This window comes from Tachysurus vachellii, chromosome 14 (genome assembly GCF_030014155.1).
Source record: "Tachysurus vachellii isolate PV-2020 chromosome 14, HZAU_Pvac_v1, whole genome shotgun sequence".
NCBI lineage: Eukaryota > Metazoa > Chordata > Actinopteri > Siluriformes > Bagridae > Tachysurus > Tachysurus vachellii.
In genome coordinates this window covers 10,395,019-10,467,107 of record NC_083473.1, presented here as the reverse complement: position 1 = coordinate 10,467,107, position 72,089 = coordinate 10,395,019, and the positions used below count along the sequence as shown (strand labels likewise).

The 72,089-nt window shown below is 37.0% G+C and overlaps 1 protein-coding gene across 1 annotated transcript; it reads left to right on the top strand.

The window, feature by feature from the left end:
* The first annotated feature begins 22,284 nt into the window (after positions 1-22,284).
* LOC132856940 (complexin-1-like) lies at positions 22,285-58,311 on the top strand. Its single transcript, XM_060886838.1, has 4 exons — positions 22,285-22,689; positions 23,719-23,833; positions 53,903-54,078; positions 57,433-58,311. The coding sequence occupies exons 2-4, from the start codon at positions 23,803-23,805 to the stop codon at positions 57,628-57,630; spliced, it is 405 nt and encodes a 134-aa protein (XP_060742821.1). The 5' UTR covers positions 22,285-22,689; positions 23,719-23,802; the 3' UTR covers positions 57,631-58,311.
* The last annotated feature ends 13,778 nt before the right edge of the window (positions 58,312-72,089 follow it).

The window sequence follows — 72,089 nt, the reverse complement described above, 5'->3', positions numbered from 1 at the left end:
AATTTACAATACATTTACAACTTGAAAACAAGCAATGAAAAAAAGCAATGTCTGAAATACTTAGTAGGTTTCGGGAATGTTTACTATAATCATTCAAATGAAATTTGTATCCTTTATAATCAAGCTGACAGTTTGTCCATAAACTATTACAGGATCACTGATGGAAAGGATTCAATACACCCTGGATGAGACACCAGTTCATTATAGGACACCACATAAATGTGTGTATAACTGAAATAGCAGATGGAATGTTATGAGTGCACAGGTTATGTTCCCTCAGTCATCTGACACAGCATCTTCATGATGCTTGAGGTTCTAATAAGATTCAGGAAACTTGGACTGATAAGATCTAAATCAGAATGTCTGAGCTTCACTTGACTCCTGGGAAATTTTAAAAACTGCCCACTAGTACTTTTTTTTGCTCTGATTGTCTATTTTCATATTCCCTAAATGCAGGGCTGTGTGCAGCAGACGGTTTTATAGACAGCTGTGCAATTAAGCTGTTGTTGACTTACAGTATTGTACAAGGATGGATTATTATCTGCATTGGTCTTGACTTCAAGATACTACTGTAGTAAAACGACAAAAAAAAAAGATCTTTGATTTTGTTTTATTACATAATTACTATTACGATTATTGTCAAATAGGGTTTTTTGCTACATAATCGGAGGCACAAATGGATCATGTCCTAAGCCAGTCTTCATCCTAATAGATAATTAACCCCTTTGTGAACCCGGGAGTCTGTCTATATCAGGAAGAATGATTAAATAAAAGGGGCTCGTGTAATGAGAGGATTACATTCACATGGCAGGCACTAAGGTCCAGAAGCTAGTGAGAGAGAAAGAGCGAGAGAGAGAGAGAGAGAGAGAGAGAGAGAGAGAGAGAGAGAGAGAGACAGAGAGAGAGAGAGAGACAGAGAGAGAGAGATAGAGAGAGAGAGAGAGAGAGAGAGAGAGAGAGAGAGTAGTTAGCTTTGTGTTTCCTAATAAACTCAAACTAAATCTCACAGGTTTATACAACAGGCAACAGAAAATCATGTTAGAGCCATAGCCAGAGGAAGCAGATAAAATGGCATCTCTGTGTTACTGCTTAATTATTTCTTCCATTAATGGGTGGAGGTTTATGTGTTTCACGATTTTAGAGTCTAATGGATAATGGACAGAATATACACAAGTAGCTGAGGATGCTGAAAATCTTCCCACATCCTCATTTTCATATTACAAACCATATATTCCCCATTAATACTGAGTAGAAACAGAAAAGAAAGCAGAGAGACGTGAAAGAGAGAAAGTGAAATATGTGGACGCATGAGTCAATGTTCAATACTTTTCCATGGAAAAAGCAATGCAGTCAGTGGGCAAAGATGTGCCAATTCGTGTCTCTGCTGATGGAAATAGAAAGTGCCTGTGGTGGTTTTCACTCATTGGCTTAATGTGCTCTTTCTTTCTGAGCCTGGAAAATCAAGGACACTCCACTGGTCTGGTTCAGAGCAGGTTATAGCGCATATAGTCTGATTGATTTATTTCCGTGTCAATGCACGATAATGGCACACAGTCTGTTTATACCAAGAGGAAAAAAATGGACATAATTTATTTTAATAAACTTTAGCTTGATTGATTTTCACACAGAAAGTACACATTTATAAGCTGTATCTAAAACAATAACTTTTACAGGGAATATATTGTATATTGCAAAAGTTAGCTTTAGACTATAATAACATTTGAAGCATGTACGTGTGTGTGTGTGTGTGTGTGTGTGTGTGTGTGTGTGTGTGTGTGTGTGTTTAAGCATGAATGACTTCTCACTATTTTTACATGTAATCTGAAATCACATTTTACATATACGCTAATATCCCCATGTTTACAATCCCCATACAGTGTATATAAATGTGTTGAATGTGCTTATAGTAGACTTGCTACTCTGTGGCCATCTTGTCAATGTTCAAGAGAAGTTATTGCTGGTTATACTACACCAAGTCCTATAACCAAAAAAAGTTTTGCCATAAAAATGGGGAAAAGGTTTTATTATGCCATTCTTAATTATGTCTATTTCTATGGTAACAGTGTTTTTCCAGGCTAGAGAATTGGTCAAATACTAAATGTCTTCCCATTCAATTCCTGCCTTGTACACTTCATAGGGCAAAGTATGGAGGCTTTTATGTACAGTACTATATAGCCAATAAAAGTCTAGGATTCACCCAGTAACTTGCCTTGGTTGTCAGTTTACAGTACATAGACTAAACTTAATTCAAAGGAGATCTTATCTGTTGCTGTTCTGTTTAAATGCTGAATGCAAAAAAATCAGGGATTGGGGAAAATCAAAAATGAGTAATATAGTATATAAACCATATTTTCCTACTCTTAAAATGGAAAAACAACAACAACAACAAAAAAACTACTGTATACATATGAAATCAAAGGATAGAATAAAGTCTGAAAGATCATCTCTCCTGAGTCGATGAGTAACATTCTGGAATTACTCCAATAAGGATTGATTTGTCAGTGGTTGTTAGATAATATAAATTTAACATTGCTGGGGTTTTGTTGTTAATAATCTTTGCTACTGTAAAAAAAAATTAAAAAAAAGTTTTTTTTTACTTTTTTTTGCACTTTTTTATTAAAAGTTTTGGATTTATAAAACAGATAACACAGAAAGCAAAGCTAACAGCATAAGTGCTAGCTCAAGTGTTCAAGTTGGGCTGCTACAGAACAGTGGAGAGTATGTTGAGAGAATAGCCAGACCCAGATGTGTGATATGGTAATAGTTGCATCAACAACTAATCACCAGCATATGGATCACAATGGAATGCAGAAAGTGGATAGAGAAAAACCTGCAGATCTATAAAACTCAAGTCTGTGTGTTTTATAGTACTGCTCCTGTGTTTTTGGCTCTTTCAGTAACCTCACAATGATGGTATTTCATAGTTATTATCTACAACTTAAATTGCAATGACATGAAACTAATGATTCTTAAAGATAAATGGCAATGACACATTAAATATTGAAGATCATTTGCAAGGCCCCTTCAAGCTAGATACGTAAATAAACTGTATTTCCTCTGTATTATGTTCTGTATTATGCTCAAGTTTTTAGAAGGTATTAAGTTTTGCTGTTTTTTTGGAATGGGAAGAAAACTGAAACAGAACAGGTCTAATAAGGGTGAAATTTAGAATGTTGATTAGCTCTTTCCATATTTAAAATTATGTATTGTGACACATTTCCAATAAAGGTCAGTCTGTGCTCAGTCTCTGGTGTAACTAAAAAAAGGATCGATGTTAGTAGTGAACTAATGCTAGTTAACACTAGCTCAATCAGAAACCAATTGCTTCTTGGCTTTTAAACAACAAATAAATCATCTGTTTACCAAAGACAAAAGATTGAATGTATGCCCTTGTATACCCAGCACTGAGCATCTCATATTGCATGTAACCAATAAGCCAAGTTGGGTATTTTTTTAAAAACATTGAATTGAAAGTGAATATGTACTTGCTATACGCTTAATTAAAATCTTGTCATGAGAATATATAATATTTAAAAAATGTAAAACTTTAAAAGTTTAGGACTTTAGTGGTGCAACACTAAGAGTTATTGGCAATACTTGTCAAAGTAAAATCCACATGAATGGCAAGAACCAACGTTTTCCAGCAGAAGATTACCCAAAGCATCACACTGGTTTCCCAAAGCATCACACTGGTTTCACTGGCTTGCCTTTTTTCCATAAAAGGATCCTGGTGCCATCTCTTCCCCAGGTAAGAGCTTTACATGCATAGCTCATCCTAACCCTAAGTTTTTCAGCTATTAGTGCTGTGGCATTGGACCTGACAGACTAGGATGTCGTCTAGTTATCACAATTTGGGCCTTGTCAAACTTGGTCAGTTCTTTACACTTGCCCTTTTTTGCTTCCAAACCATTGACTTTAAGAACTGACTGTTCACATGCTGTCTAATATTTCCCAACCATTCTTGACAGCTGCCTCTGTAACAGGATAATCAATGCCCTTAACGTGTCAGTGGTTTTAATGTTATGGCTGATTGATTTCTAAAGATGTGATAATAATGTCAATAATCTGATGTAATATTTCAGAGACACAAATTCTGAAACATTAAATGCCAGACAATGATACAATATAAACTCTTTGAAAGGATGTTAAGGAGACCAGATTTATATATGCAATTATAATTGTATCCTAATGAATACAGGATTGGAATTGGTTTACATTAGCAAGTGCCAAAATAGTAGAATAATTAGCTGTGAATTTTAGTGAATTCCCTTATATATCTTGAATTATATAAATAAGTTAAAGCAAAAAAAAAAAAAAACCTTAGAGTATGCAAATCTTTACGGATTTGTGTTATCATTTTCACTATCTTAATAAACATGAGAGATCCCAGTTCATATACACTGTGGGCAAGGAAGTAAATGAAATTGTTAGAATGACTCCTTCCAGTTTTACTGAAAGATTAAAATGGTTGCCATGATGGTGATTTGTATCCCTTACATATTTTAATACTGGTTAATTAAATCCAAAAAGTTAACTAACTTGTCATAACTCAACATGTCTAATTGAAACTGTTGCCCATAAGGCAAAAGGCAGAAAAACAGGACTATTATAAATTACAATGAGGGAAGAAATACAGGAGTGGGGGTCCTGAGGTCATGAATGTTGGCAAGGCAATCAAATCCACCTTTACAGCTTGATGCCTCCTCACTCTGAGAGGGCACAGTAAGGGATTTAACACAGCTTACATTAATGCAATGTCAATGCATAATACATACTAAAGTCCTCCATCCATATTTATGGCTCAGTTTTCTGTATCATACAGAGGTTGAGTTGGTGACAGTGAAATGTAATTTTCTGTAGGATTATCCTATTTCTTCCCTAAAATTTTAGGATTAATGGCTGTGAAGAAGAAAGGAGGAACATACCTACACATAGCATCTGCTGTTTCATAAGCACAAGTGGGTGTACTGTGAGTTCTGAGAGATTAAGAAAGTGCCAACAGATTTACTGTGTGTGTGTGTGTGTGTGTGTGTGTGTGTGTGTGTGTGTGTGTGTGTGTGTGTGTGTGTGTGTGTGTGTGAATTAATTTTCATTTATCTAAAGTGTATAGGAATTTTCTTAGTGCTACTCACCAAAGAAAAAAAAATCCATGTTCATTTACTGGTGCATTTCTTTTGAAAACCTGCAACAGCACAACCTAAATATTACATCAATTAAGCACTTATCTTAATTAGAAAACTCAAACATTTGCTTCTGCATTGATGTTTTGGTTGTTTTTATTTGAATGCTTGATGCGCAACAGTCAACACATTTACTTTGTAGGGTTTAATTAAGGAATAAAAAAGTGAAAGCCATTTTCTTTAAGCAGTCATGTGTCAATTTAATCAAGAAAGCAGCTTTTTTTATAAGACCTAAAACTCAAAATATTGAGCATTAGTGTAAACAGATGTCAAGCAGTAGAAAGGCTTGCCACGATGAATTGTGAAAACATTTTTATGGACTAAATGGACTAAACACTAAAACACAAATATACAGAATAAAATAACTGGTGAAAACTCTGCCAGAGATTCACACAAATGTAAAGCAAAAATATTACATATTTTTGTAATATAGATTCAAATGCAAAATGATCATTTTCTTAGTTTATTATAAGTAATATGATACAATTAATACTTTATTTAATTTTCTGTATTTCAATGCTGAATGACGGTATTGTTGGATCCCATATTAATAAAGAAATGCTGTAGCCACTACTTCTACCATAACCATAATTTACTTAACTTTCACAATCGTCATGTTGAGAACATATTGCATAGAAGATCTCAGGATGAAACTGGTATGTTTCATGTACAGTACAGACACCTACAGACTGACAATGAGAGCATCTTTATTATAACTACCACTGCCTTTTAACAAAATATTTTTATCTTCACAAAAGACAATCACCTGATAAATTCAAATATAACAGTTATGAGATTTTTCATTTTTACATTTATTCATTCAGCAGACACCCTTTTTAAAGTAACATACAACTGAGCTGGGAAATTTAGACTCATAGTTCTTGTAAAAGGGTCAATCCACAATCTTCCAATCATTCGCTCAGAATCCTATCCCTTTAATTGCCTTATTCCAGAAAAAACAAACGTCAAAATGCCTGAAAATAACCAGTGATCAGCACTGACTGCAATACATTCCCTTGAGGCCATTGCCAGGAAAAATACAAAAGAAACCCCTGACCTCTGTCCTTTCACTGATTTGTTACCTGATTGTTTTTACTTCATCTGTGTTATTTCGTGATTTGGTCTTCTATGTATTCCCTGCTTTATTTTGGTATTGTTGTAAAGACTTAGCTTCAAAAAACTATAAAGATCATACAGAGATTCTGCTCTTGCGTCAATGTCTCTCACAACATGTTGCAACAAACATGCATTCATTGTCATCAATTACCAAGCATGCATGTCAATATTGGGTATAGAATGGTCCTGTAAAATCGGTTCCATTGTGTTCTCTTGTGTAAACATGCACTCACAGAAGGAAGGAAGAGGAGGATGCAAGCCAAGATAGGGAGTGGGAGTGATATATATCATTCAAATCTGAATTGGACGTGTGTTTTTCATACATAGAGTTGGTGGTGAATGTTGATAGAGATGGCTATTTATTTACCAAAACTGCAGCAGAATAGAAGAGTATCAAGGCCATCTTATTTCCCAAAAGTTCTCTTTTGCTATAAAAAAATCTGTAGAAGCTATAAAGGCTCAGGCTCTATGGATACGTTCCGCATAATGACAGTTGCAAAGACAGAAGTATATCATAGCATAAAAGCTGAAAGAACTGGAAAGATGTGCTCAAGTATTCTCCAGAGAAGGTTTCAGGGTTTTATGTTATTGCTCCTGGTACTGGTAATACCAGGTGTCTAAGCATGTTTACTGTGTGCCTATAATATTTATTTGAACAATTTTAGCTAACAAACAAAATCTCTATAAAGGGGACCAATACTGACAGTGTCTTGAAAGAATGGAAAATAGTGTCTTTAATGTCAACACTATGCACCATGTTATAATATGTACTGTACGTGTGTCATTTCCATCATTCGATTAGAGGAGTCACTTGTTATTCTATAGAAAATCACTGATTTTCACTAGACATATTTTCTCATCTGGGCTCCCTTTCTTATTCAATCTGTGATCCTGTAGCCATGGAAACTCTATCAAATGCTGTTGTGAGGTTTTAACGTTCATTGTGCATGCTCAAACCGGTGGACATTTACCCATTACTAATCACTCATGGCTGCAGAGCAAGGCTGAATGCACTCAAAAGCAACGGAAACCCAAATGGACACATAAGGAAATAGCACCAGAGAGATGAGATCTTACAAATACAATGCAGCTATTGCTACAGTACTACAGTTAATGACAGCATAGCTGTGTGTGAATAAGCTGCTGTCAGATTTCTTTTGTTGATCTCTGTGTAGTTGAAAGCATGGATGACTATTACTTTACAAGTCTCTGATATTCAGAAGGAAAACATAAAGGGCTACATTTCCATAATAATAGTTTCTTGGGTAAATCATGAGTAGAGTAAACTATTTGCATGTGCAATATACAGTTTTGTTATATGAGGAGGCAAAAGATGTTGCATGATTATGTAATTGCTTTCAAATCACAAAGTTATTCTTTGTCGGTGTGTGACTTTGGTAGGGTGCAGAAATAGTAGGGTCTCTCTTCCTATGCCTGCTCTACTTCAAGCCTCCCTAAGTCAGCACAGAAACGTTTTTATACCACCTCTGGAGAAACTCAATACTATGTTGAATTTACATCAGAGAAAAATGGGAATTTAAGGGTGATGTTGAACATTTATGGCACTCACAGATATAAGAACACAACACAAGAACCAATAAGATATTGCTATTACTTCAGCAACCCATAGAACACCTTCTGTTGATCAGAGTTAGCTCGTCAACCAACTGAAAGCTCACATGTGCTGCTGGGTGCCATGTTGTGGTTGCCCAGAAACCAAAAACGTTTGTATTATGTATTATACAACATATGATAAACTAGTTAGCCAGTTAAGTTCATTTATACAGACATAGAGAATTGTGTATGATGACTATATAGTTATAGTCCTTATTATTTTTGATGTAGCACATAATGTTTGCAAGTTCGACAAGTATCACCGAATTCTTACTGAATATTCCTGCAATGTAATATGCAAGTACTGTGCTAGCAGGGCTGTTTTATTTTTTTTTGTTTGTTTTTTTTTTGCCTGATTTGTCAAGTAGTTAAACCTCTGGGTTGTTGATCAAAAGGTCAGGGCTCAAGTCCCAGCACTGCCGATCTGCCACTGTTGGATCCATGTGCAAGGCCCTTAACCCTCTTTGATCTGGAACACTGCATCATGGCTGACCCTGCGCTCTGAACCCAACTTTCTAAGCTGAAATATATGAAAAGAAGAAAAGAATTTCACTGTGCTGTAATGTAACTATAAATAAAATCTTACAACCCTTACACAATATCTGCTTGACCAAGCTACAAATCTGTGCTTGAATTTTCCTCCCTATTTATGTAGCACATGACTATGAAGTATATAAAAATTATATTTGTTTCTGAGCTGTGCTTTCTGTGTTTGTGATTCTGTCTTCTAATTATTGTCTCACCCCAGATTTTAGATTACACTCCATTTTAACACTTTATTTGATCTTTATTTGAAAAATGTATTTGGAAAAATGTATCTTTGTATGTGACTTTGATGGTTACACCATTGGTAACAAATGGGTTGGTTTGAGGATTTAAGAAAGTGCTCATCTTCTGGCAATTTTCAAAGAAAATACACTGATTGAGTGATCGTTCTGTGGTTTGAAACACCTTGATGAGTATAGGTGTCAGAGGAAAATGGACAGATTTGTTCAAGCTGCCACGAGGGTTACAGAAACTTAATCACTCTTTACAAATGTGATGAGCAGAAAAGCATGGATATCAGCATGGATAAAACATCGACCCTTGAGATTAATGGGCTACAACACTGAATTCCATTCCTGTCAGCCTAGAACACGATTATGCTGCTATCATGGGCATAGAGTCACCCAAGCTGTACAATTAAAACAAAGAGTATATGGTCTATTTCAATCTTCAACTATCCAGGATTGTTGAGCATGTGCCAATGTTCATGACTGTCAGGAGTGAAACTCTGTTGACTTCTGCTGTTAAGCTACCACTGTTGTAGATTATTCATTTCCACAATTTTTAATTTTTCTACTAATTTGTATCATAAAATAAACATAATATGACTCATAACATAAATCTGCCAGAATATAAAATTGTTCTGCTGTTTGGAGACAATTTGATTAATCAAGTCTGCATGAAGCACACTGAAGAGCTGACTGGCTTATTCTGTACTGTAGGTTGCTATGGACTTGAGACATGAACATAGCCGTTATTGTAATGTGAAGAGCTTCAGTTAATATTTATATTCATTCAAACATCGCAATGGGTGGAAAATATAATGGTGATTTTGGTTGTCAGACAGGTAGGTGTGAGTATGCCAGAAATTGATGATCTCCTTCAATAGCTAATCATTATTTTTCCACCGTTCTGTAATCTGTATTGGTGCAATGGGGTGTTGGTGTTCCATGTATTTTGATAGCGAAATCCTTGTTCTCAGTTCAGTTGCTGCTCATTTGGAAAGGAATAGTATACATACAGTACTTCTTCAGACTACAGCAGGATTACACTATATACCTTTCCTCTGTTACATTGCTCTAAAGCATGTTTTGTATTATCTCCTTCTTTTTAATCTATATCACACAATTTTACAATCCAGCATCCGCACCAGACTATGATTTTACTGTTAGATTCATTCATTCATTCGTCTTCTACCGCTTATCTGAACTACCTCGGGTCACGGGGAGCCTGTGCCTATCTCAGGCGTCATCGGGCATCAAGGCAGGATACACCCTGGACGGAGTGCCAACCCATCACAGGGCACACACACAGACACTCATTCACTCACACAAACACACACTAGGGACAATTTTCCAGAGATGCCAATCAACCTACCATGCATGTCTTTGGACCGGGGGAGGAAACCGGAGTACCTGGAGGAAACCCCCGAGGCACGGGGAGAACATGCAAACTCCACACACACAAGGTGGAGGCGGGAATCGAACCCCGACCCTGGAGGTGTGAGGCGAACGTGCTAACCACTAATCCACCATGCCCCCCACTGTTAGATTCTTCTAAATTAATTGTTTACACCAATTATTTATGCAAATTTTAGAAACTCAGTCTTTCCCTGTTTCCCCAATTTACCTGTGAGACACTACAGAAATGTTTTCATTGAATATAAAATGCAGTGATTCTAGAGAGTCCAACATGGTCCAACATGACCCTATCTTTTACTTTGTGCTGAACATTCAATCAATATGTAGTTTGTCTGTGATAGACTTTCAAACCTTGGCCTCAATATAACACATAAATTGTTTCTGAAATCTCTAAAGTTCTAGACCTTGGGTTTATAGTCTGTGCCTTCATCCATGAGAAAGGATTTTGAGTACCACTGAGCAGTGGATATTGGCACTTATAATGATTGGAGTGTATTTCAAAGCCTTGATATATTTTTGTTTCCATAAGTCATTCAATCATAAGAAACAAACTTTACATACATGTGATTCACATAGATTCAAGTACAGAAATGACATTTAATGAAAATTCAGCAATAACTGAGCATATATTTGCATAACTATATTGCAAAACTTTGCTGACTGTGAACGAAGAAGTAATTGTCCTGTGCAGCCTTGTTTGTGTGCCATGGTACATGTTGGGAACATTTCACATACAAATAAATACAATCCAAATAAATATTCAAGATCGGTGATATGGGGAGAGATAACTCCTATAATTTAAAGCCCCTTGACAACAAGGATAACTGATAGTTTGGTGACACAATAGTTGTAATAATTGTCTATTGTACTGTAGGAAATAGTGGCATTTTACAGTTATTAATTCACAGCTATGAAAATTTTGTATGTTTAATGTTTAGTTTACTAAATGTAGCTTAGAATTTGCAGCTACATAAATGACCTACATAGATAAATAATATTAAATTATAAATGCAGACATTTACTTTTTTACTGGAGCTGAAGTTGAGAGGCAACATTTCTATAAAAGTAAAGTACATAGAGTATAGTAAAAATAAAATGATTACTGGACAGAGAGACTGTGGCACTCAAGCAGTTAGACCATGACACAGCTTCAATATGACAGTGACTATACAATACACAGTTTTTTTTCCTAAGGGTTTTCTTGCTGATATAGCCAAATGTGTGTGAAGGGAAAGACATGCCTTAGTGCATCCAGAAGACAGAATGTCATATTATTTATTGTACATTTCAGAGTCTACCCTCCTTATATGTATCTTTCCCATGAGATCAAATCAGAAGCTCGCACTTATGTCTTGGGTGAGCAGACTGCAAACCATTATCCACATTCAGGCTCAGGTCTCTGTTATCACTTTTTTCTCATAAGGTATGAAGCTGATGAGGTACAGTATGCAGCTTAACTTCAGATATGTATTGCTTGCTATCAGACAGATTTGATGAGAGTACTTTCATATTTAAAAAAATGTGGTTTATAATTGTCACTACTTGTGCCTTTGATGGTTTTTGTCACTCAGGTGATTTTAAATGTCTCAAAGAGGTAAAACTATTTGAACTGAACTACTGATCAGAAGGTCATGAGTTCAAAAACTGCCAAGCTGCAAGTGCTGGCCTTTGAGCAAGGCACCTAACATTCACTTCTCAACCATCAGTTCTGGCAATTGTCATAAATATAAATGTCTGCGGTATTTCCATGGGGAAAGTTATTCATATTCAGAGTTCGTATACACAACTATTTAAATCGATTTTCTGCATGCTTCATTCAGAATTTGCAAATACCTATGTGTACAGTACTTCACATCTCTGAGGTTGCCAAATTTTTCTTGAGATTTTTCTTACTTTCTTTTAAGCACCTCAAAAATACACGGATTGAAGGAGCAATGCAAACAGAAAAAGTGTTTTATAATATTTGATGTCAAATATATCACAATGTAACATAAACTTAATTTATTTGAATAGCACTTTTAGCAATGGACATTATCTAAAAGCAGCTTTACAGAAGTATAGACACATAGAATTGCTATTTATCGCTAACATTTATACCTAATGAGCAAACCTGAAGTGATGATGGCAAGGAAAAACTTCCTGAGAAGAAATAAGGAAGAAACCTTCAGAGGAACCAGGATCAGAAGGGAACATTTTGAAAAAGAAATTAGTGAAATTAAAATTAAAGTCTCGAAGGGGAGTAAAGCAGTCTAAGTATTCATCACAAAGAGTAAATTATTATCTACAGCATTAGCTATCAAATTGTTTGGTTTTAAATCAGGTTTTGGTCAAATTTGGTCTAAATTTTCTGCCTTATAATCTCAATTTTTTCATTGAAATAATTCACAAGTTATTGCTGCTGCATATTAATGGTGTGCATTTTCTAAAGTGTTTTTGCATCCTAATATACTGGCAGGAAATTGCTTTGTGAATAGTCTGAACTAAACTGATCATATTAATGGCTGTAAATTTGGTTTAATTTAACTACAGTCCTTCCACCTTCATTACTCCTCATAGATATAAAATAGCACTTGATTCAGCAAATCTTTGTGGATTTCTTTTTCCTTTTTTTGTGTGTGCCAGAACTTAATTGTGCACATTTAATTTAGCCATGAGATACTAAATTGAGGTCAAGAAATCCTAATATGTGTGCTGGATGTAGGCTGTTTACTCATGTGTTCAATTCACTATTTTAAGTAATGGAGTGAATAAAAATATTTGTATACTTTGGATCGTTTGAATTACTCAGAATTACAGAGAACATGTCACAGGTTTGAATGATAAGCTGAACAAACAGCTCATTTTAATTCATTATTATATCCATAAATACCCTGAGCAGATGTCTCTGATTAACCATATGTAATCATAACACCTGCTTTTTTATGCTAGGCTCAAATATAAGGCAGGATTCTGCTCCTACTGGCCTTTATAACTTAAACAGTGACACTGTTAGTATTTTACTCCTATTATGGGAAGATAATTAATGTAACACCATTGAAAGTGGGCCAGCCAAGTACCAGGCTAATTTACACCACCATGCTGAATTCTAACATGTGGGGTGGGAATAAAGGTCTACTCTCACCCATGGATGTGATGGCCTTGATTTCTCTTCTTCATTACTTGAGTGCCATCTGGTTATTTTTGGTTTACTGGCTCACACAAAGCAGGTGGCTTGGCATTAAAACTGTGTCTCGGTCTTGTCACCTGTAGACGGTTTTGCAGCGTATTATGGATGACTGGAGAGGTATCAGGTATCAACCCTGCCCTGAGTTGTTATCACTGCCAGCCAAAGTAGTGCCCACTCAGTTTCCCAACAGAAACACTCCTAGGGAAGATGCATGCTGGCAAAAGCTCTTGTTTTATTTTTATTTTTTTTTTTTTTACACAATTGGGGAACAACTGTGTCTGTGTCTTTATCTCAGCAATTTAAAGGTGGAGGTTATGCTTTCTAGGGCTGAAAAAGAATCGCTGACTTTAGCAGAAAGCAAAGCTTCCCCAGAGCAGCTCTCCTGGATCTAATTAGGTAATTACTTTAAGTAAACTGCTTTCTCAACAGATTCAAGAGTTATAGGATAACATGTCATCTTATAAAAATACATACTCTGCTATTAAATGCATTTGCCATGTAATGCACATAAAATGGCATTTCAACACTTACTATTTTTTACTTTTTTTTATAACTTTATAACTTTTTTGAAAAGATTAAAAAAAATCCAAATAATGTTTACACTTACATTTACATTCATGGCATTTGTCAGACACTTATACAGAGTGATTTACAAAAATGCTTACAATTATTTTTTAATACATAAAACAAACAGGGAATTGCACTATTTTAAGTGTTTCAGGAAGCGTCAGCCAGTGGTTTGGACATCTAGGGAAAGTCCAATCCACCACCTCAGTGCCAGAACAGAAAAGAGTCTTGATATATAGCTACATTGTACCTTGAGAGATAATGTGAGATAATGTGTTAGTAATAAATTGCAAGCCATGTTTTTCAGTGACAAAGTGGGAGCAGAAATTGTTATCAAAGGTGAATTTCTAAAAACAAAGACTGAATGAGAGGAAAATAGAAATAGGTAGTAGAGCAGAATGTAGTAGAGCAGAATGTAGTAGAGCAGAATGTAGTAGAGCAGAATGTAGTAGAGCAGAATGTATTTGAAGAAGAAGAAGCAGATGTGCTGAAGGTTATTCAATACATTGTGTTCACAGTGTTCATTAAGTGCTTCTGGTTTCTAAAAATCTTAAAAACAAACCTAAACCTTTGTCAGTAGATTGAGTGAAACTAATAGAAAGATGAATTTACAAAAGACAGAAATATCTTTTTTCTTTTCTTTTTTTTTCTATCAAGGTGTAACATGGCAGATATACCAGGGTAAATAGGAGGAATTTGGAAACATTGTAGGGATAGGCAGTACACAAAGATCATGAGTGATATGCAGTATGTTTATGCATTTATACATAAGATCTAAGCTGGCAAAGTGGCACAATGTACTCACTGTGATCATAATTGGGTTTGATCCAGAGCTTAGACTACACTCTACAGAAAATGAGTATATAACTAGACATACTACAGAATACATACTACAAAAAATGAAATATATAAGACTGCTAGGACATACACTGAAAACCATTGATTTATACTAAGATGTTAAAGAAATGTAAGAAAAATTTCATCTCCAAACTGATGCACAGGACAGTTTTCTAGCAAGAAAGTTAAAAGTGCTTTTGCAAGGTTAATCACAATGAATCATGTCCAAGCCTTCATAAATGCATCAATCCTGATTGAAAATAATGAAAAAGGAACAGACAGAAAGGCTTGATAGAGGTGCAGAAAAGAATGTAGAGGCATGGAGAGCTCAGCTCCTGCTATAATATGCATTATGGGAAAAAAGACTCAATTAATGCCCTTGAAGACTATGTTAGATAATGTATTTTCCCGCTGTTTATTGTGCCCTGTGAACAAGCATGATGTCTGTGGCAATGAGAACCAGAATGGTTCAGTCAGTGTATTTAAAGAATGTGAGAGATCAGGATCCTGCAGAGAAAGTTCTCACACAAGCATTAGCGTAGTCTTGAGTGAGGTGAGATTTGATGGTGACTAACTCATTACTACATAACCTGATAGGTGTGTTCCCTATAGATTGGTCTGTGATGAGGCAGGGAAGCTGAAATAGAAAGTCTATTGCCAGAGATGCGTTAAAGGGCAGATCATGACTCACTTACTGACAGGCAGGGAGTGAAAGAATGAGAGTGGTGCTAGAGTGAAAGATGGTTCAACAGACACTTTAAGCAAGTTTGTCTTACAGATGTAGTAATGACTAGGGGTGATATTAGCCAAGAGCTAAAATCGAATCTGTGGAGATATTTCAGCAATGGAACTGTTAGGGTTGTGGGATGTATTATATCACATGATTTCAGCCATTGCATAAAATCAAACACAAACTTACAGATGCTAAGAAAAAGCACTATAGCACCACAAAACTAGTTTAAACTCAATACTGTATACATTCCTTAGCTGTATTTTGCATTGCACACACTGCAACATTGTGTATATCATATTTAAGTAGTTTTGCATATCTTCCTTTATGTATATATACATATATCTTATTTAATTATTTGTTTGTTTATTTATTTATTTGCTTTACTTGTCCACCTGCTTTGTTTTAATTTAGTCTGTGTTAATGAAATCATGCTTGTCAAATGAAGATCAAACCTAGTGGGCGTTTAAACTGTGTAATCACCTAACATGACTGTCCCTGATAAGCTGCATGGATCTACTGTGTGGGACAAAAAGAAATCAGCCACAGCATTGCATCTTCTTACCATTGTATATATTTTTCTTATGAACACTGGTGGTGTTGTTGCACTTGGTTCCACCTTAAGATGAATCCACCTCAAGGCATTTACTAATTGTTAAAGATTCATTATGAAGGCATTTATCTTCTATTATTATATTATATTCTATAGGAACATCTGTGCTCTTGCTTATTCATGCAATTATCTAATCACCCAATGACACAGCAGGAGCAAAACTCATAAAATCACGGGAAACTCATTTATTCACGGAAAGGTATGAAAGACAAAGAAAAAGATGAATGGACAGACTGGTTTGAGCTGACAAGACTACAGTACCTCAAATAGCCATACTTACTGAGTAGAAAAGCAACTTAAAATGTGTAGCACTGGAAATCTTGAGGTGGATGGATACAACAGCTAAACACTACAATGGGTTATGCTCCTGTCACTCAAGAACAGGAACCTGAGGAGATTTTCACACTGGGCATGTTTGCTGCTGTCTGAATCTGAGTGTGATTGTTTCTGAAGCCCCTTTTGCATTGGCCTGTTTTCAGGCTTGTTTTATTCTTTTGAACAACAATGAAATTTTGTTCATCTTGCATCATCACAAAAGTTCATGGAGAACATGTTTATTCTTATTTTTATTATTTTGGGTCTATTATTAAGTGCACCTGGTCAGGTCAGCTCTTCTGTAACCCACAACGTTCCTCTGTTACTCATGGTACAAGTATGTTGTGGAAACTAGTGATGTCATCAGTGGCTAAAACAGGTTACTTTACTTCCTGAACAAGTGTGGACCTGAGTACAAGTTGCGTTCACATTCCCAGGAATTATGGCACGGTTAGAGTGTAGATGAACTCACACCACTTCCTACATTTAGTTTCAGGTTCAGTATCATACTGTGCTTCCTGATCCACATGACAACTTTCACATTAATGCAAACTGTGCTCTGTTTCAGACTAAACTGCCAGAGTGAAGGCCACCAGAGATTATAGTGGACAACCGGAGAGCTAAAAAACTGTATTTTTTCAAACTTGACATGTAACTGCATGATGTTAAACATTGCATTACATGGATGATGGGATAATTGCTTGAATGTACTGTACAGGTGTAATGGTATTTGTATTTAAGTGGCTAGAGAATGTATCACAAACCGTCTATTGAAGGGTAGTTGCAGCAAAATATGCATGCTTTTGAATATCAATTAGCAAGACATTAGAAACCTTTCCCTCTTATGAAACTTAATGAAATTTAAAATACATTGTAATCGAGCAGCAGCAACTTTAGCTTCATCACACAGGCGTAGTTCTCACCTGGAGGCAGAATGGGTTTGTACAGTGAAATAAGAAACTTATCCATTAGTGAGGAAGCACAGCAGGTGAAGGAATGCTTCCTCAGGGCAGAGGAAAAGCGCCGAGGAAACAAGCATTGCTTTATATTATTCCTTATTTTCTGTACTGGTTTTGGATTTGTGAACACCTCCTTTTAGCCTGCACACTGAGTAGGGTGGAAAAATGTGTACAAATGGAGTGATGTGTTTATGGAAAGAAGATACAGTTCATCTGCCTTTAAGACACATTCCAGATTGCGTGTCTGTGTGTGCTGGTTTGCTTACTTGCTATTTGATGTACTTTAGTCCTTCAATGTCTTTCCAATGTAAGTGCATTATAACAGTTTTCACTGTTCTGACTAAGGATTTGTTCTGTGTGTGTCGAAGAAGATCCATTATCATTCACAGAAATTGCATTTGGGTTCTAATTTTGGTATAAATGAAGACACAGAGGAGACAAAGCAACAAAGCATAGAAATTGGGGGGGAAATGGCATGGATTAACATGCTTTCATATTTAGATGGGAAGGCTCTGAGTATTTTTTTTTAATTATTAGATAAGGGAGAACAACCATTATTCAAATTGCTCTTACTCTGTCCTCTCCCACCTCTTTCTTTCTTTCTTTCTTTCTTTCTTTCTTTCTTTCTTTAATTTCCTCTTACAGAGCTGAAACTATTACTTGCCATAAACCACACTGTGTGGGAGCCTAGGTTTCCAGCAGTTTATAATTTTACCAGACTTAGAGCTTGGGATTATTCTAATGCTTATAGTAAAACCGGGTTGTTCCTTTAGCTGTCTAAGACTCAGACATAAAAGTAAGTTTACAGCAATAACTGCTGTGCTTTAAAACACACACACACCCAGGAGAGTTTGATAGCTACTTTATTGACCTTACAGCTTTGTTAATTGGGTCATTTTTAACCTCAGAGCTGCTCTGTGTATACACATGCATCATCTTTCCCTGTAAACAATCTTTTGTGTATAATCCTGAACAAAAATTGTGCAAAGGAGAATCAAGTGCTTATTTATAGGCACAAGAGTTAGTTAAGCATGAGTTTCTGTATTTCTGTCATTTGTCTCCATTTAATACACTGTAAAAAAATATGTTAGTTAATATCAGTTTTCACTGAATACTTTTCTTATGAACAATACTTTTAAGTAAACTTTAAAAAAAAAACCCTCTTGTATAAGATTTGGCAAAAACAAATAACTCTAAGAATCATTATTCCCACTGGTTCTTCCATTGCTTATGTTGAAACAGCTTGCATTTCATAATGAACCTCACATCATCATCATCGCTATCATCTTCCTCCCTAATATCATGTTCTTCTTGTGTTCTCACAGGGCTGGCACTCTCAGTCCTGGCCATTGTTGTTTTTATGTGGGCTCAGGCTTAGTTGGAGACAACAAGTGTGGCTGAAATATTTCCAAATGTCAGCTAAGAAATTCCACCCACTCCACTTAATCCGAGTTTATTACCAAGCTTTGCTCTCTGATACGTAAATCATCTTCATGCCTGGTGTTAGGACAAAAGGTGCATTTGAAAACAAAGCTTTACAACTGCTGCCTAATAAAAGAGTGAGACTTGAGACCTCTGGAATTTACATACATTCTGTGACAGCAACACCAATGACTGGAAAAATACTGATAAATACCTTCATGACATATTTCCATAATTTGTCCTCGGTCCCTAAGGCAACCAAAACCTGCAGTAATGTCATTTAGATTGTTTAACATTCCTCACTTCATAAATTAACGTCGACAGTCCTATTAGTTTAGCTATAGTTGCTAAATTATCTGAATATATCTGAATATTGCTCAGTTTTAGCTGAGAGTGTACACATGTTTAGATGTGATCAAGAATTAATTTGGACCCAAAAGAAACAATAATGACTAGCAGATCTCTTATTACACATACAGAGATAAAGAAAATGGCTGCATTTGTCATGACGCTACACAGTCCATGTTATTTTAAAGCTTTAATATTGAATGGAGATGCTTACATTAGTAAAAATATACTATTTATACCGTAAACTTAACTGAAGCTAACAGCAAAATCACAAAGACAGAATTAAGGTTTAATGCATATGGTTAAAATGGGAATAATCAGATATTGTAATCATTAATTAAACCACGGGGGCACGGTGGCTTAGTGGTTAGCACGTTCGCCTCACACCTCCAGGGTCGGGGTTCGATTCCCGCCTCCACCTTGTGTGTGTGGAGTTTGCATGTTCTCCCCGTGCCTCGGGGGTTTCCTCCGGGTACTCCGGTTTCCTCCCACGGTCCAAAGACATGCATGGTAGGTTGATTGGCATCTCTGGAAAATTGTCCCTAGTGTGTGGTTGCGTGAGTGAATGAGTGTGTGTGTGTGCCCTGCGATGGGTTGGCACTCCGTCCAGGGTGTATCCTGCCTTGATGCCCGATGACGCCTGAGATAGGCACAGGCTCCCCGTGACCCGAGGTAGTTCGGATAAGCGGTAGAAGATGAATGAATGAATGAATAATTAAACCACAGAGAGCTTTCAGAGTGGATTTAACTGTTTATCAACATTTACAAAACTGCCTGAGTAACAAAAACTTCTATCATTACTAGATAAAATCTAGTAATGATACATTTTATAAACATGTCCCCAAACAGATGGTAATGTCCCCAAACAGCAAATGTAACATCATTGTCTGCTCTAATGGAAAACACGTGTTTCATCATATGGCCTGCAGCCTTGCTTTTAGTTCTCAGATTACTCAACACACCTGTTTTCAGTCACAATGCAGTCTGTAAATACACACCACTAAATTTAATTCATTGCAAAAATCTTGCTCCTATATTACTTGCAAAGCCTGTGCAATATTCTGGTTTGACCTTGTTTGTTTCTTTTCTCTGTTTAGTACCTGTTTAATCTTGTCTATTTGACCTTTGAATTTGTCCACCTCGGATATCTAACAAAACCCTGCATAGATTAGGGTTGGAATATCAAAGAAATATGCATTAAGTCTGAAACGTATAAATCATATCAGCAAGAAAATATGTAGATGAGGTGCTCTTGGCAGACATGAAGAAAGCAAGACAATAATTTATGGCTATCATGGAGGTTTAAACTGAATTCCCAATAAATTAGTTTATCTAATTCCCTTGACCAGCATTTCTTGATTTAGTTTAGAAATTAACTGAGCAAAATGTGCCACATTAATGACGTTAGCATGGTGTTTGGCACAAGGCATGCTGGTTCTAGTGATTCATACAACAATCTCAAAGGCTTATTAGCCTTAAACTCCTAATGCTGGGAGGAGAAACAGTGATCATTGATAAAATAGGCAAAACTTGTACAGATACAGGATCCATTCAGAATGGTAAAAATCATACAAGCAGAAAAATGTTGCCTGTTTGGATGAATCCAAGTGTTTTTATTTTATATCATGGTGATGAATTGATAAAATTTTACAACCAGTGCTATTGTGGATTCAAACTTATACCAACAAACACCTACAGAAAATGTGCATGTAGCTTCCTAGTCCTAATTATACACATGAAGTAAGAAGGAAGGTGTATAATAAAGTGGCTGTAAGAATACACAGTATTTGCAAACCTCAACAATGCTGCTGAGCCAGATACACTTATACCAGCACCATATATCGGTTAGTGTCAATATTGTGCTTACTTGTACAAATAATGTTTTCTTATAGTCTTATTGTGATCCAGTGGTTCTCCGGCAGTATCAGGGGTCCCTGAAGCATAAACGGGGTGTCTGTGTTTTTTTTTAATGTAATTATAGTGGGGAAATCATTACCCACCATTATTATGTCATATTATATTTATTACTAAGCACTTATAGCTGTTAAACTATTTGACTGATGAATCAGAAACAAGTACCCTATGGATAATGCCAATAATTAATGTGTTGTGTTTGTATAAAGTTCACCAAGACAGGACAGGTAAGGACTAAACGAAGACTAGACAATGTTTTTCTAATCTTCAGCTGCCTAGCTTGGGTGAGACTGTGCCCACTTTAACCTGAAGTGCAGTCTGATGTGTTCTTCGGCAGCTGTAGTCCATCTGCATCAAGGACTGAAATGCTGTGGACTGGGATACTTTACGACTCAATGTGTATACAAAAAAATAGTTATTTGAATTCTGTGCTCATCTTAAATACTCAAACCAGCCCATCTGACAGCAACAAACATTGCCATGGTCAAAGTCTCTGAGATTCCATTTTCATATGAACATTCACAGAAGTACTTGACTCGTGCATTGTGTTATTGTGCTGCTGCCACATGAATGGCAGGGGTACAAGTGTTCCTAATGAAAGTGTGTGTATTTTATCATTAAAGTACTCCCTGGATGTACAATCTGCTTTCAGTTAGAAAACCTAGAATCAATCGAAGACCTAATTCAGTAAAGTGTACCTACTGTATATGGTTCTCTGTGTATCCAATAAAATGGCCAATGAGTAATTTTATATATATGAGTATATAGTACACTGCTTCGGTTTTCAGTTTCAAAATATTAAACCACGGAATATCAGTACTCGTGCTCTGCAAAGGGAACGGGATAAACATACGCACGCGCTGGATCCATGCCAGAACCGCGTATTGCAGTCAGCAGCGTGCTGTTCAGACATAGTAGACAATTTAGTGCGATCGCGGAATGCAATTGCGGTTTGGGACGCAGATATCGTGAGATCAATCGTGCGTGACCAATCACTTCGGCGCAAAATCCCCGCGCGCTCCAAGGACAAACCGAGGAGAAAACGCATCTCAGAGTCTCATCACATCCTCATAAGCACGTCTAAATCTAATTGCATTAGCCCATGTATTGCAGTGGCTAAAATAAACAATCGGGCTCACTGACAAGAGAATCTCGATTCCTCGCGCGAGCAGCGGCGCAAACTCGTCTAAGCAGTAATACAGAGAGAGACACCGAGGTGACCTTAAGAAGGTGCTGCTCCGGAGAGAGCGTGCGCGGAGGGAGGGAGGGAATAAGGGATGGAGTGAGGGAGGAAGGGACGGAAAAGGAAAAGAGGAAAGCATAGAAGAGGAGAACAGGGAGGAAGGGCGCCCCAAGACTAGGCGGTGTTAATCATTGCTCTCTCTCTCTCTCTCTCTCTCTCTCTCTCTCTCTCTCTCTCTCTCTCTCACACACACACTCTCTCTCTCTCTTCGCTCACATAGCGTGTGGGACGTTTCAGTGAGTTCCTCCATCCGCGGCAGCTGCGCTTCCCTTCTCTTAAACACACACATACACACACACTCTCTCTCACACTCACACGCACAAGCACTGCCTGTGAAAGCAAGGACGTCCTTTCTTTCCTTTACCCGGAAGTCGGAGATGCTAGGGACTTGCAGTTGAGAATCCCGCACTGATAGTACATCTGAACTTCACTTGGAGGAGGATCGTCGTGTATCGGAGAGATCTGAATTCACCGGACAGGTAATTATGACCTCTCTGTGTGTGTGTCTCTCTCTCTCACTCTCTGTGTGTGTGTGTGTGTGTGTGTGTGTGTGTGTGTGTGTGTGTATGTGTGTGTGTGTGTGAGTGTGTGTAGCGAGGCGTTTGGCTTTGCCCGGTGGAGTGGGACGGACCGGAGCTCTCCAGCAGCAATGGTGCTGAAATATTCACCAACAAGGAAGTGATTCTGTGGTGTTTTTCCCTTCGCATATCAAGTACAGGGACATCAGGAAAGAACTGGGGCAGCTTTGAGTATTCAAGCGTTTTAGACGTTTTAGAGGATAATAGCGCACAGATACACACATCGATAGTGAGCTCAGAGATGCATTAGAGATCATATAAAGCTCTATAAAAATATACAGGGATGAGTAATATCTTTTTGTTTTGTTTTTTGTCTTTATCAGATTAGGGAAAGTTAACATGTTTCACACAGTTTATGGGATTAGTTTTAACCAGTCGGTTGCCCCGAGTCTCTCCAGTGTCTTGTGCATTCATGTATACATTTTTTTAAAAATCGTACTAGTTTTTAAGGACGCACGTCTTTTGAAAATGGTACAGGTCGCTGCAGTGACATTTAGGCTGCAGTGTCATGCGCTCCTCAGTGTTCTCCAAATTGTTCAGAAAAACATCTGCCATGCCATGGACTGATCCCAATTCTCATAAGTTGGAAAACAGTTTAAATATAAATTATAATGGATCACGCATTTTTTTCAACCTCATGTGCTGCATTGACCTTTAATGACCTTCATAGGTTATCCTGTTATGAACAAGATATTATTTCCTAGCTCTGAGTAATTTCAATGTAGAGATGGAAAAATAGTGAATTTGAAATAATAAAGTAATTCCCCAAAGCAAAGAAAGTATAGTTTCTGTTGTTTAGTTGCTGTTAAATTTCATACAGTGCTACAGCAATGAGAGAGCGCTCGCTTTACGTGTGTGTGTGTGTGTGTGTGTGTGTGTGTGTGTGTGTGTGTGTGTGTGTGTGTGTGTGTACGCATGTGTGTTTCATAGAGCTGGTGAAAAGGGACAACACAAGAAGCTTGAAGTAAATGTAACATCTGACTGAGAAGGAAATAGGAATCAAAAGCCATCAAGATGAATTTTGTAATGAAGCAAGCATTGGGAGGTAAGTTCCCCACAGTCGTTTTTCCAGACATGAGGGCGCGTAATAGTCACACATAGTCCCATGGGGATACTTCAGAGAACAGACTAAGCTCTTTGTAAAATTCTGGTGTAAAATGCAGATTTACTCATGACCAGTTCTCAATTTTAATGAAATCCAATATGACCTGGATTTTCACTGCACTGCTTGATTTGTGTGGGCAGATGGAACTGAAATAAGTGTTGCTTTACTTTATAGATACTTTTTCCCTTTTCAATATAAAAAGTAGAAATTTTGTTCTGAGGTCACCTGAACAAATACGTGGGTCTGTGTCTGTATTTGTAAGTGCATGGGTCTTGCATTGGTTAACATGCATTTTTTTTTTTTTTTTGCTGTTAGGAAAATTCAGTAAAGATACAAATAGGCTTTAAATTAAGTTTATGGTAAATTACTGCAGTTGTCTGAAAGAAAAAAATGGAATGCACAATTATGATGTTAGTAATGTATGGAGTATGGAAAAATGAAAAAGACTGGAGTGTTGCACTACCTTAAAAGGGTAAACTGTAAGGTGGATTAATCTTCTTGCCGTTACTACAACAATTTAACCGCTTTCAAACAAAGGCTACTATTCTTACTGTATATGGATTTTGCTACCTGCTGTAATAGAGCCTGACACAAGCTGGTTTTGTTTTAATGGATTTTTGAACACACAGTGGATGATTTATAAAAATAAAAATAAAAAAAATAAAAAAAGAAGGGGGTGGGTGTTAATGAGATCCATGTCATTAACCCGCTGCTGGGGATGGCAGCATGTCAGTGAGGTCAGCAACTGAACAGTGTGGGGGGGATAACCGCTTGAGAAAGTAGAGTGGTGTCTAACGCGCCAGCCCTTTTAATCTGATTTGTTTTTCAGTATAATGGAGTGTCTTGGGATAGATTGTGCCAATCTTTATTTTTATATGAATGTACAAGCAATGCTATTTGCTCCCCTCAAATAAATAAATAAATAAATAAATAAATAAATAAATAAATAAATAAATAAATAAATACATGTATTTCACTAAATAAAAAAATGAGAAAATGTATTCATTGGCAAAAGAAAAAAGGTCATATGAAAGCTTTTAGGAGCCTTTGTTCGTCTCTTTAGAGTCCACCCTTTTTTACCTGCATTAGATAATAAAACCTGGGCTGAGGGGAAATAATGGGCCTGTCTCTGAAAGAGATTTAGAGGCCCAAGGTCAGCCAGTGGAGACACTATCTGCACTTCACTCCACCAAGGCGCCACCGTAGGGGCACAATCACATTCATGAGGGAAAAAATCTCTAGAGCATGATTGCAGAATCAGGAACAAAGAAGAAGTCAGCCATCCTAACACTCATTTTCTCACACAGATGTAGTTACCTTGCTGTTAAATAGTATAAATGTTTAAACAAACATTTATTTTCTGGAAAAAAAAAAATACTTTATCCTACATGTCTTTCTCCCTGACTGACCTACAGTACTCTTTTTCCTGTACGTGTGCACATCGATAGCAGAGACTGCAGTGCATATACTCCCCAGAGTAGCCACCCCCACCTCCACCAACACACACACACACACACACACACACACACACTACTCCAAACACTCACTCATCTCTGGCTTTGTCTTCCCCATACTGTCTCTTTCTCATGCTGATTCTAACCCTGTGAAGTGGAAAAAGCATAGCAGACCCACAGTGCTAATGAGGCTGACATGTAGCATGTGCTACAGCCATGCACGAGTGCCTGCAGTCCAAATCCAGATTGGTGGATAGATAGAAGCTGCCATTTTCACTTTCTGTGTGCAAGACAACATATATGTTTTGTACACAACATATTCATTTCAAACACTCAAGCCTTGATAACAATGCAGCTCAACCCTGAAATAGAACAGTGAAGATGTCTACAAGGTGTCTTTTCATATGTCTTTTCACAGTAGCATGTTTTTATACAATTAAATGGCAGGATGCTCTTCCAAAAAGCACCCAAAGCAGAGGCCTTGTGTCTACGTAATGACTCTAAATTCAGCGGTTCCTATAAATATGTAATCTTTGGGTCTCACCTGTGGCATTGACTTGTTGCCTAAAGAAGATAAAGAGGCTGCTTCTGTGTCATATGCATTGAAAGACACTCCTTTGGAAAACCTGGCCAATAGTGAAGAGGCATCTTTCGACTGCAAAATCAGAGAAAATCAGAGACTTTGAGGAACCTTTCCATTGGATGGATCACAGCTGATTTCAGTTCCAGGAATCTTTTCAGTTCATCCTCCAGAGTATGTATTTTCTGTATAGCAGAAATATTGGACTGAATGCTGCCAATTGATGAAAAGCCAGCTTCACACAATTTTACACACAAGGACCGTTTTGCTTGCCTTTTGTTTGTCTTTTCTTTTTTTCACTCTACTGTCCTTATTAAACCAAGCTTGTTGGACCATTACAGGAACATTTGGTTTCTATACAGGTAGTGAGTCAAAAATGTCTCATGGGTGTATTTAGTATGTGGCATGAGCATAAAAAACTCAAATTAACGGTGTTACAGTTGAGAGAGGATGCAATCAAGGCCGTTGTTAAAGACTCAACAGTGGTTTCCTGTCCTTCCTGGGATTCAAACTCACAAACTTTTGATCACTAACTTGGATCCTTAACCACTGCTGACACTGTGAGAAACAACATGAGTTTAATTTCAACCTGCTTTGAATGAGAACGCTGCTATTATTTTTCATAATAGTCACAATTCTTACAGGATTTTATTTTTTTTTTTACAGGAAAGGGTTTTTGTTAAACTCTTTCTATCACAGTGGAACTCCGAAAGTTGCTTCAAGCAGAACACAACAATTAAAGAGAATTTACTCACTGCTTTTTTTCTACACCAGAAAATCTGTGTGATTTGTGTTCTCTGTCTCTACTTTGCTCTCAGTGTCACTGTGCTGCAGCCACCACTTCCTGTCAGCATTAAAGATCATATGCTGGGTCAAGTGGAGCTGCAGTGAAGTGATGGCAACTGAAGTGACAGATTCATTACCGATGGCCCGCACGCTGAATCGCCATAGCTTCATTGCTTCACGATCATGCCAACCAGAGCTCTCAAACCCTCACTAGGTCATGACTAGAGTAGCAGAGAGTCACTGCTCATGGACAAACTAATCAAATATAATTAGAAGATCCACATAAGTGGAATTGAATTAAAATAAACAGAACTGCAGTGAAGTGGGTGGACAGTAGGTGCATATATACCGTGATATGATTTTGAAACTGAATGATTTTGAAACAGATGAAAGAAACCCCTCATTAATAGTATTACCATCACTTTAATAAACATCAGTCATCCTGGCTAAATCAAGCATTCATGCTATTCATGTTATCTAGCAGTGCCGCATCAACAGGGTGCATCTAATTCTGCCAGAAAACCCTGTGGACCAGAAATCACTGCTGGGCTGTGTGAAAGCTGATACGATATCGATTCAAAGGACTGATCACGGATGCTGAGCAGGCAGGATTTTTAACTGTTCAACCAGATGATCCATAAGCAAGCTTGTCCCTGCAGCATGCACCCCGGGGGACAGAAATCAATGTGCGGATGCGGTGATACCAGGTGGAGATCTCTTCACTAAGGGATGGGCTTGGCAGTGGATATTGAGTTATGACTATGGCCAGTGAAGCAATAAAAATCGATCACGGCACCATTATGAGGAATTAGAGCAGCAAAATCCTATAACAGTTCTGCTTTTAGTTGAAACGTGAGTCTGTGCAGCTTGAGAGCTTATTATTGTAGGAGAATGATTCAGCATATTGGACAGAAAAGGACGCTTCTATACAAAGTGAAATATGGAATATGGGTAGCATGGGAAAAAGAAAAAGATGTTTGTACATCCTGATGGCAGAAGGGGAAAGGACAGAAAGAGAGAGGGCGACACAGGGATGAAAAGAAACAGAAAGTGATCAAAAAAGAGGGAGTGAAAATGAGCATAGAAGTGACTGCAGAAGTCAATGAGTGGTGAAATTAAAAATGTGCAAATATGCTACACGCACACATACTCTCTGATACACACACACACACACACACACACCAAGAATTACACATTCTGGGGAATGTGTCCGGACAGTATGTTGTGTGCTCACTATCTCCTCCTGTCGGCATAATTTGCAGTCCAGTTTTTACCTCTGTTTCTTATACATTTACTCTCTCTCTCTCTCTCTCTCTCTCTCTCTCTCTCTCTCTCTCTCTCTCTCTCTCTCTCCCTCTCTCTGTCTCTCTCTCTCTCTCTCTGTCTCTCTCTCACACACACATACACACACACATACTGTACACACACACACACACACACACACAGACACACTGTGATTTTAATCAAGACGGTGAGGAAAATGCTCAGGTTATGGAGATCCTGGCCCAACTGCAAATAAGCAGAATTGTGGTACATTTGAGAATATGCGTAGCATTGTATCTTTTGTGTACCACTAAATACATTCTTATCTGGATGCGGTATCTTAGTGGTTGGACTTCCAATTGGAAGATTGTGAATTCAAATCCCATGTCCACCAAGCTGCCACTGCTGGGCCCCTGAGCAAGGCCCTTAACCCTTATAAAATGAATGAAATGTTATTAGCAGCAATGTCATAAACTACTATATTTATTAGTTAGCAGAAAGTTCTTATGAGCTGTCTGTTACATTCATGGGCATATTGACATTTTTATTTATGTCTCTTTAATTGATGAATGTCTGCAAAAATGTAATTAAACATTAATTATAGTTGCTGTCATTCTTGTATAGCCAAAATTTCAGTGTTTTTTTTTTGCAGCGGTAAACATTTGACTGGAATGATACTCGTTTGTCAGGTAAACTGCATGGTTTCTGGAGACCATCACCAGCACCAAAAATTCCTAGAGGAAACCTATGTTTCTAGCAGAAACTCAAAAACATTATGACTTCCTGCCTAACATGATGTTGGTCCTTTGTGTGCTGTTAAAACAGCTCTGACCCACTGAGACTTGGACTCTACAAGACCTGTGAAGGTGCCCATCTGGCAGCAAGATATTATCAGAAGGCCCTTTATCCAATCTACTGCAGGTCTGACTTCTTGTACCAGAACATCCTATAAATGCCTGATTGAATAGAAATCTGGGGAATTTAGAGGCTAACACTATCAACTATTTATCCTGTTCCTTAAGCCATTCCTGTGCAATGTGTACAGTGTAGCAGAGTGCAATTCCCAGCTAAAAAAGTCCACTACCACCAATACTATGGCCATGAAGAGGTGTACCTGGTCTGCAGCGATGTTTGGGTAGGTATCACCTGTCAAATGGACGTCCACTTGAATGCCTGGTCCCAGAGTTTCCCAAAAGAACATTGCCTTGACCATTGCACCAGGTTGTCTTCTTGTGACAGTGCATCCTGGTGTCATCACTTAGACAAGTATATGGTGCACATGTACCCATGTATCCACGTAATGTGTTCACTGCTACCTTACTGACTGTGTGGCGTTTCACATGGTCTGCTCATGAACTCCACTTTCCTCTCATGTGCCTGAAAACATTTTACAAACTGCCCCAAGTAAAGCATGTCTGTATGATGAAGCACGGCCTGAAGCCATTTTCCCAAGGTATACACCAGATCCCTCATCAGTCTGTCCAGGATGTGGTCACATTCTAACTAAGATAAAATACTGAATAAAGTGCTCTAAAATAATGTGTTATTCACCAGGTATTTACATGCAGTCAGTAAGGAGTTATTACATACTTTAATTCTATTGGTTCTAGACACTGACAAACAAACACAAACACAAACCACCCTTGTGACTGTAAAGTTTGATAACTCATCACACTGTAGCCATTAATGTGCACTACTGAGTGCTGAATTTGGCCTTGACACTAGTGCACTTCCTCACTCTTCCTTTGTCTTCTCTCTCCTGGCAATTTAACCTGACACAACTTGTTTATGTGGAAGTCCCATGTGTAGGTTGTTATTAAACAGAGCGTTTGAGTTTTTTTTTAACTTGACTGATGCCAAAAGCATTAAAAAAGTTAGCAATAGTATAAAGCATCATTCTGAAAATAACTTGATAAAAATAAGATGTTTTTTTAAACACATCTAATCTATTATCTTTATATAGATACAGCTAGAATCTTGTTACATACAAGCCTATGACTAAAAGCTGTCAAATAGCATCATAGCTGCAAAGCCTACCCTATAATCAGTGTATGTTTATAGGCTTGACAAAGTAGACTATAGACAGTATGGTTCCAGTGCACAGGATGGTTGGGCTCCTTAGTGCTAACACTGACTTTTATTTGTGTTATATTTTATTTTTGTGTTATGTCTCATAGCTTATATATTATATAGCTTATATCTTATGTTCTGTAAAGCTGCTTTACGACAATGCCCAATGTTAAAAGTGCTATATAAATAAATTGAATTGAATTGAACTATGAAGTAAGCAAATGCATGCTAGCTAGTTAACCATTTGTTTATTAATATGTCATATTTTGTGCATTTATGTCTAAGTAGACTATATCGCATCCTCATTGTCATCTCTGCAGTCTCATTTTAACCTGCTTGACCTTCTGTAGTTAAGAGTAAAGCTTGAATGTACTGTCCTTCTGACAAAAACCTTTAAGAGGACAATCAATACAGTAACATACTCGGCTTGGGTAATGATTAGCTCCTATTGTGGTTGGTGAGTTGAGGGTGCTGTTCACCTTGCCTTGAATTAGGGCATGTGCGCACACACACACACACACACACACACACACACGCACGCACACACACACAAGCATGGAGTTGCTGTGCAATAAACTCAGTTTCAGCTCCATAGTCACACTTTTGCAAGTGTGACCTAATTTTGAGAAATCTTTTATAAAAATAGAAGCAGATACAAGCATTATTCCTTGGGCCTATATTCCTATATCAAGGTGAAGAGATCTTTTAGAACTTGTGTCTCAGAGTTTGCGAGAAATCAATATATCAATATAAACATTAAATAATACTCAATGTGACTTATTATTCAGTTCTGTTCTTGCTATTCAAGTTAAACCCTGATATAATAACACTATATTAGTCAGCTAAAAGAAAATTACCTAGCTGCTAGGTACAATTACATTATTACATGCTAAATTGTCATTTTTAGATAGCTAAACATGCTGAGTAAAGCAGTAATAGTGTAGTGGGGACAGCTAGATAAACATTAGATAAAATATTATATACTGTATTGTGCTAGCAATTATCTAGTATGGGTGCTTCCTCCAGATGTAGAAAAAATACATATTTGGAGCTTTTAGTTAATATTTAACATTACTATTGCTAACATTATAAATCAAATGTACTACAAATGCACTAAAAACCTGTACTGCCTATTGATCCAGGACTATTCCTGATAGCACTCATATGCTAATGACCATTCCAGCAACATTGCATTGACCTTTTTTACTAATTGGAAAGAACATTGGCACAATGTGACTTTTTTCAGCCACCTTTAAGCATAACTTGTGATTTAATCCCATCAATGTTAGTATGAAAGTATTCTGTTTTGCTTATTATGTATTTAATTCCCAATCTCACCATGTGATAAGCAGATTCACTCAAATTCCTTTCACACAATGTTGCTCACATGATTAATCTCATGATAACCTTCTTTCTGGGGTTGTTGTTTATCTAGGTAACTCACCACTACAGAATACAGTCTGCAACACAGTATGAATATGTTTCCACCTTATCCATGGCTATAAAAAGTAGAATATAAGGAAATCTCTTAAAAAAACATCATTATACTGACATTTTGACACATTGTGCCAACATTGTCTAGATATGTGTCCTATCTGGGATGACTGGCTTAAACACATGAAAATAATGTACATTCACTGGTTCAGCAAATAGAACCTTACTTTAAGATATCTAATAATAAACAAAATCTTAACAAATGAAAGAAGAATTTGATGAACCAGTTACATAAAGGAACTTCAAAGCACAAAAATAGGTTAATGACATCAGCAATTAGGTAACCACAATGTGCCCCTTGAGCATTTGGGTCCTCGGTTAGGTGCCCTGTGTCCTTTAGAGATAACTGCTTCAATAACTGGCATTGGAAATGAGCTCTTTTGGCTGTTCTATCACACGCCCTTGACTTGTGTCCAAAATGGCTGGCTAGGCAGTATGCAGATCTGGCAGACCTGGGCACTTTTCCTGCTTTTCCTATCTGTTTCTCTCTGGCAGTGCACAGCCTCTTGCAGACCAGGAAAGGTGAGAGCTGTGCTCTTCAGATTAGTACAGCTCCAGGTGCTGCCTTGTTTTTCTCTTTTGATTGTCCTAATAGAGATCCAGCATTCATGCTAACGAAGATCAGAGAAAGTCTTTAAAAAAGCCTGGCTATTTGGTACTAGTGTAGTAGTCATGGATGTCTTAATGTGAAGGATGGATTGATTATGTGTAAGAGGCTGGTGTATTTGTATGTGTGCCATGGCAGACCTGGTATGTCTGCGGCTCAAGGTCATGCAATTTATCAAGCAATTTATTGCACCTATTTCCATTCTCTGATTTCCATACAGATGGGTTTATGGGCTTCTTAGAAGTAATGGAGGTGCCTCCCCTCTGTGAAAGTGGCCATTTGTTAATTTGAATTCGCTTTTCCCATCAACAGGTAACCATCAATAACTTCCCAGCATTTGTGACTAGTAATTGCATTCCACAGATATTGCTCTCTTCCTGGCCTTCCTGAGTCTTACATTAATGAACATTGTAAGTCAGGCTGCTAATTACTTTTAGCTTTCAAGCATATCCATTACTGTATTTAATAGGGATAGGTATCTCTCCTTATGAGTAAATACGATAAACATTTCGAAACGTAGCCAGTGATCCGGTGTAAAAATAATAACAGCATCCTGTGATTTAATATGATACAATTTACAGCTGTACAGATTGATACAATGAAGAGAACAATACAAGTTCTGTTCAATCTTGTGATTCAATTCAGTGTCAGATTCAGAATTATGAATCTGTTCAATATGATACAGTATTGTGAGTCAATGAAATGCAATTCAGTATTGCGATTCAATTTCACCTTCATGCTCTTTACACAACAAAGCATAAACAAGAAAGAAAAGGATAGTGAGATTTTACTAGTTTATTCATTCATTTTCAACCATCTCTTTATCTGGGTTCATATGTGGATTTAAAGCCCATCCCTGGAGCATTAATGTTTTTTTAAATATGGAAGGAAACTGAAGAAAACCAAAGATGAGGTAAGGTGCCAGTGCCATCCACCTGGCACTGAGCCCCCTAGGTGTACATGTTTTTACTGGTATATAGCATAATAGTAATAGTGATGTATATTGTGATAGTAACACAAGATTTACACATGTGTATTAAGTGCATTACTGACAGATTCAGTATGGTCAAATGTTTATAGACACACAAACCTGACCAGTCATACACTTTTTGCATTTGTATATCCCATTCCAGATGTATTTCCCCTTGTTTCTGTTATAGCCCCTGCTATTTTGGAATGCTTTCCACTTGATTTTGGAGTGTAGTTGTGGGGATTGGTGTTCATTCAGCTACAAGAATACTAGTGAGGTCAGCCACTGATGCCTGGTGAGGGCTTTTAAACAGTCAGCTTTCCAATTCATTCCACAAGTGATGAATTGGGTTGGTAAGTCCAGACCACTCAGGTTCTTCTACATTGTCATGCTGGAACAGGATTGAACCTCTTTGTTTTAGTGAAGGGAAACCTCAGGTCTGAAATATGAAGGGACGGACTATTGTGGGTGTAATGGTCATGGTATTCCTATACTTTTGGCCAAATAGTGTAGTTCAATATTTAGTTGTTTTTGTTGAAGTTTCACCAGCTTCAGTTTTGCACTGATTTAAATAGGTGAATCTACACAAGCCCTACTACATGAGTACATGATGATTATAGCTGTACTGTAATGTACTGTAATTTGTAATGTGCAAATTCAACAACTCTTAAATACTGGCAGGACATTAACTTAAAGAAAATATGGAATGTTGAAAGATTATTTATATATGGATTCAGCTAGATCAAATCTTCTGGGAACATTTAAACCAGGTTGCATGCATTTTTTTTCTTACAGTATGTATGCAAACTGACTCTTAGAACACTTTACACGTTCTCCATATGGTGCACTGTGGGACTCTCTCAGCACAACTCAAGCGAATGAAAGACAACTGGCTGGAGCCGAATATGTAGTATTGGTTATATGTTGCCTCCAGCACCTCCAGTCCCAGGGTATGGTGGCATGACCATGTGTACGCAGCTTGGTGCAGTGACGGGAGTATTGGCTCTCAGAATTGCCCCTGGCCTCTGGCCTTCACTATGATTGTCAGAAGGCTGCGTCACTTGCCATCTGTTGGGGGAGATTCCTTTTCCACCTTGTAAAAAATGGTAATATCCTGAAGAAGGGAAAGACATTAAAATAGGACAAAGGAGCAGAAGATTTTGATCACTGGCTTATCAGAATCTTTTCAGCTGCATGTTTATTGGCAGATGAAATTGGCTAAAACCTTGCTGGGGCAGTGCAGTATCTTGCAGTTCTAGGTGCTTTTATATACATTCATTCATTCATTCATTCATTTTCTACCGCTTATCCGAACTACCTCGGGTCACGGGGAGCCTGTGCCTATCTCAGGCGTCATCGGGCATCAAGGCAGGATACACCCAGGACGGAGTGCCTAACCATAGCAGGGCACACACACTCATTCACTCACGCAATCACACACTAGGGACAATTTTCCAGAGATGCCAATTAACCTACCATGCATGTCTTTGGACCGGGGAGGAAACCGGAGTACCCGGAGGAAACCCCCGAGGCACGGGGAGAACATGCAAACTCCACACACACAAGGTGGAGGCGGGAATCGAACCCCGACCCTGGAGGTGTGAGGCGAACGTGCTAACCACTAAGCCACCGTGCGCCCCCTTTTATATACAAATAAATAAAAATAAAAACTACCAGTCTATGAATATGTAATGTTTATATAAACTGTATAACTATAGTTATGCACTGCACTAGCAATAAATGTGTCAGTTGTATGTACAACTAGCAACGTGTTCTTGAGAGGCAGAATTAAGAAAAAAAATCAAGTTTTACTCCTACATCCTTCCACTTGAATGACCTTTAGAACTTACTTTGATGAGGAAAAGTAAACCTCCACCTCCTCCTGGCTGCTATAATGGAGGGGTTTTTGTGAGGTGCATGTCTTTGTAGTGCTGTGCGCTTTCAGTGGCAATACCTACGCAGAGGATGTGGGCGATCAGAAAGACCTCTGTTGATCTACCATCACTTTACGGCAGTCCCTAAAGAGGGCCTAAAAGAGGAACCTCCTTCTACACAAATAGGTCAACCCATTACTGTAGACTAAGGACATCAAAGTCTTTCTTTCTTTTCTTACAATTTTAACTTTGAGTTAAATAACTAGCCTTTTAAACTCTGTCTTTGCATATCTAAACGCAAATTTCTTCTATTACTGATGGAAATAAAGCTTCTTTTGAACACAGTGGAATGAAAAGCTCTTTTTTTTAGTTATCAGGCTTTTTTTTTTTTAATATTTGAGCTATAGCATAAGGTAAAGAGTTATCCTTGACAGGGGTTTATGTGTCAGTTTGATAAAAGAATAAGTCTCTTTTCCTCTCAGTGTCTGCAAATGTTTATGCAACATTATTGTGGTTTTCCTATCATTAAAAAATGAACATTAAACATCAAGTGCCCTCAAAATAAATGGCTAAAGCATGAAGAAAAAAATAAAAAATATTCCCTTCTGAGTCACTGACCTGATACAATCACTATGGCCATTTTGTAATTGGGGCTTCTGTGTTATTTGAGGACAAAATTGCTAAACCAAAACAGTCAATCGTGGCTCCAGCTGGTCCATTGGCATGATTACAAATACAGTAAATATTTTCTCAAATAAAGTCATTAGCAGAAATTGTAAACATTCTTGTAAATTGAAAAGGCACTATTAAGAAAAAATGAACTAACCAACACAAAGTGTAATTTACTGTTTAGTGCTAAGCCAAACTGACTTTGTTTGTTCAGTTTGAACCAGTTGGGTCAGATGGAACGCTCAACAATAAGGCGTTTACACCAAGTGTACAGGTGACCAGTGAGTGTTTTCAATTAGTATAATTAGTATTAGTATATTTTTAATTAGTATAGTTAAAAATGATTAAAGCCAATGACCAAAAATAAATGCCACCAAGAATTTATATTACTCCAGAAATTACTAGGATTCATTTGTCCTGAAAACAGCATATCTGACTCATCCATACCCTTATTCTCTGTTAGGAAACTCAAGGCAAAAGGCACTAGACCAAAACCTCTGGGTTTGGGAGATAGGCCATTATTTCACTTACAGTTTCTTCCCCTCTTGATAATCTTGTCGGGTATGATAAACGAGCAATCAGAGAGAGAGAGTGAGAGAAAGAAAGACAGATGTGTGGAGATTAACAGCGAGAGCAAAATCAATTGTAATCAACCTTTACTGCAGGTGGATAATTTGAACGTCATGCATGGTGGCACAGACAAAAGGGACATACGTAAGGAAAGTTTGTGCACAAATATTCAGCATTTCATTTACAAAGGCATCACTTAGAGAACACTGAAGCAGGAGAGCAGAAACCGTTAAACCGGGGGCTTCTTAAAAGAAAGTAAGAAGGGCCAACATTAATGTCAGACGCTGTTATTTAAGTCACGATAGACAGTGGGAGAGGAAACAAGACCAGCAAGACTCTCAGCATGTAATTAGCGCCCCATTTGAGGCTAATGCACAGCGAGAGCACTGTAATGGCCCTAAATGAGGGCTGACATAGAAACCATTGTCTCTCTAACGATGGATGGTTGAAAGGAAAGGTTAGAATTTTTTTCCCTTCCATTGCACTGACACCACAGGTCAGAGGCTTTATCCTTTCTTAAATGGAAGTCTAAACAATCTGATAAGTTTTATGCAAATCATCTGTTATCCGGGAAACGACAGACACAAAATAACAAAGGTTAAGGCACTCTGTCAAGCATGGAGGAGTCAGTCTAGGGTGCGAAATTTAGTGTTCATTAGAGGTTACGATATTTTTTGCCCCCTTTTCACATAGTATATCAAATGTTTGAAAGTTATTGCTTTTGTTACACATGCATACATTCTGAACATTGTTGTTGATTGCACCTAGTATTTATGGCACTTATAAACCCCTACAAGATGATTAATTCTTCAAAGGATTCTTCATTCCGTTGCAGCATAAAAAAAATTCACCATGTCAACATGCACGAATAAACAAAGAATAGAAAAGACTTTTTAAATAAATTACATTTCAAAATCTAAATTACATTTCAAAATCAGGATCATGTGATCCAGTCATATAACATGCTTATGTCATTCTGGGGCCCTACTCCAAGTCGTATTGGTGTCATGCTGGGCTGTGCTAATGAGAGTACAAGAGAAACGCTGAGTTTTGAAGGGAGCATGAAGGAACTAATTTGGGATAGTATGTGCTTAGAACCGTTAATGACTAATGACTGCGATTGAGGAGAAATGCTAGGAGGATGCAATCAGGCTGATTAATTAGCATCTGCTCTTTCATAGGCAGGATCTTAAAGGAGATAGTGTGTTGTGTCACGAGTTAAAAAGTTCATAGTGAAATCAAAGTTGTACAATCTCTGGAACTGAGCACTTTGTGATAAGGCTGAGGTGTTTGATTCAAGCATGACTTCAAATCCTCTTATTTTAATGTGTGATTTCAAAAAGTCTCACTACATTGTTGTTCTTTTCACAGCATTCCTTTAAAATAGTACTCATTACCTATCCCAAAATGCCAGTTACACTAGCCATCTCTGTAGTTAATGGCCATGTTTGAGGCATGATGTTCATTCTCTGACTGACAGGAAGATAAGCCAACAGCTGGCACCTATGCAATCACACTGAACCTTTTTGAACAAAGCCTAGAAACCCCTAGAGATTCTGAGCCAGTCGTCACCTTCCTCTCGGCTATAAAAGGTTAATTTTCCGAGTGAGTAGCTTCTGTCAGATGTGTTTTTAGTAATGGCTTATGCAATGGAATGGAGCAAAGGCAGTATTTATACACATACCGCATCGTACATGCTATGAGTGGTGCAGATACACATATCATGAACAACTGCAGTATGGTTGAATGTACGGCTCAATGAGCAGTGTAGAAAGGAAACCAGGCTACGGGGTGAGATGTATTTGATATTAATGCAGCATCACAGACTGGTACAAGTGGTTTGATCAATTACACCAGATCAAACCTCTGATGACTTAATTTTCCCAAATGTTGCACTTTACTTATGCAAAACCCCAATGTTTATCTAAAAATATGCTCCTTTTCCAATGTTTTGATCATGTTCTGTGCAATGTTCTGTGTTGAATCTCTATAATCTGATTCATTATAAATGGTTAATTATGTTAGTTAACTTTATCGTTTCAAAGGATATAATGAATACAGTTTAACAAGGGCAGATCAAGTCAAAGCATAAGTTTAGAGAATATATATATATATATATATATATATTACCTATGGCCTCCAAAACAGAAAGCAAGCAAACAGCTCAGAAATGTGTTGGTAACCTCAATTCTCAACCTTACTTAATAGCAAGGCACTACAAATAAATCATAATAACTGCTAGCTCTGTCAGTGGATTTCTGACATATTTTTTAACATCTGCATTTTCTCTAAGATGGTGCCAGCTGAAGAAGAGCAAGGAGTGGTATAAATGTCACACATTCAAATATTGTGCTTTTTTATATTAAGTATAACTTTCCAAAGAGGTTCTACTTAGAACCCTCTTAGTAACAGCTGTTCTACACACTGTAAAAGTTTAAATGTTCTCCTAGAAAGATAAAAGAGGAACCAACTAAGCATCTAAATGTATGTGGATTCTGTATGTAGAATAGTTTGATTGCTGTCTGAACTAACCAGTGTTTACCATTATTAGAAATGTTAAAAATGTTAGAGTATAGACATTTTTCTAAGTTTTCTAGCATAAACAGCATAAGAGTAACAGTAGCTAAACCCCCACACTAAGTTTTTTAATTTTTCACTTATTCAATTGGATAGTAAATGGTTTTGTAAATAGTTAAGAGGTTCTGAAATAAAAAGCCTTCTTTTGTAGGATTCTACATAGAGTCTTTAATTGTCTAAGTACAAGGTTAGATCCTCTCATAGAAGTAGGCTATTATTATAATCTTAGCTGATGAAATCCTTTGTCACACGTTTTTTCTCATGACATCTTGAGAGTGCTGTTATGTCAAGACTATCACACTGTAAATCATGATATGTTACAGCCTTAGGGGGATTTTTTTATTTTCATAATTCTTTTCTTCATAAACATTGTTAAATAGGGTTGAAAAGGTTTCACCAAAATTTCCAGACCAGCTGTATCTCAAAACTCCATAAAAGACTTGAAACTATTCCAAACAGATTTGTCATTGGAAAAAGAAAGAGACTTTTCTCAGCCTTGGGACACAAGGTCACACACATTACTAATGTACAAACATTATCTATGCCATAATCCTAAAGTACTTCTAAAATTGTTGCAAGGTATGTACCTACACACTTTGACACTAAGATATAATTCAACATTTTTTGATATATAACATGATCTTTGGACACTCGTCCAATATAGTATCCATGTCATTAACTGTTGTCTGTTACTCCTCTCCCAGCATGGAGTAGCATGATTGTTTGTGCTTGTTGTATTTTCTACTTGTTGCAACAATAACTCTATAGAAGCTAAATGGTTAAGCACAAAATCTTAAAATGCAAACAAAACAATGGTACATCATCTTCTGCAATTTTTTAATGGTTCATTATTTGGAAAAGTAATTATTGGTTTTTAATAAAATATGTATGGAGATGAGTTTATGAGAATTAGTATTTATTGTATGACAGATATATGTATATGGTTGCGGTCTTGGACACCCTCTCCTAGTGACATTACTTATCAATAACTCGTTGCATAGCAGTGTTGTCTGTCACTGGGCACAAAATGTGCATACACATCACATGATGACAAACTCAAATGGAATATGTTTAAAAATGACTTTATTGGACTGTTTTTGGAAGGCTTACCTCATGCAAGTGTCAATAACAACAAAAAAGATTGCAGCACAGAAATTCGGCACAGTTAATTCGGGCTCAGCCAGTGCTTCTTTCTGTTTACTCCTTGATTCCCTTAGAGAATTTAGAGAATTGATACATTCTTATAGTGGGTAGACTTTGGTCAATTTTCAGGTCATGGGTTTTAAGATGGAGCATCTAGAAAGCAAAGAGGTAATCAGTTAGAGTATTGGGAAGCATCCTTTGGGCCATGTACAATTTGGATCACAGATGTTGATAGACTTTGCTGAAAGAGCAGTGCCTAAGCTAGATAAACACCAAACTGTGGTGCATTCCAACCCTGGAGTCACTCTGGAAATTGATAAGCCTCCATTTGCTGTGTAATAAATACAGGTTAAAATGCTGAAACTGATAACTGTTATTTATCATTCTTGGCAATATAAGTGAAAGATGAGAGATTTTAATGTTTAGTATTTTTGATCAACACTTTCTGTGCGGTGTCCCTTCACTGGTGTCACAACTGTAAATCATAGATGCGTGTAAGCCTCTACTCACCATGACCGCCAAATTAGGCTCAGTTCCAGCTGTTGTAATTTCCACAATGAGGCCTGTCGCTAATCTCACTGCAGCCATTTAAAGGGTTCAGTAGCTAAATTCATACACTGGAATTCAGAAATGGCACAATCTATTTAATAAAATGTGCTCTGTATTTGCATCTAAGAAATTCCTCCGTACATCTGTATGTAAATGTACTTGTTTCAATGTAGTAAAAAAAAGAAAAAGAATAATGTGTTCCAGTCTGAAAGCCTTGAAATGTCCAACTATATTACTATATGGCTCAGTCTGACAATTTCGAAGTGTGCTTTTTGTATTCAGTCACCTCAGTAGAGGGTTGGGAGTATTTTTGCAAAGCGGATGTTAAAGGAAGTTCTATTATTACTGGACCAACAGGCTGAATCAGCAGTGGAGCTATGAAGTTTATAAAGTCAACCGTTTACAAATAAAAAGACTATAAATGTGATGTTACCTGTGCAATAAGGGTTCCACCAAGATAAATGCCTCTAAATGTCAGGCTGGGTGTCTCGCCTTAAACAAGATTGAGCCAGTGCTGAAATGTGTGTAATGATTCCTTATTGTGACACGGCTAACTGAAAAAGTAATTAAAATAAAAATATCTAAGAGATGCAAGAAGAACAAGGATCTGATTTACCATGGAATTAACTTGTATTCTTAAACCTTAGAGTCTTTAGAATCTTCTAACAGCATCGATTTTCCCCTTCGTTACTAAATGAGATCAAAGTAGGCATGCATTTGGAATAAACAAACAAACAAACAAACTTCCTTAGCTATGTGTGGGAACTTATAAATCTTCAAGAGCACCACACTGTCCTTGGCCTGAACAAATCTCTCTGAAGTCGTGGTTGATTTTTTTCACTCACCAACAGCGATAGCTCTGCCTGGCTGTGACAGATGCATTTAAAAGGATGGGTTAGGAAAAAATATCCAGGATTTTAACCACTAGAGAGAAGGCATTTAAATATAGCATTCCAATAAGATATGCAGGAAATCCCCAGCAGTGTCGCTCTGACCCCTCAGGAGCCTCATGCTGGGAATAGGATTGCCCTGAAATGGGTTTTCACAGATTGTGTGATTAAGTGAAGCCAAACAGATTTCTCCAAAACTGGAGTGGAGGGTGAGGAGAATGTGGGTGAACCCCATTTGAATAATGATGTTAGTTATCTGTGGAATCAGATTGACTGTGTGATTGATGGCCAACTCCTGGGAGTCACACGGAGGACGACAAGAGTGATTTTTCAAGAGAAGACGTCACAGACTGCGCTCTGGTGAGCCACTGTTGTCACAGATATTGTAGAATCGAGTCTGCCTAATGTCTCAGGTTACAAGAGGAATAAAGAAAATACAAGCATCACTTCAGGCAAAGAGAAAGAATGTGGATGTATGTCTTGTTTTGATTTCTGGTTTGAGTTAATATGAATTTAATTCCCTAATGTCATGACTCTGGTTTCTGTGGCTTCTTATGTGTATCAACAATTCATAAAATAATTCATGTAGACCACCGACATCCAACCAACGCAACATTTCTAGTTGCCTGTGAATTCAGAAAGAATTCGAAAGACATATTTCCACAGAAAACGTATTTATACATCAATCAATCTAGCCAGTGCTCAAACCCTATGCTAATATACGTTCAGAAAATCTTTAACAAATGGACATACAAAATTCTGTCTGACCTTTCAACACTCTTCACTGAGAAAAGACGCAACAGTGCAAGTTGACAGCAGTCCAGTCAAGAGGAAAATAAAATTTTATCAAATGCCAATCAAAAACTGTACAGCTGTACAACCTTCAGAATATGTAGCATTTCAGCATAAAACAGTGTGGATTGCACTATGACCATGTTTAAGAACGAAAATCAGCAATAAAACCTCATCAATGGTATAAACTAAAGACTAACATATAATTTCTAAAACAAAAGGTCAGCAAAAGTAAACCTGTCTTGTTGCAGTCCAATTGGCAACACATTAAACATGCTTAAACTGAAATATTTCTTATGTGTGTAGTTATGTGTGTGTTATTCTGGTGTAAATTTTTTGTTGGCGCTCTATTTTTATGGTTCATTCTCATATGTTCTGCTCTGATGTCATTGCTTGCGCAGGTACTGTAGAAGAGGGGAAAAAACTCAGTGATCTCAGCATGGGTTAGATTGATAGCTTCTAAAAACAAATGTGTAAGAGCCTTTTTTTTTTCAATAAACTCTTTCCAGTGATGCTGGAAAATTCACAGTAATGAGAAATTCAGTGTTGAAGTAGTAAAGGCAGTAAACACTGGACTCAGAGTCCCACAATGCAATACAGCTGTTATATCAGATTATATCAGAAACTCATCTGGGCTGGTTAGCAATGTACAAGATGAGTATGATGGTAATAGCATGACACCTGGAGCTGTGAAATTTTCTTCCTTTGTATAGTGTAACTGCACATTTTACTGTTTATATGGTAATAAGAAAGTTCAGTCTAGCCCCTTATGCATGCATGAGCTCACAGATGCCCATAATTGGCTAGTGTCACTGTGAGTGATAGGGGTTTACCACCCCTCTGTGCTCATAGCCAATTTTGCTCTCTTGGGCTCATGTCCATTGATGGATGTAGCATAATCTGGATGCAAACTCATGATCTCCAAATGATAGGCCAAACACTTTTCTGTCGCATCTCTCAGGAGCGTTGAGATTTTTAACCCACTACATCTAAACCCCTCATTTGTGAAAATGACATTGTAGATACTGAACAATGTGCTTTGGAATAAATAAATAACTATAACAAGCTAAAGGTTATTAAAGGGTTTAAGTAAATATCAGATCTAGAATAAAATCTTAAAGAATTGATTGAATATACAGTATGGAAAAATAGGAATGAAATAATCAAGGCAATTTAGTAGAATGCAAATAACGTAGTAGACAATGTTGTGGTTTAATTGTGAGAGAGAACGACAATTACAGCACCAGACAATCCAAACATGCACTATGTAATTTGTAATGGAGCCTAATGGCTAATCAGCATTTTTAAGTCAAATCAACTTTGCAGGCAGCCGTTAAAGAGGGCCATTAAAGGCCAGTTCCATCGGGATGGCCCCTGCAAAGTCAGATTGCTATGTGACAGGTGATGTATTCACCTGTCACATAGCAATCTGACTTTGCAGATAGAGGGCAAGGGGGCAAGGGGGCAAGGGGGTATGTGCACAGTATGCAAATGAAAAAGGTTTATCTCTTTATATTCCCTCTATAAGGTTTATTATCATTAGAAAAGATCAAATGATGCTTAATATATTAGTAAGTCCAAATTTTTACTAAAATATATTTTAGCAACAGGGGGGCACGGTGGCTTAGTGGTTAGCACGTTCGCCTCACACCTCCAGGGTCGGGGTTCGATTCCCGCCTCCACCATGTGTGTGTGGAGTTTGCATGTTCTCCCCGTGCCTCGGGGGTTTCCTCCGGGTACTCTGGTTTCCTCCCCCCGGTCCAAAGACATGCATGGTAGGTTGATTGGCATCTCTGGAAAATTGTCCCTAGTGTGTGATTGCGTGAGTGAATGAGTGTGTATGTGTGCCCTGGGATGGGTTGGCACTCCGTCCAGGGTGAATCCTGCCTTGATGCCTGATGACGCCTGAGATAGGCACAGGCTCCCCGTGACCCGAGGTAGTTCGGATAAGCGGTAGAAGATCAATGAATGAATGAATATTTTAGCAACATTTTAGCAAAATGTATTTCAGTAAATTTTCGTGAATTAGTATTTTATTAAATTGTCTTTAATACTATTTGTACAGTATTTGACAGTTTTCTGGAAAGACGGCAGTCTGTGATGCTGTTTGTGGCTTGGAAATGTTGCTGTTATTTTTATTTGTTAAATAAATGTCTTTCAAAGCTGAGGAACCTTCTGTGCAAAAAATATATTTGCAAGGTAATTATCTTGAATGTAGTCTAAAAGATTATAAGAAACCATAAATTTGTCTGTAAAAAAAGCCCATGCCTATGCCTTGCTGAAATCTCCATTAGTTGGGTCTGCCGAAGTCAGTTGTGACGTGACGTCACGTGAGGCTAAGTATGGTGACCCATACTCAGAATTTGTTCTCTGCGTTTAACCCATCCAAAGTGCACACACACAGCAGTGAACACACACACACCGTGAACACACACCTGGAGCAGTGGGCAGCCATTTATGCTGCGGCACCCGGGGAGCAGTTGGGGGGTTCGGTGCCTTGCTCAAGGGCACCTCAGTCGTGGTATTGCCGGCCTGAGACTCGAACCCACAAGTTGACAAGCTATGGTATAAAAGATTGCAAGACTGCTGTGAATTTTTTCTTGTCATTGCATACACTTTTTTGTGTTACACTTCTCTATTATAGCTGCTCTTTAAGCCCTGTGTACTCTATTTTGCATGAATCATTCTCAGTTTTTCTCTTTTCTTCTTTCACCTGCCATTATTAGCGTTAGTTGACTCAAATGCTGTTTTGTGCTGGAGCATTGAAATAAGGTACAGTAGGTCCAAATGATAATCTGAGATCCTTTTGAAAGAGAGAATAAGATACTTTAGATATCGCTAGAGATAAATGATATACATTATTTTAAAGGTTTTACCCAGTGAGCTGAACACTTTTGGGCAGAACATGTGAATTTGTACTGCGCGCTAATGATCAGTGTGTCCTCACCTAGACCGACGCAGCATATGTGAATATTTCAGCTGAATCTAAAATGGGCTCCACCTGCCAGGCCCCTCAGTAACTCCTCTATCATTCTCTTTCATCTCCATCGCTTGCTCAAAATATTTCACTAGTGAAGTAAAGGGCAATCAGGGGGCCTGAATGACAGGATTCTGAATTTGCTTTAATTCTGTATTTACATGAAATATTTCTTAACCACAGGTAGTTTCAACCTTGTTGTCATCTTCCCACATGCCCAGTGACATATGAGCTGTAAATGGGCTGTAAGTGTTGCACGATCTTTGGTACCCAACCAAGTGTACCATCCTGTCCTAGGCGTAACTGTATCACTTTATGCACACATGGCTTTCGTGCATCCTTATCTCTAAAGCCAGGAACCGACAGAAGGCATAAAACATGGCTTAAAAAAAGGATCATGCAATGAGTAGGAGTAATGAAATTGACTTGCCTAGTGTGGTGTGACTGATTACTTACAATAATGTCTACTGGTTCAGGAGCTTTAGTGCTTGCAAATTCAAGAGAAAGAAGTACAGCACTCTTTACAATTCAATATTCAATATTCACCGTTATCCAAAAGAGGAAAAATATTTAGGTACCAAGTACAAAATATTTAGATTCAAACAAAACACAGTCTCTTTTCTTTTCTTCATCTGTGGTTGGATTTTATTAAGTGATTAACATTAATAAACTTCCGTATTCCCGATTATACTTTAGTAAATTAAATTTTGAATTTTATTTTAAATTGTTTATGTTGAGCGTATTTGCATCCACATAGTTCAGCTCACTAGTTGACTCACTATTTCTACTGTATCTTTATTTGCATAAAATTGACCCCCTTCTTTTACTAAAGTCACAACTTTTCTTAATTTTGTGAATGAATGTTAAATCATATCCAAAAGTTCAAAGTCATACATTGTAGATAATAATATGTGCTTTATTACTTATAGGAAATTCTGTAGTTACTTAAATGACCACCTTGCATCCCTGTCTGCTAGATACAGTAGCAGGAAGTTAAATGATACACACCATCAGAGATGTAATAATTCCAGGCCCTGCCATCACTTCCATATTACTGCACTCTGTGTGCAGGCTGGGGATGATAATAGCAATGAAATCTTCCATGACGTATCTTGTGCCATTTTATCCCATTTCCTCTAGAGAGATTTAGTAAGAAAGCTTCTTGTAGTCTAGTCTCTGTGTTCATATAAAACACTTATTAAGGCACTTTCTGCTGGTCAGCTCTCTCACTATGCCTCACTGGACAGATCCCTAACAGGCTCTAAAAGGGTGTTTTTTAACATTTGGCTATCACATAAAACAGACCATGGTCAGCAGAAGGCAGGTAACAATAAGTTCTCCTTCTCATAGCACCAAAGTTTCTCTTGCCTCAACAACAATCTAGGACATACAGCAAAACTAGCTAACAAGGAGCTAAATGTTTACTTTGCTAAAAGTGCTAGAAATGCTCTATTGTTACAGTTTCTATATTTGAATTGACTACAGTTATGACACCATCTTACCATCTGACAATGAAAGGACATTCTGCACTTGTACTTATTGGTCATATTTCTAGAGCAGTAAGATGATATTCTTGGCTTGTACTGTGGGTGTTGGAAAGGACATCCTTTAGACTTGAACCCAACAAAATAACATCTTGGGGACATCCATGAAACAGGAAGTAGGCACACCTTTCATTTGAACCTTTCACCTTTCAAGATACTTTACTGTACTTGACACTATAAGTATCTGGTATATGGTAAGATTAGTTAAGGCTATCAGCTATTGATCGACACTAGGCAGTGTTAAAGATACACTGTATTAGATATATTAATCTATACTTACACGTACCTAGAATGGCAAGGGCTATCCTTCAAGAACAGGTGTCCACCTTTGCTGTGATCGCTTCATGTAGGTCTGCACTCCTACTCCTAGAGGACTAGATAGGAGAAGAACTAAAAAGAAATTAGCAATAACTAAATGAAGTATACTGGATGGGGTCAACATGGTAAAAACCTAAAAAGATGGACATTATTTTAAGTAATTTCCTCCAAATTAGGTCTTAAGAAAAGCTGTGAGCTGTCTGATCATTTTTAATGCGTCTTAAAAGTTCCAAAAGATTTATAACGATGATGTAATAGCGCAAGTAGAAAGGTCAACTCACTTCTGTTTGTACAGTATCTAAAACAAGGGCGTGCTGAAGGCTGTAGGTTTCTGTGTGGTTTATTTTCTACAGAGAGGGAAGTTGATGTCTCGGTGGGAGGCAAGGTGGGGCGCTGGGCTTTGCTCCTAGAGCAGGTGTCACTAAATGACAGATGGAAGAGATAGAACACAGAGTCCTTGAGCTTCTCCCGCAGCTCCACATGCATGTCTCAGCTCCACAGGGATTCCACTGCGCCTTTCAGTGTCCTTCAGTGCATGGCCATGACCTTCCCTCACACATACACATGTGCAAACACACACACGTGCAAACACACATACAAGCAGTCCTGCAGACACATATTCTTGGAATGCATGCACACATTCGCAAGCAAAGAAGTGTTCACCAATGCATACATTTCTTGCACACTTTTTTCTTTCTCTCTCACACATGCTCACACAGAGTGGCACAGCTTGTTCTCCTCCACCCACACTCTCACACTGGGAGGGCACACACACACACACACACACACACACACACACACACACACACACACACAAAGGCTCAAGGACATGCAAGCCATTGAGCATACCAGTTCCATCACTTTCATCCTCTCTCACACTGTCACACATACACTGCAGATTTTTGCATAATGCAGGCCATTTTAAGTCACGGTCAGAGCTTTTTCAAAATGGAGCATCACATCCTCTCTTCTACCTGTTTTAGAATCTTGAATGACAGAGCAGTGTCAGATTGTAGAGAACACCCTTGAAGTTTGACAATAGAAATGCTGCTCCATAGTTGTTACCTAGATTGAGCATAGAGAAAGCTTTCTACTAACTGAAGCTTCAGCCCAGGTTTTATAGTTTGCTGTGTACAAAATCATACCCAATGGAGTTACAGAAAAATAATCTGTTGTTTGATGTGCTGCAGCCAGTCATGAAGCAGAGTTATAGCTACCACCCCAAAGTTGATTATTTTCCAATAAGAAGCATTTATTTGTCACATTATAGCGGTGAAATACTTTGGATGTTGGGGTCAGAGCACAGGGTCAGCCATGATAGAGAACCCCTAGAGCAGAGAGCATGCAACATGCATGTAGAACCCAACAGTGGCTGCTTGACAGTTCTGGTGCTTGAATCCCGATCCTCAACTCTTAACTTCTTGAGCCACCACTGCACTATATTAGCATGTCCCAAAGTGTTTTATTCCACTTTCAACAAATCAGTTTCAAATTTCCTATTAATGAAATAATATCATAAACACATTTATACACATATTTATTATGTTTAATGCTGTCATTCTCTTAGCAGCCTTTATTTTTCTTCTCTAGAAAATAATAATAATAAAAAAAATAGCTTGCCATGTTTATCAAGATGTCCACTGTCTTGAAAATCTAAAGTTACAGCTCCACTTCAGTTTGATAGTGTCATGGATGGCTTTCCTGCCTGTGCAGTAAGGAGTGTTCCAGTAGCGGTATGTTTATGTCTTGTGCCATATGTCTTTGTTTTTGTTTATTGCTCATGTGTGTTTGCCCTGCCCAGAGCCTTAATCCATTCCTGCCTCTGCACTCCTGTTCCTTGTGTCTGTCTCACTGATTGTCCTCCCTATATACTGTATACCTTGTGCTTGTTGTTTTCTGAGTCCTTATTGTGTCTCCTGGTTTCTGTTTTTGTTTTGTGACTTTAGTTGCCTAATCTTTTCTTTATTGTTTTCCATGTGTTTGTAATTTTGTTGTTTTACTTAATGAACCCACTTTTTTATCCCTGCATTTGGTTCTGATTCTGCTCCGTGGAGGCACCCGTGCCCTGACAGTTATATAAGTGCTGAAACTGAAGAGTGTCCACCATGCAAATCCTTAAGCATGTTGTTACTATAGAAACAATAGAACTTGTATTATAGAAGTAGTTTTCAGATCAACTGTAGTTCTGATCGGGACAAAGTGGTTATTTAGGATGAATGAATTAATGACAGTGTGGTGGTTCCATATAAAAAGATATCAATACTATACCCAAGAAGCACCTTTTGCATAAAATATGGCCCGGGGGCTTTAGAATATTGATCCAGAATAAAGTTATCAAGCCTTTATCTTATATAGAACAGTATTTCAATCATAGTAATTTTCCTGTCATACTAGACAAACAAATCTTTTATTTATTTGTTTTTTGTCTGTTTGCAATTATTATATCCAACCATCCATTTTTTGTACTGTGTATCCTACACATGGTTACATAAGAACCTGTAGCACAAGGCAGGGGACACCCTGGATTTGTGTGTGTGTGTGTGTGTGTGTGTGTGTGTGTGTGTGTTTGTGTGTGTGTGTGTGTATATAATATTGCATCGTCTGTATACAGGCATTACTGCATAAGTCATAGTAATAATTCTGTAATTGCATAAAACATACAGCATCTGCAGTTTTTATAGTTTCACAAGTTTTACATTACATGGTTAGTGGCAGTAATGATATGATAAACACATTTAATTGCATTAAAATTCAGCTATATTACCAAGTCCTGCTATACACTCTGACACTGATGAAATATAATTTACAAAGCATCTGTAGTTTTCTCGATTCTATGAACATGCAGAAATGATAAATATCCTGCATTTGCATATTAAAACGTTCTTATTGTTTTTATGATGCAGTATTTTTTTGCCTGTCACATGTTCAGCATAACTAGGATTTTGGAAGATGTTTTTCTCTATTTCTTATCAATAATTCAACAAAATTACTATCAGTAATTTTCAACTCTTTCAAATCTTTTACTATCAACTCTTTCAAATCTATCCACACAAATTAATTTCTGTGAACACATTTAAAAACCAAAAGAAAAAAAACTCCCCTCAATATTAACCGCAGTACGGTTAACAAAGCAGTCCCAGGCTTTTTAGGTTCAAGCCAGCCACCGGCTTGCTATAAACAGATCACAGGGTGATCTTACTGTGCCTGGCTGAACCACTTGCTGAGTTCCTGCACAGTTGGCAGCACAGATCTCCACTGCAATGGCGCAAAGGCTTCTGGGACACAGCTGTCTCACTTGGCGGCATGGCAACTCTGTCACGATCACTTGAGCTAATTAGCCTTAAGAGCTCAGATTAGCAGCGCTGCACGGTGGAGAGATAGCAATGCAGGAGAAAACAGCCTTAATTAAAAACAGATAATGAAACACGTAGGAGCTCAGACCGGAGAAATCTGCAGTGTTAATGTACTCATCAGTAATGCAAGAAAGTGCAGAGATGTATTGGGAACGGCAAACACATACACACCCACACACACAGATTGGTGAAGAAACGTACATACTTTTATGTGTGTGAAGGGAGTTTCTCATTAACCAAATCAAAATTGTTTGCTTGTTTGACAAATGCTGGCAAGAGCAAAAATAATGTATTTTTTTTTTTTTTTTTTAGCAAAACAGGAACTACTTGTCTTTTCTTTTCTTTGTATAACCCTGAATAAATATTTTGGTATTTTTTTGTAGCTCTGTATCATTTACTCCCAGGAGTTCCCATCTTTGCAATTAATTTTATTACTATATAGTTACTGCATAATTCATAGTAGCACCACTTGAATAACTGAACACTAACCTCGGAATTTAATGGACTAATCCACCAGTAGGTCTATAAATACAGGACACCGAAATGGTTTGACTGCATTATTCTAATATCATATATTCTAGCAAAATGTCTGTGATGCAAGATTATCCAAGGAACACTTAATGTGTTGACTCTCCCTAGGCAAAATGTTGACCACAGGGAATAAATGCCGATGAATATCAGACCCAGAGGTTGCTAACGGCATTCAGGATGATATTCAGGGCAAAAATGAATTCACTTTCTGTAAGAACACAACCCAATACAGTGTCACTCAGGATGTGAGGATGTTTCGATTTTCGCCCAACTGCTCCAATTACCAACAGAATATGAAATATGTACCTATATTTCTCTCTTTTGTAAATTTACTCATATTCACTATGGCCCTCGAGTTATCAGCACAAGCTGCCTTTATCTTATAAAGCACAATATTTTAATCCATATAAATATATTTCTCAATACCCTATGTCTCAAAGGTACCACTTACAGCATATCAATTTCCAAATTAATTAAAGAATGACATACATTTGATCCATTTAGTTATACTTAATGTTTTTGATCATCCATGAAACAGTTCCTATTGTTCAACAGATTATTTATTTAATCACAATCCTGTATTTTTACTCCTGGGGTAAATAATTTAAAAAAACACACAGCTTGTCATGTTACTAAAAACCACTAAGACCTTTGTCCTAAAGTCTTTCCCATGTCTGTACTCTTATAATTTATAGTTACAGCACTACCGCTGACCGATAAAAAGCGCTGACACAGGAGACTCATAAAAATATATAATATATGCTAAATATATATCTACTTACAGAAAACTTCACCATATCAACATTTACAAACATACAAATCCCTGTGCATTGTTACAATAAAAACAACAAAGTATTAGGAAAAGCACATCAGAACCGTGCTGTTATAGAAAATCTTTCAAAGACATTCTGACCAATTAGATTCAACCTCTCTACGATATAAAGACTTTAAATCCATTTTAAACTGGTAAAGGGAACAAGGTTGTGGAATGTGAAAGAGGTTTCTGTGTTTGTAAAAAAAAAAAATCATTTCTAATAGAGTAGTGGTGTCTCTTGTCCAGGTATCGATCAGACTAATAAAGGCACAAGTGTGCTATATGAAACACAGTAATAGCTTTGTAATTGTGTAAAACCTACATCATCTAAAGTTGTTTCACAAGTTGTTTAATACAGTGCCAGAAAATGACAGTGTTTATGATACGTCACAGAAATCCCTCATTAAAACGGAGCTATTATATTATATTATATTATATTATATTATATTATATTATATTATATTATATTATATTATATAAAAATGCAATGATATGTCCTGTCTCTATCGGAGTACTTGCAGTTTGATACGAGTTTCCTGAATAAATCTACATTGATCAGATCTGACATGTTTGCTGCAACTGTATACTCTAATGATTTATTGTCCCACGGTTCGATGTCGCCCAGAAGAAGATGGGTTCCTTTTTTAGAGACTCGATTTCGCTTCCTTGTGTTGTCTCAGGGAGTACGTATTTCCCTTGCCAATGTTTCTGTCTCTGGCTTGCTCATAAGAGATCGAAATCCTGCTTTGTGACAATGTATATTTAAAAAAAAAAAGCTATACAAATTGAATTAAATTGAGTTGAATTGAATTGCTTGTTGAAACACTCTAGCTTGATCTTTTTTTTAGGGGTTTCAGTTAAAATAAAGTAGAAGTGGTCCTCACCACTTCCTCCAGAGAAAAGATTACTTTGCTTGCTTTGACAAGCAAAACTTCAAGGATATCTTGCATATTTTCCAGTGTATACCTCAAATATGAAAATCCATAGATATCTAAAAGCTAACATATGATGTAAAGTGAAGCACCACTCAAGGTTACTGACTATGTCAGGTGAAGAAAAAGTCATTTCAATTTACTCAAACAAGATTACTGCAGAACAGAGGAATGTTCTAAACACACAAATTTACAGTTAAATGCAGTTAGACATGACCCAAGTACTATTATTGTGTCCTTACTGTTACGCAGGCTGGAAGGAATTAGTGTTGAATCTATAACGAATTCAGAAATTATGCTGATTTATAGGTTGCGCTAAAGCTCCTGGTTATAGAACTCCTCTTGACTATGCACAGTTGTATAGTCACACTCTCCAGATGAGGATAGGTTCACTTTAGAGTCTGGTTTCTCTCAAGGTTTCCTCCTCATATCGTCTCATAAAATCTCAGCCATTTTAATACTTATGCAAAATGAAGATGCTTTTTTAATACAAAAGGCGTGTACTTCCTCTTAATCCATTCCTGCCACACTGATCAGATTCCATTATCATTTATGGACACAGAAGGGAGAAATTGTGGAAAGTTGTTTTGACCTTGTTTTGATTTATCATATTAAGTTGCACATTAGTAGCAAATTGCATTCAAAAGGTTTATGCTGTGTGCCGTACTATACTACACATTAAACATCAAGTAAATCGATTGTGCTCTGTGTTAGATGAAAAGTACAGCTTCCATTTATCCAGAAATTTTCTGTCATGTACAATATACATCTTTGAGTCTAGAACTGACTGTGGCAGGCGTTTTGGTGCAGACAGTCAGCAGTCAGACAAGACCGGACGTTCCACTAATGCAGTCCAAGCAACAGTAGAGAACTAGACTGAAACACATACAGCCGCTGCTAATGTGCACATTCAGGGACATTAAAAAGCTCTGGCTGCGTCTGTGATGAATGGATAGTTGAGATAATCAGAACTTATTATCTGCTGGTCCACATCCTGCCATCTCTCTCACTGTGTTAATGTTGTACTGTTCTGACCCATTGTCCCTTCTGTCCCACCGCTGCATTGAAACAGACAGCAGCAGACACAGTGGGGGGATATAAAAGAAACAGAATAAGTGAGAAAGCTCATTTATTTTCTTTTTTCCCCATCCTGATCGTGTTAAAGAGAATTCACAGGGTGATGTATTGCATCGTGATATCTAGTCATCTGAAGTCCTTTGATTCGTCTGGTTTTCTTTTTCTCTTTTGTTAGGGGCGACCAAAGACATGGGCAAAATGCTAGGAGAAAAGGAAGAGAAAGACCCTGATGCCGAGAAGAAGGAAGAGGAAAGACAAGAGGCTCTCCGACAGCAAGAGGAAGAGAGAAAGGCTAAATATGCAAAAATGGAGGCAGAGAGAGAATCACTTCGACAGGGTATCAGGGATAAGGTAAGATAACTTCTTACAAATGTATTATCTGTTTAGAAAATATCTGATAATAATAATATAGCAATTTATACATAATATAATAATGTAAGGCTCATTTAAGGCTATAGCTGAGATAATTAAATTCTTCTGGGGTCACGCAATATATTATAGTGCATTTATAAATCTTATATGATAGTCTCAAGGTTACCACCATATTATTACTCATACATACAGTACAGATATGCTTGTGTTGCTAAAAAGAGGTGTGTGCTGAGATAAGCAGACAAATATTTGCCGAGTGGTAGTCTGTGTATCAGGTAGAAAGGACAATGGGATGCTTGTGTTGATCCAGAGGAGGGGAAAAGTGACAGCTTAGCCTTGCTGTGCATTTTGCTTTACACAAACAGACCGAGTATCCTTAACCTCTGCTGTAAAACTGCCACACAGATTTGTTTTTCACAGTACTGGTTCAGAGATGGACACAGAAACAGGCTCTCATCTGTTCACTCATTACATGAAGGATTTAAAGTTCACTGTACTTTATTTAACCAATTTGAAAAATCTATGTTAATTTATTGCCATTTTGCACATAGATTATGTCATCATGTCAACTATCATCAAATCATTTATTTTATTGTATTAACATGGATTACATGGACATATAAATGTTCTTTAGATGCATTAATAGTACCTGAGAAAGATAATAAATGCAGAACATTAATTATACAGAATAACTAGACATAATTTTCACATGCAGGTAATTACACATATACACAACTCATGACACCATTGATAGCACATTTAGTATTAGTAACAATATTTCTGTAATTTAAAAAATCTTATAATTAATCTTATTTTGTTAGGATTATTGTCATTTACTGGATTTTTGGGCTAGATTCACAATAAACTAACACACTCATATAAATGAAATTGCTTTTTAGAAGTATAATGAAGTATGCTCAAGTATAATATTAAGTAAGTAAGACAGGTTTTCTTTGTGGACTTCTAATCATTAGACTCCCTAATGTCTCCCTATCATAATAACTCTTCTGTGAAGACTTTTCATTACATTTTGGCTGTGAGTCTTTTATCATTCAGCCACAAGCAAATTATTGAGCTTAGACAGTGATGTCAGGTGAGGAGACTTGGTGTGCAGTCAGTGTTCCAGTTCATCCTAAAGGTGTTCAGTGGGGTTGAGGTCAGGGCTCTGTGCAGTACATGTCAGTTATTCCATAAAAACTTTGGAAAACATGTCTTCATGGAGCATGCTTGGTACAGGGTCATGCTGGAACGGGTTCAGGTTCTCTACAGCATACAAAGACATTCTATACAATTGTGTGCTTCCAACTGTATAAGAAAGAACCATATAGCATACTTTGGTAAATGGTAATAAGTGATTTATGCCACTCAATAAACAACTGTAAATTTTGGAAAAATAAAATAACAGAGAAAAAAGAGTAAGACCAGTAAGCCATAGAAGATTAAAAAAAGAAAAGACAATTTTTATAATGCTAAATAGGAATCCCACTGTGTGCCAACAGTGAGATTCCCTACTTTGAATAGATGTGTCCTTTTTACACAAGGCTTCTCACTTCCCATTAACACACTTTCCAATGTGGTGACTGTTTCATTGCTTGTTGCAGGTAGTCTATGTGTAAAATCGATAACAGGCTTTGAAATGTTTGTTGGCCCAATGCTGTGTGTATCGTCTGTTAGAATTACTAAGTAGCAGTTGTTAAATGGTGAGGATTTTGTTAGGTTATGTTGGTTTTTGGAGCTAATGGACTATGTGCATGGAAGCATGAAATGGTAAATTATTTCCAACTGTGAGCTAACGGAGTTTGATTAGAACAGATAAAATTTATATGCAAAGCCTCGTAGTGTGCATCTAGAGCATAAAGGAAGGCATTTCTTTGGCTCGCCCCAAGGGTCTAATTTATCACAAGGATTCTGACTGTATTCCGACATTTTCTGAAGATGTGACTGAAATACTAAAGAAGATCCAATGTGTTGAACTTTAGGGTTTTGCAGGAATGTGCTTTAATGTAACTCTCAAGAGCTTAAAAGCCAAGGCTCATCCATGTATGATATTAATGGTAAAACAGTTATTAGTCTACTGAACAGATAAAATATCATTAAATTGTAGGAGGATTTAAGAGGAGACACAGGAACAGTGTGTGTTATTATATATGTTTAATGCGTCAAAGGACCGTCATATGACTCCAAATACTCTGCATTCTAAATAACTAAATAAAAATATACAGATTTAACCACATCCCTTGCCTTACAATCCATGTTTATGTGCTATATGTAGGCAGAATAAAAACCAGATCTATTTATTACACTGTCTCAAAAGAAACAAAATAAATGAATTATCTAATGTTTATCACAACTGTCATAGTATTCATTTTGAAAAAATCTATATCTTTTAAATAGTAAAAAAGAAACATTAAAACCTAAAAAAAAGCCAAAATATATAAGGTTTAATTTTGAGCCACTGACGCTTTGGAGACAGAGTGGGCCATTTGTCATCTAAAACACATGTATAATGAAGTGGTCTTCCCTGCCAGGACTTGGCACAGCATTTTAATCAGAACATTTATTTTAAATGAACAAATGCATGTAATGTAAATGTATTTCTGTGAAGCACTAAGCTAATTGTCAGAGTGAAGGAATTGGGCAGATTTGCCAAGTGGCAGTCTGCCAACATCATGAGCTTATAGTCATGGACATACAGTTGCACTCTTCGGTCATGGGCTTTGAGTCACTGGCTTCAAGTCAAGGGCTTACAGTTATATGCATGAAGTCATGCGTTTAGTTATAGACAAGCAATCACCAAGTTATACAGTTCTATAAGCCAGTAGTTCTCAAGGAGGGTTCCGGGGTCATCAGTGGTCTGTGAAAGAAAGCCAGAGTGTCTGCGTGTTGGTTTTTTTATTTATCTATTGATTTCATTATTAACTTACACACATTAGTATTATTAGTATAGATACATTATTGGTTAAAATTGTAACTTTAATCAAATGGGTTTTATACAAACTTCAACAATTTAAAAACAAGAAGCATAAATAATGACTTGATAACTTGGAAGTAATTTGTACAGTTGGTGGAATGTCAGAAATAAAAAAAACACTATGGTCCTAAAAAATATTGTATACACTTAAATAATATAGACGATATAAAGAAAAAATTGAATAACTGAATAAATGGATGAAAATAAGAAAATAGTTCAGAAAATAAATCTGTTTACTAAATTATTTTAGAGTTAAAGGGACCCCTGACTGCAAACAATTTGAGAAGCCATATTACATTTCAAAGGCAGAAATGAACTTAGACAGGTCTAATTGTTCTAATTGTTGTCTCTTGTATCTTTAGTATGGTATTAAGAAGAAGGAGGAGAAGGAGGCTGAGGCTCAGGCTGCCATGGAGCAGGCGTCTGAAGGCAGTCTCACTCGCCCGAAGAAAGCCGTGCCCACTGGCTGCGGTGACGACGAGGACGAAGAAGAAAGTATTGTTGACACAGTCATGAAGTTCCTCCCAGGTCCTCTTGCAGACATGTTCAATAAGAAGTAACACAGTCATAAAAGTGTTGTTATTAAACCTGTCATTAACGCCATAACATCCACCCCCACAACCCCTTAATCCCTTACTCACTCATTAGTTCCAAACTCATTGGACTCGATGAACATGCCATCATTGAAGTCTTTAATTTGGAGTGTTAGATCCAGAAATAATGCCTAGAATTGTGCACTAAAATTGCAAATATATGTTCCTTTTCAAATTAAAGACACATTTAATGGCAGAGTCCAGACGATGGAATGACAACGTTAATTACACAAGCACCACACATTTTGTTTGTAAATAGCTTATAAAAAAGACTATATATGAATACCAGAATATATCAATATATATATATACACAATTACTAAGAGTAAAAGCCATAATTCTAACTTGGAGAAAGTCCTCCAAACCATATCGTATTTTTGATTAAAGTTTGCTGTTCTGTTAAAGATATTATTGTTAAATTCATGTGGTAGAGGAGTATAATTGTATGTAAAGCACCACGATACCATTTATCATAATGTAATTATTTTAAATTGTAGTAAATGACTGGAAGTCCTGGGAAATGGAAATAAGTAAGGGGGAGGAATCATCGTTTTTATTATTTTTTTTAAGCATGAAGATTTTGTGAATGCACTGTATACCACTTCATTTGACTTTTTAGATGAAATACATTGATATTTAAGGCAATAACTCTGTTTTTTTGATTTTGTTGACTCATACATACTAGCGTATATACATATAAAGCTCTTCCTTTAGAAACGAAAGTACATTTCTTGTGTGTTAACTCATTGTACCACAACTCTCTAAAAGTGTGTTGATGTGGATTCAGGCATGTTAATGTAGTCACAATTAGTGAAAGCATAGAGCTAGGTGCTATATTAAATCAAAATAGCTTAGCTTAGCTCCTACTGTAAATCGAAGGGCAACATTGTGCGCGTACTACTACAATTGGACCAATAGGGCTCAAGATATATATATATATATATATATATATATATATATATATATATATATATATATATATATATATATATATATAAATCCATATATTTAATCTTCATTGTCATCTCTGTACAATAATGAATATAGTAATTCAGTGTTTACATAATTGTTTCTACCCACAACTCAGTTGTGCGTACACTTTAAGTGAGCAGACAGTGACAACAGTGCAATATTTGTTTTTTGAATGAAGATGTGTCCGTTGGTTAATTATGGGAACCTTGTCCCAGATCAGCAATAACAGACAATCTTCACCATTGTGTATTTCAAGCTTAATAATTAATTCAAGAATGTTAGTGTACAGATGCTGTGTTGTCTTACTAGTTTCAGTCAAACTAAAGACTTGAGACATGTCTAGCGAAAAAAGTGTCTTGCAGAAGAAAGTAGAGAGCGGAGAATTTCTTTTCTCTTTTTTTTGTCAGTGTGAGTTTCAGCGTGGGTTTAAAGCTGGGTTTGGTTTTCTGAGCCGTGAGTTTCAATGATGCCTCGGCCTGTGTTTTTAAGATTCTTGGCTCCTTTATTTAATTAAGTGTTGTCAGTCAGTCTATGTTGTTGTGGTGATGTATTTGTATTAATGAATTAGGAGGAAACAAGTTGGTCTACATTCTTTGTTGATGAGAGATCAGATATCAAGGATATGCCGATATCGATAGACATTTTGTGTTGCTTTCTTTGAATCTTTAAAAAAAAAAACAGTTTAGCGGCTTTGTATAACATGGAATCATGCTTACAGTTCAGTTAATACAGATGAAATTTGTATTACAATAAATCACAAATATTTACTATTATATATTCAGGTGAAATCATCAGTCGCACACGGTTGAAATTTTGTCGAATGAAAATGTGTAGTGCGTGACATTTCGAGAAATGTAGTTAGCTATCAGCTGCCACTGGAGTGCTTCAAACATTCCAAATATTCCAAACATTCCATCTGGCCTTGGTTGATTTCCCAGATTTTTTATTTATTTATTTCTAAGCAGTTTGAAGCATAGATGCATTTAGATTAGACATTATAATCCAATCTAAATTCTTCTAATTCTATGCTGTGGCTCCAATATTAGAAATCACATAGTAGTGAAGCCTACATAGTAATCTCTACAGCTATGTGTCCTGCCATGTACTACTGAGAGCAACAAATATATAGGATTTACTGTGCTAATCATCTAGAGTCCATTTAAACAAACTAGTGGCTAGTTATGCTGTTGTTTGAAATAATGGCAGTAGAAAAAAATCCATCCAATCCTCCATTAAACAAGGAATTAGTGTTACATAATAGACTGAGGACTAGCGCACAACACTTATGATATGTTATATTAATATGTATATAAACTGCCTTCAGCTTCAGTCTGTGTTGTTGACCACATGTTGTGTCCTGTGAGATAATTATTAACATAAAGTGGGAACACTGCCCAAAAAGCTCCATCCAGCACTGCTCATCTCCTCCACGACTATGTTTTCTTAAACCAAAGAGTGGACTTGTTTGTGACAGAATGTTTTAATATGGAATTATTTCTTTTCAAGTCCTTTTTCCATTACCACATTATCATGGATTATAATTTTACATTGAGTCCTTGTGTTATTTCATGTCTAAAGTTTGTATATTGTGTTTGTCGCCATACTTATGCAGAGAGTTACGAAGCTACTGTCCAGAACGTAACAATTTTTTTTTGCTTTTGCATTCAAACAGTATGGTTCTGATTACACCGTTCTCATATCCCTCTCCAATAATTTGTGACCCAAATGGCGTTGTGACAGTTTCCAAACCAACAGATATTTGCTGCTCAAGGCACACACACACACACACACTTTGCAAGATTTTAGTCCTCACCTTTCAGCTTGTCCTTTTCATTCAGATGTTCACAGCATTAAAAAACTGCCTGACAGAATATTAAGAGCTGTTTCATTCTTGTGACTTCAATGTAAATGTGTGTTGTTTCTCTGCATTGTCCTTATCTGTGTCCTTTGTGCTGATACAAGATTAACGATTTTTGCTGTGGTTTTTATGTCTGTGACTTCTTCCTGTTCCTGTCTTTTTGGTGTTGTATTTTTGAGAGAAAAAAAATCTCTGTTGCTCTTTTTGTGCATTCTTTTGTAACTGTGGAAAAAGAAAACTCTTCCTCATCTCTTCTCCCTCTCTCCTTTTCTTCTGTTTCTCTCATTCTCGTTGGCAAATTGTATGCATGCATATGGTGTGCACTGTAGACAAGGTTGTTAAAGATACTTCTGTGTGTCTCCTGTGCTCCTAATCGCTTTACCTGTTAGCCCCCAATGCATGCCCATTTTAGACTGATTTAACACTGTACCACTCTCCCTTAAAATGGAATCACCACACACTGAGAATAAAGTGATTTCATAGAATTGCGCATGGTCCTGTGTTTCTGCTCTGATGCCAGAGCGGCTGAGTGTCGTGCTCATAAAGTTGGTCTCCAAAGTGGGATTCCCTGAGAAGCATGTCTCACTGCAGTACAAGCTCCGCAGAGCGAGTCTGCTTTGTACCAGCATGGAAATCAGATGCGAAGCATTGTTCCCGAATCTCAGCAAGAATTACTGCTGCATGAACAAACAGATGTTGTAGACTTTTTTCCCCTAAACTCAGATAGAGGACAGTCTATTTTTGTTTTATACATATTTTTTGCGAACGGGTTTGCATCAGTTTAATAAACGTGAAAAGGGCTGTGAACTGAATGTACTGTCTCATTCAAATGATGGTAGGATTGTGTTGTCTAAAAGATTAAACTGGTAATTGTGCTTCAAAGAGATCCTCGAGCGAAGCTTCAATGAAATGTAAATCATGCGCCTCTACTTACAGTCTGTAACAGCCACAATGCAGCATTGACACTCACATTAAAGGCCCCCCCACATTTTATTTATTAACAAATGATATCGAATCTAAATGCATCTAATACTCTGCTGTGGCTCCAAAATTAGAAATCACATGCTAGTGAATCCTTCAAAGAAATCTCCATAGTTGTCTGTACTGTTGTTTACTACTCAAAGCTGTTTTAAAGCCATTTATTTACTTCACTAACAGAAAAGGTATCTATAGCTATATATATATATATACATATATATATATATATATATATAGCTATATATATATATATACATATATATATATTTATACTGTATACTGTTATTAATTACAGTGACCCAAAGTCTCAAACTCAGAGGATTTGGACTAAAATCTTAGGATTTCAATTTCTTGAAGAAACTTAAACAAAATGGGTTGTTCAAAACCTTTGGACTGGCAATCTATTTAAAACAATATTTTGTAAGGCCTCCCCTGGGAAGAATAACACTACCAAACCTCTTGTTGTAACATTAAACAATATTGGAGACTTTTCTTTAAACTGAGTTTTATACTTTATACAGTGTTTCTTTAAATCAGGATGACCTTCTGGAAGGTCAATCCTTACAAATGCCCCTGAACCACCCCCATATTTTACAGTGACTGTCTGGAACTTTGATGCAGTAATCATGATCTTCATGATCTTCATAGCTACCAAGACCAATTCTGATTTCATCTGAAAACACAACACAGTTGTTGTTCTAGGTGTATTTCCAGTGGTGATTGGTGAAGCTTGGGAACTGCATTTTGTGGGCACCACAAAGTATATGTATTCTTTTAAGATGTATTACAGCACAAAGGGAATTCAAATGTAGACAAAATTAAAAAAAAAAATTAATAGTCCCTGAAAAAAAATTAATATAGAGCCTGAATTGTGTTAATCATTTCACTGTGAAGACATTTGTAATTTTGTGTAATTCTGGCTCTTCATCCCAATCAAAATGGCAGTTTTAGTTCATGAAACAATCCAAATCACAGTCAATGTCATGGTCAAAATTAGGGAGAGATTTAACAACAGGCGATGCAGGGCAATAAACATGAACTGAAATGCGGAGTGGTCTGGTAAAACTTTGGTAAATGTGATAAATGAACTGGTATAAATTGACAGAAGAAAATGAAGGTTAACAGGAAACAGGTGAATACAGTGGGCAGGTGTGTAAGAGTGGGCTAACACTCGACTAGAATGTGGATTCTGGTGTGACACCACCCCAAAGGGTTGAGTGCAGGATTTTATTCCAGTCAAGCAGGAGCTACAACTGATTCCACCTGTTCAATCATTTGATATTGGATTTCAATAGAGTGGCTTCTTTTTGGCTGGAATGAAAACCTGCACAAACACCATCCCTCTTCAGACGAGACTGGACACCACTGAACTCCTCTGACCTTTAGAATTCAAAACACTGCATTTAAAGATGAGTTTCAGGCAAAATAAAAACCAATATCTGAATAAATAATCTTTGACTAGCCTCAGGTACATATCCTCCAACTTGCCTTTAATATTGCATGTAAAATATATTTGCATATTTCCATTTCTATACTCTGCATAATCTAGAATTATTTCATAAAAACAGATTATTAGGTACTGCACAATACAAACAGTGTCATCAGAAAGCTCACATAACATTGCTCTGGTGCCTCTGGTGAAAGCAACTACCCATGGTCTCAAAGCTCTAATGAAAGTAAATAGCTGCGGAAAACCGCTGTCTGCTTGACTGCACACAAAACGCCGCTATGATGGAATCACAAGGGTACATCTTTCCTTACTGCACAGCTCGCATATGAGTACCATAATCAGAAAGTGGTGGTTTCCACACTGCATTAAAATGCCTATTCCCTTACTTCTGTGTGGCATCTCAGTCTTGAAGTGTATCTCTTGAAGAGTCCTCTCTACAGTAACTTCAGATAGCTGTCTCACAGCAGGTGAACAAAGAGAGAGGGACAAAATATTAGGTTAATTAGCATTCAGAGTTAGGGCTGGCCTTTTCAAGCTCGACAGTTTTCTCAGACTCTCCAAACGACCTGCCAGCAGGAAAGCAAGCTTTCTATTGGTGTCAGCAGACCTATAAAGTCAGTATCGGCAAGTGTTCTCCAAAGAACTCCTACGGCAGGATATTTGGGAGCCAAACACTTCTTTAACAATGGCTTGAGTTTAAACTTACTATATATATACTAATCATTTTGTCATAGATTTACCTTTTAGATTATGAATGGGGATGTGGTAGCTTAGTGGTTAATGTGTTGTCCTGCATTTTGGAAGGTTGTGAGTTTGAATCCCAGGTCCACCAAGCTGCCTCTGCAAGGCCCTTTAACCCTTGCTTGGTCAGTTGTATAAAATGGAATAAAAATTTAAGTTGCTCTGATTAAAGGTCTCTGCCAAATGCTGTAAATGTAATGAACTATAGCCTCACTTTTTTACTTTAAACAGGGAAGAAAGAAAATAACACACCTACCATGCCGAGACAGACCATTTCCTTTACTGACACAACAGGCAATACAATTTCTACAAAGTTTTTTTATTAGCTAGTGTCATGATATTGTAGATTTGAAAAAGTGATTAGTTCACAGTAAAGCTAACACCATTACTGGGGACATCATCACTGATACCTTGATTGACACATGTTGGAAAGAGATTACTGTCAAACATGAAAGAGTAATGGAAGTAATTTTTGAAACTGATCAGTCTACTGAAATTAGAGGCAGGTGCTGGCATACTATGTCCCACTTTCTCAAAAAATACCATTTCCTTCTGATGTGCACTGGCACATATCTGTGAAATTATGGGCCATTTAATTTCAGGGGTCACTGCTGGACTGTTTTTTCATTTCAGCACATTAGCCAGAGAAAGAGATTGAGGTCTAGGAAGATTGAAAAAGTCCAATTCGAGAGATCCTCAATTAGAAAGTCTGAATCCTTAGTGATTTATTCTGCACTGACTGGTCATGTAAAATCTCACACTCTGCGAGTCTGTTCTGATATGACTAAGGAGACATATGGGTTATGACTGGGAAGATGGAAAGAAATAAAATATATTCCACAAAGTTTCACAGCATCGCCACATTCCACATTGTCAGCACTTTGCTAATCAATTTAGTGCAATAATGAGCACATTTCTCCTCCTTGGTTGGTGTACAGTATGTTCATTATAGACTGCATCAGACAACTGGCACATCTAGATATTTACAAAAATCCTGCATCTGCATAGAATTTCCCAGTGGTGCAAATATTTCTCCCTTTTCTTTTGATGTGCCATAATGATAAAATGAAAGCAGAATACCATAACTGTACTGTAAATGGTTGTATAAGCCCATATTATTGGTCCTGTAGCTTAAGCTAATTGTGCTGAACACACATCCGCATAACCCCTCTAGCCATTTAACATAAGCAAATTTCTCAGAGAAAATCCTCTAGTTGCTCCTTCGTACTGTGTACATCTAAGGATTAAGCGCTGAGCTGCAAAATTAAACTGCCAACCATGTATAGAAAAGCGAAAACTGTAGTTAACTCTGTGAATCTGACATGTGACTTTCTCTCTCTCATATTCTATCTTTCTAAATCTCTCTCCCTGAGAGTTCACTGTTAGGCACAGCATTGAGTAATTCAGACTTTCATGGTTATTAAGCTTAGCGTATGCAAGACAGGCTAGAGAAAAAGACTCTGAAGAGCTTAGCTAGAGCTGAAGGGTTTCTCCTCTATCCCACAGGAGCTCTTTGATATCTTATTATTATCCAACTGGCTGATGAAACATCTGGATACTCAACTCACTATTTCAACGCACGCCATACACACCTGCCTATACTAATGATCCAGTCCCCAGCAATATCAGCATACTAATTATCTATTATTAACTGACTTTTTTAATAGAAGATGTTTATTTGTCTTACAATCTGGTGCTCGAGAGAGATTTATCTGCACAGACCCAGAGTAAACTCACGGTAAATAAGTTGCCTTGAAAACGAGTTGAGTTAGCAGATCTTCAAAAGATGCCAAAGCCTCAAGTGGGTTCATTAGAAACCTAGAGCCTTCACTGAATATCATAAGAAACTTCCCAGAGTGATACACTTAAATCTTGTTTCCCAGACACAGGTTTATTTTTTCTAACCTTATAAAGTGCTTAGAAGTTAATTGGTGCGAGAGTAGAGGATGCTGATGACAGCGCTAGGGGAAAACTGATGATGTGATGTGGTGACCTAACTGCATATTTTCAAACTGTTACTCATGCTACACCAAAGGGAAGTCTAAAACACTTGGGAGGAAAATACGCCTTCTGTGTACATGAGTTAACAGGTGATCACGATTGGCTAGTGTCACTGTGACTGACAGGTTAAAGATAGTGTATAAGATACAATACAGCCATGTTTGCTCTTTTAACTCCCAGCATTGGACGGCTGTGGCATCACCAGGATTTGAACTCTCTGCTCAATCTCTGGTCAATAAGGCAATTCAGCTTTTGACTCGGTTTGTTTAGTTTATTGAGTTTACTGTTCTAGATCATTTGTTGATCACATGCAATTGTCCAGTAGGATTCACCTACTTTGTCATTTGCATCAATAAACCTGCACTTGCATTCAATGTCCACGTCCATAGTTGACTTTAACTACACTTTCACAGGGTAAACAGGACATTACCAAACAGACCCACTATGAACGATACCAAATCAAATCTTCTACATCTTCATCAAAGGATATACAAAGATGCCATACATCAGTGTTATGGAAAAAGCTGAGTTAAATGTTTTCCTTATGTTCCCTTTACACTAAAATCACCAATGTCAGCATATTTTAGACTAAGACAAAGCTTAGTCTGTTTATGAAGCACCTAACCCATGAGACATAAGTGGGTGGATCTCCCAGAACTCTAGTATTATTTTGTGTTCATGCCATTACTTTCTAGTTGCAGTCTTGTCTAACTGCTGTAGTTTTGAAAGCCAAATTTGCCGCTAGCATGCTAACGTCTGGGCCATGTGACTATTTTGTACATGTCTGGTGTTGGTATTACCGCATTTTAATTACTGTATATCTACACTTCAACCCAAAAGGTTATGTGAACCACATCAAGGTCCATGTTGCATTCATAGGTGCATGCTTACTAATGGATACAGAAGATAAAACTGCTAAAATAAGTGGCTTTGTGTAAAGTGCTTTTCTGCTGTAGATTGTATGGAGTTCTAAATAAGTAGAGAACCACTTAGCCTGATTATGGCTATGTGGGTTAGGTTCAATACAGCTTTTGAAGTATCAGCTTAGCCTACGGAAAGTTTTCTTTTAGTGTATCTGGTTCAAATTGGTTTTTGCTTGGTAAACAATCCACTGTGCATTCAAGCAAATAATTCTACCTTTATTTTGAGTCCACACTGTGATAGTTGACATTTAGGGACCATGTAATCACCTTTTTTTCTCACAGAAAGGACAACACAGCAGCCTCCAGTCTTTTCAATCACTATTCGATATGCTAGGTATCTGAATGCTTAGTATTCTCTTCCAAGCATGCTGAATTACTGAAGTATTGACCTTCACCTTCTCAGAACTTTAGTTTTGTTTTAGTTAGGTTTTCTAAGGTCTTGTGAGACTGTTGTTGACGTCGACGTTGTGTAAAAGCCACTGTTGGTGCTAGCATGCTAACTGCTGGGATTCGTGACTAGGGCTCACTCTGGACCATCCTTGTGTATTTCAGGATGCACAAACGCATGCTGCGGTGAACCCTGTGGAGAAGCAATTATGCTCACTGTGTTATTTTTGGATTTGCTGTGCCCACTACGGTGTTCCCTGCACAGAGAATGTGCATTGTAACTTCTTGAAAACAGAATGATGTGATAAGCACTTCAGCACAATTCACCACTTTTGTAAGTAATACAGTCTGTGTTTACTACAAGCCTGAGCACAAAAAAATATGATCAAACCTCAATAATAGTTACGGGTGGGTTCAAGATTATTTCTCTTGGTACTGCAGGAAGCAAATAGCATTTTGTACAGGCAGAACGTGAGGCAAAGGATCATCTGCCAGTGTTTGTCTTTTTATCACTCTCATTTAATTGGATCTCATTGTTCAGATGAATCTCGGTGGACTCTTGTCTTGTTTGCACCTTCACACTTGTTTTCCACCTTCTGCTTGTGAAGCTGATTAAATTGTTCAACCTTACTTCAGGGCACTGACTAATAATGTCACTGCATGCTTTTTATTAAATGTTTTTTTATACACTGATGCAAAAACCTAAAACCTTTTTATTCTGTTGCAAAGATTTGAATTGGGAACATGATTACCTATTTATGTACATTTTATATGAAATATAATTTTTTTTATACCACAGTGGTGTTAATTCGTGTATCTGATTGGTGTTGATTAATTTGCTAAATCTACAAATACAGCAAGTCCATCAAATACAGCGAGTATATTAATGCTCCCTAATCTGTCTAATACATTACGGTTTCTATAGCAACAAGTTACATCACACAGGGACTTGAATAGCATGAATAATGTTCCATAACCTAAACCTAATAAAAACAGTCAGGGTTTCTTTTATATATTTTCATTTAACAAAGAAAAGCTATAATCATTAATATGTACATTTTCATTTCATAAAAGAGAAAATGAGAGTTGTAAGTTAATAATAGCTGCTATTACACACAATATTACATCTAACTATGAATAGTGCAAAAGCACAACATATTGCTCATTAATAACATTACAAAGGAATTGTTGACACATTGCTGAGAGATAAGAGGAAAACACTTCTTAAATGACAACTTAGTGCCAGAATTCACCAGGCAGTCCACTTGTCAGAACACACCGCAGTCTACAAACATGACCACCACAGCGTACAACTCAGCATCCCCAACATGTTCAAATTCCTCACACCTTGTTTTTTACAGCTTGCCCTTCAGGTTTGTAATAATAAACAACAAAACAATCCTGTCTTTGTTCGGATTTAAATTTACCCACATCATTCTTTTTTCTGAACTCCTTACTTTCTGCCTGTTTTAGTTAAAAGTATTTACTTCACATTTTTAAATTGTTTGCCAATGTCATTTTGAACTAAAGAGCTAACCTGCACCTGCATCCACCTCTATAAGTTTTGCATGGCATTGGCATGTTGTGGTAAATTTCATATGACTGAAAATCATGATGTATTAGATTTTTTTCTTTTCTGGAGAATAATGCAACCTCAGGCATCTCTACCCTCTTCATAAGTCTAAACATAGTATATCTAATGGTTCTATAAGATTCAATGCATTTGTAGATAGTCATCATGACATAAATAAATATGAAATATCTGTAATTATCTAGATTATTATAATCAATTTTGTATTTAATTTTACATTTAGAATACTTTCTGTGCATGAATAACAACTTGTACACAACTCCAGATTGAAAGCTATTATCATCAGTTGATTAGAAGAATATTAGAAACTCTGCTGGTTAAATTCAGCAAAAGATATTTTCTCCTGTCTTTCAGTCTCTACTGATATTATGAAAACCACAAAACATACACAATACATGGTAAAAAAAAAAAAGTTTTGTTCTACTGCAAACAGTAGGTACATTTACATATAAAGATGCCCTTATCCAGAGCAACTCCAGAACACAATAGTGCTTTATTATTGAAAAACATATCCTCATCCTAGCACTATCCCATCACGCTAAAAGTTTGTTCAGTTGTGTCAATAAAGTATGAGTCGGTCATTTAAGCTAGTTATTTATTTAGATAACATATTATATATTTGTTTTGGTTTAATAGATGACTTGGAAAGAGTGTTCAAAAAGTAGGAGAGTTCATTAGTAGGGTTCATTTATTTTAATTGTCTGTGGAATACCATCCATGTATCTGTATTTTATGTAATTTTAGCCAGTTGTGAGATGTTATTCTTTCATACCTTGTTAAATAATTTCAGCATGTCTGTTAAACACACATCGTAGCCCCGTACAATCGGGTAAAGCAGATGATAACAAAAAAGGTCAAGCATTGAGATAACAGTGTCCATTTCTCTGCATTCACCAATGCAGAAATCATCCATCTCCTCCAATTGCTCCGTTGTACTCTACGTTAATAAAGGTTTATCGTTTGCCCACAAGTGCTGGAAAATTAGCCAGAAGCACAAACCTGACTCTGTGGAGCAAAGAAACAGAGAGAAGACATGTTTAAACATTCATGTGAGAGGAGCCAGGCTACAAGTCGATACACGATAACCCTGGGACTCTGGGACTCATTTCAAGTCCTGCCTCAAAACCGAGACACACATCATATTAATTATGTCACATCTCTCCTATCCTTGCAATTTTAAAAGGAAAATGATGGGCATAAAGGTAACTTCTATGTAAACTGTAGTGATGGATGTATTACATGCCATGAAAAAATTTATATTTTGGGTTTTTTCCAAATGCTAAGTTCATTATGTTCTCCCCCTTGATATAAATTGAAATTTAAAACTGACATTTTATGGCAAGTCTCCTGAAGCACAACCTCCACACACAGCCCACTGCTCGGCCTTTAATGTGTGCCTGTCTCTTATTAATTTTATAGCAGCAAGCTCCCACATTTCATTTGTTCTCTGTGTGAGCGCCTGACAGCTGCCAGAGTGCCTTACATCACGCTGAGGAAATCCCTATGCTACCACACCACTTTCACTCACTCCCAGAATATATAAGAGAAAGAGTGAGAGAGGAAGTGACATCGTTGATGGCACACCCTTTTCTTGTGAAACAAGGCTTGTAACACATGCTGTAAAAAAAAAATAGGGTTTATCAGCTATGATGAGCTAAAATAATTAAAAGGAATTAGTTTAGTTATTTATTTAAATAATGAAAGGACAAACCTTTTACATCTACATCTCTGGTAGAAATGATATTGCATGATGTTGCAGTTGTTGTAATGTCACTGGTGCAGGTAATTGAGTGTAGAAGGCACACCTCTAAAGCTATCTAGCAACATTGTTGACCGTTTCATTGTTTGGCTCTTAAATTTGGTTGATTGAATGTTACAGTCATTAGAAATAGGGAACATTATTTTCTCAAAATTCACCACAATTTAACATTATTATACTTTTACACTTTTACACAAAGCTCCAAATAGACATTTTAGTTTTTCTTTCTGTGGTGTCCACTCCTAACAATGGTCCTAATTTATCAAGCCGGATATCAAAGGATTTATATTATTCATTTACCCAAGACATTTTGTACTCATGAATATCTCATTTACATATTCATGAACATGTAAATTTAAACGTAAAAAGGCTACCTAAGGTTGATCAACTTAAAATCATATAATTTGCGTTACTGCTTTTGTATATATAAAGGAGATATTTTAAAATAGGTATTTTGTCGTATTAAATTACTTTACATCTTTAGCTATGGAGAATCATGCTAGTTTACTAGATCAGGAACTAAGAATAACCATCAAGAAAAGTTGGTGAAACCAAGTCTTTTTATGGCATTATTTAAATATGAATAGTGATTCAGCAAAAGCAAAATAAATGTCACCATCTAAATGGAGGATGGGTGGGTCTGTGTGCATATCGCCACAAGCCTTAGTTAGACAGATGATTTAGTAGCAGTCACACTTATGGGAAAGGATATAAAAAGACCAGGATGAAAGCTGTCTTGTAAATCAGTTCTATTTCCCACTGTTCAAAATTTCTAGCAAGTCAACCAAGACACTTTATAGTGTATAAAAATAGCAACTTCCCTGTGTAACGTGCTTGTTCGACTGATCACCTGGTTACAGTGTAGAGCTTATTTTTTTTTTTTTTCATGTCACACTATTTTCTCTTCACCTCTCTTAAATCTCACTTAATTTCAGGTGCTGCTATGCTGCTAAATCCTTTTTCTGGTATTAAAGAGATTAAAAATAACTAACTATGTTGCCTTCACAATTTAGTAAACATTTTGTGTTCCCAGCCCTTTGTATTGTTTGCAATACATTTAGTACTTTGAGTACCCAACATACATATAAAGAAATTCATCCTTTCTGAAACTTTTGTAAATCCAACAGAACATTTAGTTAAACGTACACATTATTTTACCAAAAGGTGCTAAAAGAGGCCCATTGTTTTAGCTTTATAATATTCTTAGACCATGAACCATTTGTATTCAGATCAACTCAATTTTATTTGTTGAGAGCTTTCAACAAAGGGCATTATCACATGTAATTTTACAGAATTATAAATTCTTAAAATAAATAATAAATATTACTTTATCCCTAATGAGCAAGCCAGAGGTGGTGATGACAAAGAAAAGCTCCATGAGATGATATGAGGAACCCCTGCTCATTGGGTGATACATGTAAATCAAGAGTCTACTATATGGTCAAGTAGATGCAATTGTGTAGTTTAAACATAAAGACTCTCTTCTTGGAGTTATCAATTCACTGTGTGCAGAACTGTTTGTGACAATTGCAGTCCAAAGCCATCTTCGTATTTTTAAGTGGTACCGTCCACAGCAATTCCATGTGTCTCCAAGCTATCTACTGTATGTGGAGCCATCGTCAGCAACAGCAAGTTGCATTCAAGGAGCTTGTACAAGCAAAATAAGGAATTTATAAAGCATATCTACAGTATAAATCAATCTGAATGTACAGCTTGTCTCAGCTTATAATATGTCTTCTCTTCTCTCCATGCTACATTCTCAGAGT

What these genes read in the sequence shown, in the direction of transcription:
- LOC132856940 (XM_060886838.1), top strand. Translation starts at nt 23,803, where the DNA reads ATGAATTTTGTAATGAAGCAAGCATTGGGAG. An exon ending in AATGAAGCAAGCATTGGGAG is followed by an intron (nt 23,834 to 53,902) that starts GTAAGTTCCCCA and finishes CTCTTTTGTTAG; the next exon opens with GGGCGACCAAAGACATGGGC. An exon ending in GACAGGGTATCAGGGATAAG is followed by an intron (nt 54,079 to 57,432) that starts GTAAGATAACTT and finishes TTGTATCTTTAG; the next exon opens with TATGGTATTAAGAAGAAGGA.